Below are 72,089 nucleotides of genomic sequence, written 5' to 3' on the forward strand. Positions count from 1 at the left end.
TTCCTCCCTCTTTAATAATTGATTACAACAACAATCATAATATAATCTAACTTTCCCACAGACTTGTATTCCCTCATTCAATGTCATTCAGGAGTAGGAGGGCGCAATAACAGAACACATCTTTGATCAAGACAAAGGGATCAGGTACAATGAGAAGCAGACAATCATTTTACATCAAGACATTTTTGTCTTTGTCAAAATTCAGGCACAGGAGAGATGTGATATAGAAAGAATCTGGGCAAGAATCGAAAGAAAGAGAAGTATAATGGTGGGAATATGTGACAGACTGCTGATCCAGCTGGAGACATTTGATGACAAGTTCTTAATACAAATTACAAAACTGAAACAGAAGAGGAATTAATTGTAATAAGGGCCATCTATTATGAGCCATTCTGCTCTGCTAAAAGCAGAGCAACTGATAATTGATTGCCTTAATGACAATTTCATCTTTCAGAAAATGAAGAGCAAAATAAGGATACTATTGTGGACATCATTCTGGCTGAGAGTTGAGAAGTTTTTTGGTGAAATAGATAAATCATTTAGCATTTATCATGTGCCTACTCTGTACCTGACATGGTGTTAGAGCATATGGATACAAACACAAAAACTGAAAGAGCCCTGATACTCAAGGTTTTTATATTCCCAAAAGGGTAACAAAATTGGCACATGTGAGAATATACAAAATACATACCAAGTGGTTTGATCAGGAGGGGCACTAGCCCCTTGTGGCAGATAAGGAAAGGCCTCATGTAAGATATAGGATTTGAGCTGAATTTTTTGTTAAGAAATATGGATTGTAGGGAGTAGAGGAGAGGAATGTATTCCAGGCTTGTGGATGAACACAAGATTGGGAGATGGAACGTCAAGTCTGTAAGGCAGAGCAAGGAGGCCAGTCTGGATAGACTGAAGAGTGAGTGAAGGTAGTGGACCATGGCTAAGAAGAACTTTAAATTTTAAACAGAGAAATTTGTATCTGATCTAGGGTAATAAGAAGTAACTGGAGTTTACTGAATAAATCACCGATATGCTAAATCTTGTGCTTTAGGAATATGGCAGCTATGTGCAGTATTCATTGAAGAAGGGAGACACCTGAGAGAGGGGACATACTTAAAAGTCTCTTGTGTAGGTGAGAAACAGAAGATGCAAGAGAGATTGTGATGGTAGAATCAATGGGCCTAGCAAATGGTTAGATCTGTGTTGTGAGTGAGGGTGAGGAGTCAAGGAAAAGTTGACTATTGTGAATTTGATTGACTCACAAGCTAGTGGTACATTCTATAGAAATAAGGAGGGTCACACAAGATATGGGATATCAGGTGGAAAAAGAGTGCAGTGTAGAGGGGTGGAGCCAAGATGGCAGCTGGAAAGCTGGAAAGCAGGGACTTGCTTAAGCTGACCCCCAAGTCCCTCTAAACATCTGTAAAAATAGAGCTGAGGAACCCACAAAATAGCAGAGGAAACAGGTCTCCAGGCCAGGAGAGCCTGGATGGTCACTGGGAAGGGTCTATCGCATGGTTCTGGAAGCAGAGCGCAGCCCAGTGTGGGCCACGCCAGGACAGACCAGACCTGGAGTCAGCCGGCTGGAACAAGCCTTAGGGCCGTGTGTCATTGAGCTGCAGCAGTTACCAGACTTCTCAACCCACAAACACCAAACAGCAGCTTAGTGGGAAACGGCGGGATCAAGTTTAGAGCAGTGAGGCCCCATCCCTGGGGGTGGTGGAGGTGGTGAAGCAGTGGCATTGCAACAGCAGGAAACTCCTGAGGCTGCTTGCAGAGCTCCAGTGTCAGCTGCTTCCCGAAGCCCTGGCTCACACGGTGGGAGGAATCAAGTGGCAGATCAGAGTGGCAGTGCAAGGAGCACTTTGTGGGCACAGAGGCAAGTTCTCTTGCTGTGCCCTGCTTGAATCTGGATTGTGATCCTGGTTGGCAGTTCTTGGGTGAGGAGGAGTGCTACTGTAACAGAGCCTGCGGTGATGGTGGAGTAGAAGTAGCTCTGAAAACAGCAGTGCTTGGACCCTAAAGCTTGGGACAAAGTACTCTATACTCTATAAGCAGTCATACCCTGACAAAAAGGTCAAGGGTCAAGTAGTTGGCTGGGAACATGAACTGACAGTGAAAATGAACTCAGACTCTAACTCAAACTCTAGATTCCTTTTTTTGGTGACAAAGAAAAGCAAAACATACAGCCAGAAGAAGGCAACAAAGTCAAAGAGCCTACATCAAAAGCCATCAAGGAAACTATGAATTGGTCTCAGGCCATGGAAGAGCTCAAAAAGGATTTGGAAAAGCAAGTAAGAGAAGTAGAGGAAAAATTGGGAAGAGAAATGAGAGTGATGCAAGAAAATCATGAAAAAGAAGTCAATGACTTAGTGAAGGAGACCCAAAAAATAGTGAAGAAAATAACACCTTAAAGAATAGACTAACCCAAATATCAAAAGACCTCCAAATAGTCAATGAGGAGAAGAATGCCTTGAAAGGCAGAATTAGCCAAATGGAAAAGGAGGTCCAAAAGACCACTGAAGAAAACACCACCTTCAAAATTAGATTGGAGGAAGTAGAAGCTAGTGACTTTATGAGAAATCAAGATATTATAAAAGAGAAGCAAAGGAATGAAAAAATGGAAGACAATGTGAAATATCTCATTGGAAAAATGACTGACCTGGAGAATAGATCCAGGAGAGAGTACAGTGTAGTTGCCTATGAGCCATACAATTTGTTAGGTCCAATAGACAATTGCTGAGATTGCACTGGAAATTAGGAGAGATGGTAGAGTTAGATTTGTACAGAGTCTCATCTGGCCAAATCCCACAAATATTCTTCCCATGAGTAAGTGCCCATAGCAAAATGCTAACCTTGGAGTATGGGCCCTGAGGGCTCCATACCCAATCAGTGAAAGGATGTAGGCCTGGGTTTAGTACTTAGAAAGTAAAGAGTGTAGGCCTGGGCCTTAACACTTAGTAAATAAATGGTATAGGCCTGGGGCTTTCTCGTGATTAAGCAACTCATCAAAGACTCTTGATTCAGTCAAAGACCCTTGATTGAAACAAAGGAAAGACTCAAAGGCACTTGATTGACTTAGTGCTGAGAAGCACTCCAAAATGAAAGGCAACAAAAGTCTCACCCTGCTTGCCTTTACATGAGGACAAGAAGGGAAGGGAAGGGGAGGGGAGGGAGGGCAAAATGAGAGGGAGAAGGGGGGGGAGAGGGGGAGAGCATTATTAAACTGCTGGTGATGATCTGTATGGAATCTTGGTAAAAACGTAAGGTGCTGTGATTCAAGAAACAGGCTAATAAAGGAGTTAAATTCACACTAATCTCTATTGGCTAACTTGACATCAATTCCTGGTAAAATTCTAAAACAAATCATTAAAGAAATGGTCTTTGGGGAAAGAGAAAAGGAGGTAATAATCAGTAAAAGCCAGCAGTGATGATTCAAAATCAGCTATTTCAGAATAAATATTGTTCAGTTGTTTCTAATTCAAAACTAATTTGGGGTTTTCTGGGCAAAGATAGTAGAGTAGCTTGCCATTTCCTTCTCCAGCTCATTTTAAAGATGAGAAAACTGAGGCAAATGAGTTAAGTGACTTGCCCAGGATCACATAGCTAGTAAGTGTCTAATGCTGAATTTGAACTTAAGTCTTCCTTAATCCAGGCCTAGTGCTCTATGCAGTGTACCACCTACCTTCCGTCCCTTCTAAAGACAGGATTCCTATGCTAATAGATATGGAGAATGCTGGGGGAATGTTAAACCTGGATTTTCTTAAGGCTTTTGATGAAGTTTTTTGCTATCTCTGTGGAAAGGATAGTGGTATATAGACTAAGATGATGGTATACTTGGGGGTTTGGAAGTAGTTAACCCAGGGCAAGTTTGGTGTAAACAAAAGCAACTTGAAATTGGTATAAGGACACTCAGGTCTAAGTCGTGACTCTGATAATGGGTTTGTGTCTCTGGCCTAGTCACATGGTTTTATCTGAGTTTAAGTTTCTCTTCATTCCTCTATACTTAATTCCTCATACATTCTCACCTGTTTGTGAGAATGGGACCAGCAAAGGTGAATGTCAGAAGCAGCAAAAACAGAGACCCTGAAATGTAAGGGGGAAGCTTTTTCAGATGCAAAGGAAGTATTCCACACTTCAGAAAGCATCTGAGGTTTGAAGAATTTAACTGGTTACGAAAGGCCATCAAAGACAGTGAACTCATCCCTTGGGGATAGACTGCCTCAGTAATTTTAACCCCATCTACTCTTCTGTGTAAGATCCAAATTGAATGCATAAGAACTGATGAAGAGAAGAGAAGAGAACAGGAGAGAAGAGAAGAGAAGAGAAGAGAAGAGGGGAGGGGAGGGGAGGGGAGGGAAGGGAAGGGGAGGGAAGGGAAGGGAAGGGAAGGGGAGGGGAGGGGAGGGGAGGGGAGGGGAGGGGAGTCCTCTCTGAGCAATACTGAAGAATTTCCCCAATATGACAAGCTAGCCCTCTTTCTCCTTTGACATGGAGGTAAAAACTTGGCGTAGTAAAAGGGGAGGAAGCTAAGCAGCATTGCTCTTGATGAGCAAGGTAACACAGCAACTGAAAGGAACAACCTCTGGCATCCATGACTCTTTTCTTGTGCTCACTCCACATATCCAATCTGTTGCCAAGGCTTGTCTTTTCAGGCATCACAATCTCTCTTTTATATGTTCCCTTCCTTCAACTCATACAGACACTAACCTGGTGCTACTGCCACCCTCACCAACTCACTGTTGGACTATTGCTATAAACTTCTGGTTGGTCTCCTTTCCTCAAACCTCTCCCTACCCCAATCCATCCTCTGCTCAGCTGCCAAAGTCACCTTCCTAAAGTGCAGATCAAACCATATCACACCCTTGTTTTCCGACTCAATTAACCTCAGTGGTTCTCTCTTATGCCTAATGTAAAAATCCTGTTTGGCTTTTAAAGTCCTCCACAAACTGCGCCCTTCTTGTGCGTGCAGCCTTCATGGACTTTACTAGTCACCAGGTACTCTACAAGGCAGTGACTCTGGCCGTTCTGCTGTTCATTGTGTGTGACACTCCATCTTTTGAGTCTGGATCTTTTTAGTTATTCCCCATGCCTGAAATACATTACCTTCGGACTTCCTCCTTCTGGCTTTCTTGAATTCCTTAAGACTCAGCTTAAATGCCACCTTCTCCCAGATTCTTCTCCTCTCCTCTCCACAATAACTATGTATGGTAGAAACTATGAGGATCCAAATTGACCTTTCACAGTTGAAAACAATAAGGCTCAGACAGGTTTGGGTTTGCCTGTGATCACCTGGTTAGTAAGAGTTTGAGATGGTATTTGGACACAGATATTTATTGTAGTTATCATATTGATGTGTTGTTGTGGTTAATTGTTCCTTCTTGAAGGGGACCAAAGACAGCAGGAAAGTAAAGTCTTGATTCACAAATGAATTAGATTTATGTGAGGCAGAGCTGTGCAGAGTCATCAGCCTCACTCTATCCTCCAGAGTCATTGGAGTCCGGTGGTAAGACATAGGTCAAGAGAAGTGGTGATGGCCCCGGATGCAATGGGAGACCTTGGCCTTTTTAAGCTAAGGTCTTTCCCAGGTCTCAGTTTGTCTGAGGCAATACTCATTCAATAATTAAAGGCTAGGTAAAAATTGAACCAAAAAGTGGCCTAGTTTGCCTTCACAAAAGAATCAGTCTGGGAGGGAAGACCCTCAGAGTCTCTCATAAATTGACTTGTATGTCTTCATGGACTCCCTGATAAAATGGCAGGTCCTTGAAGGCAATGGCTATTTGTTTTCTTCTTCTTTGTATCCCTGGTATCTAGCACAATGTCAGGCGCAACGTAGGTCTTTTTTTTTAATTAAAGCTTGTTGAATGAATGAATGATTGATTGATTTCAAACCCAGTTCTTTTTTTCCTTCACATCATGCTCCCTCAGAAAGGAGATGAAATAAAATTAAAGAAACAAGAATAAATTTCATATGGATAAGTGTAATAGTTCTATATGAGTACATATAATCATTCGTACAAGCACAGCATTGGAAAATTATGGATATAAAACGGTTTGTGCTAAAACTAATCAGGAGTTCTATTAGACTAGAAACTCAAAAGTCGATAGTGCTATGTGTCAGTCAAAAGAGCTGCCTCAATCACTTAGACTAATAGAAATATTGTCTCCAGAGAGAAGAGGATAGCCTGCTGTGTTCTGCCGTGTTCTGGGCTCATTGGGCAGATAAGGTCCGGATGATGACAATCTGGAGGGCAACAACAGGATGAGAAGACTGAGAAAGCCTCCACATTACTCCGTATAAGAATTAGATAAAAGCACTAAGTAGGTTGCCCTGGGAAAAGAAATAAAAAGCTCTCTTCCCATCTCTGATCTCTTTGAAGCTTGCCGTTCTAATAATTAGGGTCCAGGTTAGATGATGGCGATAATATCTGAAGGATTTTTACGTGGAACATGGGTTACACTTGCTCTGCTTGACGCCGGCAAATCGAACTAGGAAGGAAAGGCTCGACAGGCAGGTCAATTTCAATTAAATATCAGGAAAATGACCTGAGAATGAGAGTTACCAAAGGCTTTACAGAGGAAACTGGGCGACCATTTTGGGGGGACACGGTGGAGAGGTTTCAGGTTCCCCTAGATGACCTAAGTCAATGTGACAACTCTAGGACTGCATAATGTAATACTACGTAATACGTCAAGAAGCACTGTTCAGAGTTTAAGCGTGCAAATCCCAGGAACATCACATTCTTCCTTCTTAAATAAATATGTTTTACAAAGAATATTTGTGGATGCACAAAGGATCTGTGATTTCATCAGCTCAAAGAACCCCCACTGTGGTAATTACTTTAACCAATGCGGATCATAACCAGTCCATCTCGATGAACAAGGCCACATAAATTCCCTGAGCTACATAGAATTTGACTGATTTGCCCGTCTTTACACAGTTTTGTAAATGTCAGAAGTGGGGTTTGTACCAGGTACCAGCTAACTTCACGCCCAGAATTCAATACATTACACCACCCTGCCTCTCACAATTCACTTATCAAAGTACATATGTAATTGTGTCCTTGGATTTACAATGCTAAGTCTGAATAATGGAGGTAAACTATAATTTAGTATTGAATGTACAGGTCAGCAATCATAAAACGCTAAAATAGATTTGTTTCTTTTAAATGGTAAATGGGGAGGAGAAAAAATAACGGAGATGACAGCCTCATGGTGGACTTTTCCCCTTCTTAAAAATGGGACATGGTATTTGAAATGAGAAAAATTCAGTAGAGATATGTGCTCAGTTCAACCTTCCCGATTATGGTATGTGGCTCATTGGGTGAAGGGAAACTTGAAGGTTCATTAGCATAAAGGAAGGAAATAGAGTAGAGCTATATCAGAGAAGCATAGTTGAGGGTTTGGTAAGGAGTGAGAACGTCTCAGCAGGGCTTGAGAGAAGAGCTTCAGAGTGCAGTAGGTTGTAAAATTTGAAAAATATCATTTGAAGATCTGGGACTTCAGCTGTTTCCACCAGAGAGGGGCATGCACTTGGAGATCAACAACATCATAGATTTAGCTTGTGTTTGGAGTCAATTGTTTTACTCAACAAATGTATTAAAGTCATTTGCTAACTCTCAGGAACTGATGATCTTTGCTCTCTTGGTCACCTGCCATCACAGCAGAACAGATGCGTCTACTTAGATATGGTATTTTTCATCTCAACGCACTTGCAAATACCTAACAATGTCTAAAATCTCTAAAGCTAATGGGAAGAGTGGGCTCACTAAGCTGCAGATTGAGAGCCAGAAGGGACCATAGAAAGCATTGCATCCAACGCATTCATTTTACAGATGAGAAAACTGAGCTTGAGGGTGATTATATGACTTGCCAAGCAACACACTATATAAGGCAGAATTTGAACTCAGGTTGCTCTGATTCCACATCTAGAATTTTATCAATTATGAAACTATAGGACCATAGATATAGAGATAAAAGGGACCTCAGATGACCTTCTCCCTGACACTGGACAGGTTTATGATACTGAGATAAAACATTACAATTATAATGACCAAAGTGTGACCAGAGAAGAGTTGAGAAAAGGTATATTCCTCCCTTCATTGCAAAGGTGAGGGAAAATGGGTATAAAATATAACATATCCTATTTTCAGAAGGCATTGGTGCCTAGGTTTGTTTCGCTAAACTGATTTTTTCCCTCATTCTTGTTAAAAATCTGTGTTGAAGTGGCAGAGGAGAGAGGAAATACATTTGGAGATGATCGTGATGTAAAACAAAAAGCATCAGTTAAAAAAAGATACAGAAAAAAATACATGAAGGACAACACTCAAGACAAAAAAGGAAAGCATCCAGCTTCTCACCAGCAGTGTGTAGACAAAAGAAATAAAGGTTAACAAATTTCTACTTATTTAAAATGTGTGGAAAGAACTGAAAAGGATGCTTTGTTATTTATTTTTAGAAATTTTTTTTTGCTTCCATCCATTAGCTGCCCAAAGTTGCTCTATTTGTTCTCAGAAAGAATGGAGGTGGCTGAAGGCCTCCCTACCTCTGCCCTAACCATGAAACAAAAGTGAGCTCTGCGGGGACACATTTCCAACACAAACCACATCTGCCATGTCCCTCCCAGCTACCTAAAAAAAATACTAGGCAGTTCCAGGTTCTTCTCTAATTACTAACAGTAGTTGCTGGCTCCTTCACGGAAAAGGATAAAGCAAAAGGGCAAATGAAGGTGAGGTCCTACAAGTCAGACTGCAGAGTTCAAATGGTATTAAAATTTTAATTCTTATTTAAAACATCTTACCTGCACCTGGCTTTTACTTCTCTATTAGAGATAACTAGGAGATGTCATTCATTAATGAATGCAGTTTAAAACAAGTCAATACCAATGAGTGGGGGGCAAAAAGGGGAAGGGAAAATGAAAGGATCGGCAATTAAATTGTTCTTTTTACTTACAATGTATTTTCATATGTAGACATGGGAGAGATGAAATGATGAGTTTATAGATCTCACTTATTATCTGTACAAAAGCTACCCCTGACTCTGTCTGCACTTTGGAAGGAGGTTTGGGCAGTTACTTAGCCAGTACTTTGGGGTTACCACCTTTCAGATGTTACAGAGAAAAGGCTACTAATCAGGCTAGAGTCCGTCAGCTACTGGCCCCTATACAGCAGGTTCTGCCTTTTCCCTTTCCCATGACCTTGGACCCTTATCTCTGGGGCACCTTCTGGCCACAGTTACTGTGAACTTGTTCATCATCTTACTTGATACCCTGTGCTGACTGATTATTTCCACCCATGCACATCCTGCTTATGTCTCTGGCCTTCATCGTATCGATTCTATCCTGATATTCACTTCTGCCTGGTGCTGGCCAACTCTAGGGTGAGGGGAGGGAAGGGAAGAAAAAAAAAAGGATAAAAAGAAATTGACATGCTAAACATATTATATATTTAAAAGGAATAGCAAGTTGTATATAATAGATTTGCAGTTTCATATGCAATCATCTTTTTAAAATTATACTGTGTTATGGAAATGCTTGTTTTATTCCATAAATTAAAAATAAAATAAATTTTAAAAAATTAAAATGCTTCATGCTTCTCCCTGGGTAGAATTCTCAGATCAAGAAATCCATCACTCTTTTTCTATCCAGGGCCTTTTATATTAGCCCTTCCTAACCCAAGTTTCTCTATTACGCCATTATTTGGTCGTCCCAAATTTCCGCTCCTGTTCTATTCTACCTTTGATTGATCCTCTCCAACTTTTATCTCTTTTGTATTCTTTTATATGATTCACTAAACTGGACCTAATTATGAAGTAAAAACGGGAACAAAATGTATTACTTATTGAGGAGATGCAAGACCAAATATTAAATTTTTAATTGAGTCAATTCTGTCATTGTTTGGCCAAGAAACAGAGTGAACCAGTTTTAAAACTGAATGGATACTGTTTGTGATTATAAGATAGAATTTCAGAGCTGAAAGAGACTAACCCAGATATGAAGTATACCCTTCTCCCCAGTAATACTATCATCCCTCTGAATTGAGAGGCCATTCATATTCATAGATACATACATTTGTAGAGTTGACAAGGATCACCTAGACTCCATTTCCTAATGAGGTAGAAGCCTTGGTAGGTGACTCAGCCAAGGTCACGTGGTATTCAAGAGGCAGATTTCAGTATCCAGACTTCCAATCCAGCACATTTTTTGTGCTTTATACAATGATCCTCATGCCTTCCTACAGCATATGAGAGGGCTGTGGAGTTGTTGATTTGAAAGTCCAGACTAGAATAGATCGGCTTCTTTCTCTACAATTTCTGGGATCTTTTAGTGGCCAGTGAGGAAAAAGGAAAGAAGGGCCAAGATTGATAGTTAAAAAAATGCTTGCCCGTTGGAACACATTGGTATAGTTTCCAGATAAAGGGCGTGATGGCTCTGTTCTACACACACACACACACACATACACACACACACACAGTGAAAAGTAGTTGCTCATGTGTATGAACAAATGTTTTTACATGCATATGCCTATGTGTGTGTAAGTGCATATTATTTTGTTTCTTTTTTTATTTTTTAGAAATGACACCCTAATATTGTCCAATGTGAAGCACTGCTTATGTTTCTCTTGACTCAACTACCCTGATGCATCATTAGAGCTAGAAAGAATTATAGAGAGGAGAGCCCCTAGTGTGGTTCTTCTTTTTACAGATAAGGACATAAGAGTCCCAGTGATGTCAAATTGCTTGTCAAATGATCTAGTCCAATGGTGGGGAACCTGCAACATGTGGCCTTGTGGGTCCTTGGGTGTGGCATTTTGGCTGAGTCTAAGTTTTACAGAACAAATGCTTATATTAATGGAATTTGTTCTGTGAGGTTCGGATTCAGTCAAAATGCTGCAATTCAGGACCTAGAAGGCCACATGTAGCTTTGAGGCTGCAGGTTCTCCACCCCTGATCTAGTCCATCAGAGATCTCAACACCAAATCCAGCTCTTTTTCTACAAAGGCACCCTACTTTGGAGGAGTACTTTGGAGCACTTGGGAAAGTGGTCATATCTTATATGTGGAGTTCTGGGATGGGATGAGGGATACATTTGTGGGAGGGGGAGGAAGAGTCATCGCTGAATATAAAGGACACTCCTGTGAAGATGCACTGAGTAGGGGAATGGAAGGCTGAGTAAGAACTGGATGAATGGGAAAAATTTCAATGAAATACAATTTTAAGTTTGTCATCAAATATTGATGAAAAATTATCATAGTCATTGATAAGAGTAAAGTCCTCATATATACCAAAACATGCACTTTATGTAATATCAAAGAACTGGAAAGAGAGTCTTGCAATTGAGGATTGCCTGAATAAATGGTGGTATATGAAAGTAATTTAATGTAATCAAATATTACTGTACTTTAATAATATAAGAAATACAGAGACACATGAAAGGACTTACATGAACTCATGTATAGTGAAGTAGGAAGAGTCAAGAAAACAATGGACATAATGACTCAATAATATAAGTGGACAATAATATAAATGGAAAAAAAATCTCAAAAACATCAAGTGAATGTTTGTAAGGTTAATGGGGAATAAAATCTTCCCCACCCATCAATAGGCCTCATGTGGAGCCTATTAAGGGAAGCTTGCTTGCTTGTAGGAAGGCTTACAAACCTTTTGTTAATTTCTAATTAGGCACTGAGCCTATGAGCTGAAAGAGTGCATATTCTGAGAGGAGAGTTTTTGCTTTTTATGAGAAAAATGTGATTCCCTGGTCGAGACTCTGAGGCACTGTATGTTCAGAGGTAAAGGCTCTCTTGATTCAGAGGTGGATGTAGAGCTTTGATTCAGGCAGTAGAGCCCTGTCTGTTGGTCTTTATTTCTCTTCTCTGTGTTTTTTTCCATTTAATTAAAGATCATTGACCTCTTTTAAGTTGCTTTCCTAATAAAGCAGATAAAAGAACCGGCACGAGCAGCCATCCTGGGTATGCCAGTGTGGTTTCCCTTATAATATTATAAAATTAGAAAGAACAAGCATGGCCTTGAAGAAGAGATATGAGAACTGCTCCCTTCCCCCAATCCTTTGCATGGGTGGATGATCTTTAGATTTTCAGGCTTTTTCTTGACACATTAGTCAGTTTTGCTGGGGGGTTTCTCTTGATATTTTTCTCTAAAAATGTATATGTATGTATATATACATATATGTATTTATGTGTATATATGTATACACATATGAAATATTTGTTTTTGAGAAGGGGAGAGGAAGGAACACCAGGAGAAATTTAGGCAATATTTTAAAAAATAAATAAAATTATTTTTCAAAGAGAAATGACCACAGCTAAAGCTTTGTGGGAAAGGCTAATGACTCATTTAAATAAGGCTTTCCGTACATGAGTTTGCATTGTAATTATTATCATCCCTGTAATAGAAATCAGGAGCCCAAGGCTACGAAGACAAATGACTTGCCTAAGGACACCCAGGTAGCAAAGAGTAGAACAGGGATTGAGCACAGAATTGGTGATCCAGACACATGTTAGAGAAATTAGGATAGACAAACATTGTGGGCTTGAGCAGTTGGGTGGAAAGTCATCAGTCAGAGGAGCTGGATTGGAGTCCCATCTCCATCACTAATTAGTGACGTGGCCTTAGGCAGGTTGATTCATCTCTCTGGGCCTCAGTTTCCTCTTTTGTGAAATGAAGTCAGTGAAAATAATACCACACAGTTTATGGTGGTTTGGAAGTATGGGAAGCAGTTGAATAATCTATATTTCCATCAAATCGCCTTAATCTTCCCAAAGCAGTACAAACACATGTGTGTGCATATACATACACATACCTTTTATGTGTGGTACCTATCTCACAGCATGAGTAAACATGTATACCTATATACATGCATATACATAAGTGTCTTGCAATACAGATATACATATAGGCAGAAGTGCACATGCACGTGCACTGCATATACACGCACATACATATGTAAACACGTGTGTATGCGTGTGTGCACTACCAAGTGTGTTGTGTGCATAAAAATCAAGATCGCTGCCCCACCTGACTGCAAACGCTCTGGATTGCACTCCATCCTGGTGTTTTTTTCCGCCTTCCAGCAGATGTGGATTAGCAAGCAGGAGTAGGATGAATCCGGGCCCTCCATTGTCCACTGTAATTGCTTGTAAATAGACTGTTTGTGGTTTCTTGGTTGTTTTTTCCCAACGGGTGCGACATGATAATTGCCCCTCAGAAGATGAGACTGTTATGGCTTTTTTTGTGCTTGACTCGAGATTTAAAAACCGGAACGGTGGAGGTGATGAGCGGTCCAAGTATGCCAGAGACAAACATTCCGAAAGTTCTATAATGCATCTTCAGGAGGCTGATCGCACATTCTTAATAGTCATTCCATATGTTGTATGACGCATTGTCACAAAGTTACAAGCCTCTACGAAGGCTGTCCTGCGCTAGAGCAAAGGCGCTATGCAACAGCAATCCAGAAGGGATGGGGTCTCGAGAGGGTGGGGGAGGGGGGAAGGTACTACTATTGCTTTACATGTATGTTATGTAATCCTTTAAAAAAACCTTTTTGTATCTTCTGCCTTAAAACTTGTTTCTTTCTTTAATTGTCAGCCATAATGAACGCCCCCCTGAATTCCCTCCCTCCCTCCAACATAGATGTGAATGAAGACATTACAATCTCCCTGTGAATTTTATGAGATTGGTGCCAGTACTTGGGAGAAGGGAGGAGCTTTACTTGTACATTGATTTAAGACCAGTTCAAATAAAAATGAACACATTTAAGAAAAAAAAAATCTTCCTAAGGCCCAAATAGTCACCCAGTGTTTGTTAAGCACTTAATGTTTGCCAGGTGCCAGGCACTGTGCTAAGTCTTGAGATTCAACAAAGCTCAAAAAGAGACCATTCTTGCTCTGAAGGAGCTTACAATGGAAGCATAAGCGACGAAGTCAAGGGACCCAGGGTCCCACAGCTACTATTCGAATGAAGTAATATTTCATCGAAAGAATTCATTAACTTCCGAGGCTAGACCCATTCACTTCTGGTTCATCATAGCTGCGTCTCCTAGTATTATTCCCCATTTTATAGATAAGAAAGTTGAGGTTCAGGGAAGTCATCTCCTTCCAAAGAATGCAGTTTGTTTGTTACCATGGACAGAGCACTAGCTCTGCAGTCAAAAGACTTGGTTTGAAATCCTGCCTTTCATACTTATACTGTGGACTTTGGACTCAGCCATCACCAGCCTCAGTTTATTCCCCTGTGAAATGAGGGGAGTGGGAATAGAAGGCCCCTGAGATTCTTTCCAACTCCACATCTATGATCCTATAAAGTAGGATTGATAGAGGCTAGACCTATGATTTAATTGATAGAGTGACAGGTGAGAAAACTATACCAAAGCAGGTCAGCATTTTCTCTGCAACTCACAGAATTTAAGCATTGCCCAAGGCGCTGAGAGACTAACCGATTGGCCCCACAGCCGGCGTGTCAGAGGCAAGATGGGAACCCAAATTTGCCCCACTTCCAGGCCAGCTGCCTGCACTATACCACCCTTTTTCCTTGAGCTATATTTCTCTAAAATATAAAGGCACTTTCTGGGAAATGTATTCAAATCCCCCATTTGGTCAGTCCCACAATGCAAAATGTTTTATACTTTTCCTCTTCATTGTCAATTAATAGGCATTTATTAAGCACCTACTACGTTCCAGCTTCTTGAGGGCAGTAAATGTCTGTTGATTAATGAGTGACTCGTTCCTCCCACCGCTATCACATAACTAGTAAGAGATTCCCACAAAATCAATCATCGAGGGTGTATACGGGGGTCTGCTCTATGCCATTTGTCTATCCACTACATTAGGTTGTTTCAGTCCACACTGGCTATGTGACTCTGGCCTACGGACGCTCTCTTAGCGCTCTGGGCAACTATCCCGGATTGTCAATTGCAGATTAGGTGCTGACTTGCATCGGTAGAAGGAGTTACTCCATCTGGGAGTACCCGTACAAATGAAATCAGAGGTTCAGTGCCAGCCCCGGTGCCCAACCCCTGTGTGCCTGAAACTGTGCTGGGAGCGAGGGCTACAAAGATAGCGTGAGGACGTCCCTGTCCCCGGCTTCGGAGCTTTTACAGGTCCAGCCCTCTCATCTAGAAATCTCTGCTCCGTGGCCCCAGTGTCCTCCTCCCTCTCTTCCCCGCCCGCTTAGTAACGCGGTTGCCATGGCCACAGCACCTGCGCCCTGCAGCGGCGTCCCCTCCCCCCTCCACCTGCAGCAGCCCCTCCCCTTGCCGCTCCGCCCGGCCTCCAGTGCGCGAGCGCGCCGCCGCGCGGACAAGCCTAGGGACCCAGGGCAGGCGGGGGTGCTCCAAGATCCGGCGCCTGCGCCCTCGCTCCGTCCCGCGCTCCCCCTAGCGGCAGCCGTTGGCGTGGCAGCTGCTGCTCCCAGGTTCAGCCGCGGCCCCGGCTTTGCTGGGCAGGAGTCGGGCAGGGAGTGAGGGCGGGGGGTGGGGAGGGGGGAGAGACCGCTTCGTGTCCAGCCCCGTGTGTGCGCGTGTGTGTGCGTGCGGCGGGGAGGCGGGGAGCCCGCAGCCCCAAGAGCAGCAGCAGCCCCAGCAGCCCCAGGATCAGTAGCAGCAGCAGCAGCAGCACCGGCAGCGCCCGCCGCCGCCACCGCCACTGCCACCGCCGCTGCCACCGCCGCCGCCGCCGCCCGCAGGTGCCCGCTTACTGATCCCGGCTGCCGCCGCCGCTGCCGGGCCGAGGAACACCTAGGGACACAGAGGAGGAGGAAGAGGGAGACTCTCCCCCCACCCACGGAGGTGAGTCTGGGCGCAGCATCCTCCGCCCGCCCTGCATCCCTCCCTCCTTCCCAACATCCCTCTCTCCTCCCTTCTCCTTGCCACCCTTTCTTTCATCCCTCCTTCCTAGCCCCGTGGTCCTCCCCTTCCTTCTCTCTTCCCTCCCTCCCTTCCTTTCTTTGCTCGCTCTCTCCCTGGACCCCGGGCACTCATCCCTTGTCTCTGGCATCCTTCCCCTTCTTATTCTTATCCCAGCCGCTCCTCCCCCCACCCCAATCCCTTTTTCCTCCCTGGGAGCATCCCTACCCACTACTGTCCTGAATCAGAAAGCCCGTGCACTTCGATCCACGCTAGGACACAGAACGATGCCCACCTGCTCCTCGGACCCCTGGAAATCAGGGTCATTGGAACAGGGATTTCCAACTGCAAGTTGGGGTTAGTCCCGAAAAGGGATGAGAACATGGAGCTATTTCTTTTCTTTTTTATTGGCTCTTCCTTCCCCACCCCTTGGACCAGAGGAGGACAAGGATCACTTGGACGCGTTGGCAGCAACCCTCTATTCCCCTTTTATTGTCCTTTTCAACCTAATGCTCCTACGCGCTCCCCCACCCCACCCCATCCTCAAGCATTAATATATTTGGTGGAGAATCGAACCCTTCCAGTGTGGTCTCGGGGACTGTTAGTTGGGCTTTCTCTCCCCGCGACGCTGATTGTCTCAGTGAGGAAACCCTAGGAAAAGAGGGGCAGAAGAGGGAGAGGGAGAGTCTGGGGAGAATGACGGGGGGCGGAGAGGAAGGGTGGTGACAGTGGAAGGGTTTTGTGTCGTTTTCCCCCTAGGCCTCTTTGACTTGAAAATTTCAAACCACCCGCCTAATATTTGGCTTGGAATTGAACATGGGTGTTCCTGGGTTCTGTCACACCGTCTACTTCAAAGACAGAAAACTCTCCAAACTTTAATCTGTGTATGTGGGTACAACCGCAACCTTATTCTTTGTCGAATGTTGGATGGTGTGAAAAAAACAAAAGCAAAAATAAAATTAGGGAGAAACGGCTTTGGAAATTGCAGAAAATCATATTTTTATATAAATTTACGTATCTATAAAAACATACTAATATAAAATAAACCTTTGGTTTTCAGGGGGTTAACTTCGCAGAGAAAATAATGTTTAAACAGATGAGGGGGGGATACAGTTGTACCCCATATGCTTGCAATGTGCCATTAATTTAATTCTTTTAACACTGGTTGTATCGGCTAAAGGGGCCTTAGATGACTTTCGTTTCCCTTTTTTTTTTTTTCCACCTTAGGGAAGCTCCTTCTGCACCTGCCAGTAGTCTGTACTGGTTGAGAGGGCTACCTGTAAGGGAGAGTTTAATCTGCTCTGTGGATATAATTTCTCTTACAAACAGAGTTTTTCTTCATTATTTCCTCTTAAAATCCACACTTCACCCCATAACTCACAGTGGTCCGGTCAATGTCCCTTTTTCTAGCACTGAACTCCGAAGTTTATATTTTGGCACCACCGACACACCACAGAATGCTTACTATGTATGGTAGAGTGAAGAGTGAAAATATCAGGAGCAGTATATTTAGAAATATTTATCTTACTACATTTTTGTTTCAACTCTCTATCACTGGAAAAGCTTGAGATCTGTTTCATCCGTCTTTTACAAATATAGCTGTGGTGTTTTGGGGAAGGGGAGGGGCTATAAAGATGGATCAGAATATATAACAAATTAATTAAAACTCATGAAAGGAGATATATTAAGTAAATTATTGATTTTTGTTTTTATCTTTAGTAACTATTACCTGACATTATGACATATACTTTTTATGGGAACATAAAACAGCAGTCCAAAAAATATCCACTGGAAAAGAATTGCCTCCCAGAGGGACTCACTGTTTTATGAAAAACTTAAACAATTAATCAAGCAAGTCAGTATTTGGGGAATGTTTAATATATGCAGTGATTCCCCTCCCCCATTGTATATAGTAAAATTGCAATTATAATTATGGTTTTGCTGACATCATAGCCCATGAGACAGAAGCTCAGGTGGTCATCCAACATGACTTGAATCATAAAGTAGAATTCTGGGCTGTCTGGATGTTGTGCTTTGGAGATTTTATTAATATTGCAATTGGCAATAAAAATATGTTTTCCTCCTCCCTCTATCAAGCCTCCACCAAAGCTTTTGGATTCTGTAAAATATTTTGTTACTATTTTAAAATTAGTTCAGACAGTGCCAAATTAATTTTAAGTCAATTTACTAAAACTCGGAGGCCCCCTCCAATTCCGAGATGCTGTTTTCTCCAAATCCTTTTCCCTGTGCATGTTTTTGGAAAGGGCTGCATTTCCTTTCATGAACATCCATCCTTTCCCCACTGCTCATTCTTTGGTAGAGTTTTTTAAGCACAGATCTGTATTCCCTCAGGTATTTTTGGTGTCCCAATTCTTTATTCTCTCTTGTTTAAAAACAGTTCTTCATCTAAAAACCAAAATAGTTTTCTTTTACAAACTTGAAAAGTTTTATGTTAAGATTTTAAATAGTGATTGAGTGCAATAAAACTTATGCAGGAGAGAAAATAGCAATGATAACATGTGGATTATAATCTAAATTATAGAATGAGTGAGTGATCTATTAAAACTCTGTCTTTAGTCACTTGGTCTTTTACGTACTTAACAGTGCTCACTTACCTGTATTTCCAATGTCAGCTTTAGAATATTAGGGGAGCTAAGAGTCTTCCATTCATTCATTCATACACAGACACATAGACAGATATAGACATATATATGTATAAGTACATACTACATTCATAATGCACACACACATATATATGTATATATGCATATATATACATATACATATATGTATGTACACGAACACATACATAAAATCATCTACTATGTTTGAGACACTCTGGTGGATAGAAAACACTCTTAAATTCATCTCAAAATGCTTATAGTACAGTCTTGAAGTTTAGACATACAGACGTGAAATACAGAAAAAAAGATGCAAATGCCCCTGTAGGAGCCATAGACAGGAAGTTCTGCCCAAATTCACAGGCAGATCTCACTGAGGGCTAGGGTTTCTAGGGAAAAAGTAGGATGGAAGCAAGCCTTGAAGGATAGGTAAGCTTTCAAATAAGCAATTATTAGCTAGATGAAGAGGGGTGTATTTAAGGTGAGAGATATAGTCTGAGCAAAAATGACCAGGCTAGAATGAGTGTGACAGCATATTGAGACATTTCCCTGAAGTTTGCTATCACTGTCGTGTATACTTTTAATATACTATAATATATTGTCTGATGCAATTGGCACAGGGGATGGTGGACTGGGTCTGGCATCAGGAAGACCAAAGTTCAAAACTGGCCTCAGATACTTAATAGCTCTGTGACCCTGGGCAAGTCATTTAATTTCTTGATGACTCTGTTTCCTCAACTGTAAAATGGGGATAATAATAGCGCCTACCTCCTAGGGTTGTGGAGGATTAGATGAGATATTTTGTAAAGTTCTTAGCATCGTACCTTGCACATAGTAGGCACTTAATGAATTTTTGTTTCCTTCCTTTTTTCTTCCTCCCCCTCTTTTCCTCCCTCCCTCCCTCCCTTCCTTCCTTCCTCCCTTCCTTCCTTCCTTCCTTCCTTCCTTCCTTCCTTCCTTCCTTCCTTCCTTCCTTCTTTCCTTCCTTCCTTCCTCCCTCCCTCCATTCCTTCCTTCCTTCCATTCTTCCTTCCTCCCTCTCCTTCTTTCCCTCCCTTCCTTTCTACCTTCCTGTGTTCTTTTCTTGATATGGGTATTTCTGTGCATTCCCACTGGCTGTCCCTATGCCTGCAATCTTCTCTTCCTTCTCACTTCAGCCTTTTAAAATCTTTCCCTTTCTTAAAGACTCAGCTTAAACAGCACTTTCTATAGGAGGCCTTTCTAGATCCTTGCCCTCCTGGGGTTGTCTTCTTTTTTATATCTTGTATAGGCCTATTTATATATGTTTTGTCTTTCCTCTTAAAATCCAGATTCTTGAGGTCAGGGACTATTTTTGCCCTTCTTATATCTCTAGTACTTAATTCCTATCCTGACACATAGCAAGAATATGAAAAATGCTTATTTGTTGACTGATTTTTTTTCAGCAAGCGGTCTTAATCTCTCTGTTAGTTAGATGTTGTCAAGTAATGATGGATAAACATCTGTTGCTGTGTGGTCCTCCTGATACATTAAAGGTCTTGTTGCCCTGGCGGTGCCTTTTAGATTCCAGGTTGTTTCCAGGCATCAGTCATGGATGAAGATGACTTTAGTGAAGGACACCTTTGATATATTGAGAAAAGATGACATTAATGCATTTAGCAATTGGCATATCTTTGCCAACATGGATTTGTGCACTTCTTCCAGTGGCCCAGTTCTGAACCGGTCCAGACCTTCTCATCCTTTGTGGCCTTTTCTGGGCTTTGAGATAAAGCCTTAGTCTGCCCGTTGTGTTGGGAGACCTCATCTAAAACTTCTGACGTTACTTGAATGGACCCAATGGAGCCCATGGATTGGGCCATCGGTTGTTGAGCCCATGGGTTAGTAGTATACTTTTTTTGTAGATCTTTTTTTGCCACTTCTCAGTGTTTTTTAATTAGTAAAATAAATAAGTCAATTAAAAAAGCATTGATTAAGTACTTCCTATGTACCAGGAGCTGTGTTAGTTGATGGAGATATAAGGACAAAAAAAGCCCTTACCTTCACGGAACTTACATTCTTTGAGAAGAATATTATGTCCATAAGTAATAGGTATGTATGGAATATATGCAAAGTATGTTTATCAGGAGACACTAGGAACCAGAGGGCAGGGAGATCAAGAAAAGCTTCTTAGAGAAGGTATTGTTCAAGCACCCATTGAGGAAACAAGGGATTATGAGAGGTAGAGATACAGTGGGAGTATATTTCTGAAATGGGAAAGAGGCCATATAAAGAAATGGAGACCGGAGGTGAAGTGTGAGGAATAGAAAGACCAGATGGGAATATGGGAAGGGGTTGGTCCAAGCTGTAATGGCCTTAAAAACTAAACCTAGGTATTGCCTTTCAGCCTAGAGGCACTGAACAGCCATTTGTTTATTGAGAAGGGGGTTGATATGGTCCAGTTGGTATTTTATGAAAATCACTTTGACAGTTTTTATAGAATGGATTTGTAAGGAGAGAGAATTTAGTCAAGAAAACCAGTGAGAAGTATATTTCCATAGTTGAGGCAGGAGGAGATGAGGACCTGAACTAGAGTGGTAGCTATGTGAATAGAATGAAGAGGAGGGCAGATTCTAGAGATACTGTGGCAGGTAGAGTAATAGATTAAATGTGGAATTCAAAGTCATATATGAGCTTTCAAGGCAATAAATGCAAAAGAAATCAATAGTATAGAATGGAGGTTGGAAAACTTTATAAAAGTGACAGATGTCCTGAAAATTCAGATAAACCAAACAAAACCCAATGACTCCCTAAGATAACAGTGAATTTTATGATATAATTTAAGGATTGAAATATAGAAGACAATATGAGTATTCTAGTAGCAAAATAAAAAAAAGTGTCCTGTAAAACAGGTCAAGGAATAATTTAAGAATTGCTGCTTTTCCTGAAAATCATGACATACTTAAAGAAGTTATAATAATAATAATAATAATAACAATAGCTAGTATTTATGTAGTACTTGAAGGTTGGTGAAGTCCTTTACAAATATTATTTCATTTTATCTTCGCAATAAACATGGAAAGTGGTTCTTATTTTAGAAATAAGGAAATTAAATCTAAGGAAAGTTAAATGAATTGCCCGGGTTTATGCAGCTAATAATTATCTGAGGGTGGATTTGAACTTAAGTCCCTATGACTCCAAGTCTAGTGTTCTTGCTACTCTGCCATCAAGCCTGAAGAAATACTTCCCCCATCTACAAAAACCAGGGGGCATTTCCTTCTGAAAGAAGCCACCAAATGAAAATTCCCAGGAATGTCATAACCAAAACTCAAAGCTTCCTGATTAAAGAAAAGAATACTTCAAGCATCCAGAATGGAAGAATTCAGCTTCAAAGATCCCCTGTGAGGATCAAAAAAGACTGGAAAACAAGTGCTATTAAGTAGAGCACATCTTGTATTTGCTTTCATTTGACAACAATCCCAAAAGCAAATCCTAAAGGTTGCTGTAATATTTTTCTGGTTTCCATCTTTCTTCTTATTTTGGTTGCATTGGTTTGGTTAGTACAAACCCTTTTTAATTTATGTAATCAAAATGATCTATTTTACATCCTGTAATATTCTTTATCTCTTCCTTTGTCAAAAATTCTTCCCTCATTCATAAGTCTGACTGGCAGAGTATTCCATTAGTTCTTATCTGCTCATGATATTACCATTTATGTCTAAGTAATATAACCATGTTGGCCTTATCTTGGTATACAGTGTGAGATGTTGGTCTATACCTAGTTTCTGCCAAATTGCTTTCTAGTTTTCCCAGTATTTTTTGTCAGATAGTGAATTCTTGGTCCCAAATATGGGATTTTGGGCTTTATCAAACATTAAATTACTATGGCCATTTACTGCTGTAGATTGTGTACCTGATCTGCTGATCCTCAACTCTATTTATTAGCCAGTGCCAGATTGTTTTGATGGTGGCCACTTTATAGTACAGTTTGAGATCTGGTATCTCTAAGCCACTTCCTTTACATTTCTTTTTCATAGATTCCCTTGATATTCTTGAAATTTAATTCTTCCAAATGAATTTTGTTGTTTTTTCTCACTCTATAATTATTAAACAATTTTATTGCTATGGAATTGAATAAAAAAGTTAATTTAGGTAGAGTTGTCATTTATATTATATGGGTTCAACGTATCTATAAACAGATAACATTTCTCCAGTTATTTAGATCTGACTTCATTAGTGTGAAAAGTCCTTTTTAATCGTGTTCATACAATTCCTGGGTTTCTCTTAGAAGGTAGAATCCTAAGTATTTCATATTGTTTGTAGTTGCTTTGAATGGATTTCTCTTTCTATCTCTTGCTGTTGGACTTGATTCATAAAATAAATACTGATGATTTCTATGGGTTTATTTCATATCCTGCAAATTTGTTGAAGTTGTTAATTATTTCAACTACTTTTTTTTTTAGTTGATCCTTCAGGATTCTCTAAGTATACCATAATATTGTCTTCACAGAGTGAGTTTTGTTTCTTCATTGCCTATTCTAATTCTTTCAATTCCTTTTTTTGTCTAATTGCTATAACTATCATTTTGAGAACAATATTTAATAATTATAGTTATAATGGGCATCCTTGCTTCACTTCTGACCTTATTGGAACAGCTTCTAAGTTATCCCTATTACAAATGATGCTTGCTGATGGTTTTAAATAGCTTTGGTGTTGCTGTTCAATCATTTTCAATCATGCCTTACCCTTTGTGATGCCATTTGTGATTTTCTTGACAAAGATATAGGTATGGCTTGCCATGTTGTTTTCCAGCTCATTTTACAGATAAGGAAACTGAGGCAAACAGGGTTAAATCACTTGCACAGAGTCGCATATCTAGTAAATGTCTGAGACCAGAGTTGAACTCAGAAAGATGAGTCTTCCTGACTCCAGGCTTGGCACTCCATCCAGTGTGCCACCTTGCTGACCATACCACCTAGCTGCTTTTTTGATGGAAAGTATTTATTATTTTAAGGAAAGCTCCATTTATGCCTATGCTTTTTAGTGTTTTCAGTAGGAATGAGATTTGTATTTTGTCAAAAGCTTCTTTTCTGCATCTATTGAGAAAATAATATTATTTCTGTTGGTTTTGTTGTTGATATGGTCAATTATGAAGATAGTTTTCCTAATATTTAACCAGCCCTACATTCCTGGTAAAAATCCCACCTGGTCATACTATATAATCTTTGATATGTAATATATAATCTACTTGCTAGAATTTTATTTAAATTTTTGCATCAATTAGGGCAATTGGTCTATAGTTTTCTTTATCTGTTTTTTCTCTTCCTGGTTTATTGTTGAGTAGCATAGTTGTGTTTTAAAAGAATTTGGTAGGACTCTTTCATTACTTATTTTTCAAATAGTTTATACATTATTGGAATAAAGGTTCCTTAGATGTTCGGCAGAATTCACTTGTATATCCATCTGATCCTATAGATTTTTCTTATGGAGCTTATTAAATTTCTTTTTCTAAGATAGAGTTAGTTAAGTATCTATTTCTTCTTCTATTAATCTGTGCCATTAATGTTTTCATAAATATTCATCCATTCCACTTAGATTTGTTGACATCTAATTGGGAAAAATAGCTTCTAATAATTGCTTTAATTTCAATCTTCTTAGGTGGTGAATTCATCCTTTTCATCTTTTAATGCTGGTGATTTGGTTTGCTTCTATTTTTAAAATCATTTTAAATCAAATCAAACAATAATTTATCCATTTCATTGATTTTTCCCATAAAACTAGCTCCTAGTTTTATTTATTATTTCAGTGGTTTTATTACTTTCAGTTCTTTCAAATTTATTCATCTCTGCTTTGATTTTCAGGATTTCCAACTTGGTCTTCCATTATGGATTTTTAATTTGTTCTTTTTCTAGTTTGTTTTAGTTGCATGCCCAATTCACTGATTTACTTTCCTATTTTATTGATACAAGCGTTTAGAGATATAAAATTTCCCGTAAGTACTGTTTTGGTGGTATCCCATAAATTTTGTTATGTTGTCTCATTGTTGTCTTTCACTTTAATGCAATTATGGATAGTTTCTATGATTTGTTCTTTTTTTCTTTTTTCACATTTTTGTTATTTAATACTTTTATTTTCAACATTGATTTCCACAAGATTTTGTTACAAGTTTTCTCCCCATTTCTACCCTCCCCCCTCCAAAATGGCATATATTTTGACTTCCCCTTTCCCCAGTCCGCCCTCCCTTCCATCCCCCCCATCCCCTTTCCCCTTACTTTCTTGTAGGGCAAGATAGATTCATATACCCCATTGCTTATATATCCTACTTCTCAGTTGCATGTAAAAACAACTTTTTTGAGCATTTGTTTTTAGATATTTGAGTTGCAAATTCTCTCCCTTCTTCCCTCCCCACCCACCCTCCTTGAGAAGGCAAGCAATTCAACGTAGGCCACCCATGTATCATTGTGTAAAACACTTCCATAATAGTCATGTTGTGAAAGACTAATTATATTTACCTCCATCCTATTTTTCCCCCTTTGTTCAATTTTCTCCATTGACCCTGTCCCTTTTCAAAAGTGTTTGCTTTTGATTACCTCCTCCTGCAGTCTCCCCTCCCCTCTATAATCCCCCCTCTCTTATCCCCTTCCCTCCTACTTTCATGTAGGGTAAGCTACCCAAATGAGTGTGTATGTTATTCTGTCCTTAAATCAAATCCTATGAGAACAAGATTAATTAATTCCCTTTCACCTGGCCATTCTTTCCTTCCAATAGAACTGCTTTTTCTTGCCGCTTTTATGTGAGATAATTTACCCCATTCTATCTCTCTCTTTCTCCTTCTCCCAATATTTTCTCTCTCACACCTTAATTTTTTTAGATATCATCCCTTCATATTCAACTCACCCTGTGCCTTCTGCATGTATACACACACACACACACACACACACACACACACACACATATATGTATATATTCCCTTCAACTACCGTAATGCTGAGAAATATCTCATGAGTCACAAATATCATCTTTCCATGTAGGAATGTAAACAAAATGGTTCAGTTTTAGTAAGTACCTTATGATTTCTTGTTCCTGTTTACCTTTTCATGTTTGTCTTGATTCTTGTATTTGAAAGTCAGATTTTCTATTCAGCTCTGGTCTTTTCACTGAGAAATCTTGAAAGTGCTCTATTTTATTGAAAATCCATATTTTGACTTGGAGTATTATATTCAGTTTTGCTGGGTAAGTGGTTTTTGGTTTTAATCCTAGATATTTGACCTCAGGAATATCATATTCCAAGCCTTTCAATCCCTTAATGTAGAAGCTGCTAAATCTTGTGTTATCCTGATTGTGTTTCTACAATGCTCAAATTGTTTCTTTCTGGTTGCTTGAAGTATTTTCTCCATGACCTGGGAACTCTGGAATTTGGATACAGTATTTCTAGGAGTTTTCTTTTTGGCATCTTTTTCAATAGGCAATCAGTGGATTCTTTCAATTTCTATTTTGCCCTGTGGCTCTAGAATATCAGGGCAGTTTTTCTTGATAATTTCTGGAAAGATGATGCCTAGGCTTTTTATTTGATCATGGCTTTCAGGTAGTCCAATAATTTTTAAATTATCTCTCCTGGATCAGTTCTTTTTCCAATGAGATATTTCACATTGTCTTCCATTTTTCATTCCTTTGGTTCTGTTTCATAATATCTTGATTTTTCACAAAGTCACCAGCTTCAACTTGCTCCAATCTAATTTTCTTAAGTTGTCTTTTGGACCCCTTTTTCCATTTGGCTAATTCTGCCTTTTAAAGGATTCTTATCCTTGTTGGGTTTTTGGAGGTCTTCTGCTCTTTGGGTTACTCTATTTTTTAAAGCATTATTTTCTTCAGTATTTTGGGGGCTCCTTTAGCAAGTCGTTGACTTGTTTTTCATGATTTTCTTGCATCACTCTTATCTCTTCCCAATTTTTCCTCTACTTCTCTTACTTGATTTTCCAAATCCTTTTTGAGATCTTCCATGGCCTGAGAACAATTCATATTTTTCTTGGAGGCTTTTGATATAGGCTCCTTGACTCTGTTGACTTCTGGTTGTATGTTTTGATCTTCTTTGTCAGCAAAAAAAGATTCTGTAGTCTGAGTCTGAGTCCTTTTATGTTGCTTGGTCATGTTTCCAGCCAACTATTTGACCTTTGAGATTTTTCTCAGGCTATGGTTACTTTTAGAGTGGAGCGTACTTTGTCCCAAGCTTTAGGGGCCTTGCACTGCTGTTTTCAGAGCTACTTCTACCCCGCAGTCACCACAAGCTCCGTCACACCAGTGCTCCTCCTCCTTCAAGAACTGCCAACAAGGACCATGACCCAGATCCAAGCAGGGCAAAACAAGAGGATCCTGACTCTGTGCCAGCTAAGCAATTCATACACTCCCATTCTGATCCTCCACTTGATTCCTCCCAACATGTGGCCCTGGGGCCAGAAGCAGCCTCTGCTGGAGTTCTGGAAGTAGCCCCAAGAGCTTCCTGCTGCTGCCGCTGCACCACCTCTGTTGCCCCCAGGCTGGGGCCAGACTGAACACTTCTCTCACCCAGATCCAACAGTTTTCCTGCTAACCTGCTCCATTGTCTTTGGCGTTTGTGGGTTGAGAATTCTGGTAACTGCTACAGCTCAGTGATTTATGGCCCTAAGGCCTGTTCTGCCCAACTCCTGGTCTGGTCTGTCATGGTGCGGTCCAAGCTGGACTGTGCTCCACTCCCAACATGTTGCGATAGACCCTTCCCACAAACATCCAGGCCATCTTGGGCTGAAGACTTATTTCCCTGTGTTATTTCTTGGGTTCTGTTGCTCTAGAATTTGTTTAGAGTGATTTTTACAGGTGTTTGGAGGGATTTGGGGGAGAGGTTAAGCTAGTCCCTGTTTTCCAGCCACCAACTTGGCTCTGCCCCACTTTGTTCTTTGATTCAGTAATTCTTTAGGAAGATATTATTTACTTTCCAATTAATTTTTAATCTCTATTTCCACAGTCCTTTATTGAATACTTTATTTATTGCATTATGGTATAAAAAGGATGCATTTACTATTTCTGTTTGTCTGCATTTGATTATCAGCTTTTTATACCCTAATACATGGTCAATTTTTGTGAAGATACACACACACATGAGGAAAAAGTAAAGTCCTTTTTATTCCCATTCAATTTTTTCCAGAGGTCTATCACATTTAACATTCCTAAAATTCTGTTTATCTCCTTAACTTCTTTCTTGTTTATTTTTTTTTGCTAGTTATGCCTAGTTTTCAGAAGAAGAAGTTGAATTCCCCCCCTAGTACAATTTTACTCATTCCTCCTATAACTCATTTAACTTTTTCTTTAAGAATTTGGATGCTATACAATTTGGTGCATATATATTTAAAATTGATTTCAATTCATTGTCCATTGTATCTTTTTAGCAAAATATATTTTCTTTACTTATCTCTTTTAGGCATATTTTTGCTTTTGCTTTGTATGAGATTCTGATTCTTATCCCGGTTTTTTTTAATCTCAGCTGAAACATAATGGATTCTGCTCCAGAACCTTATTTTTACTCTTTGTATGTCTCTATGTTTCAAGTGTGTTTCTTGTAAGCAGCATATTGTTGGATTCTAATTTTTAATCCATTCTGCTGTCAACTTCAGTCTTATGGGTGAATTCCTCCTATTCACATTGACAGTTATGATTATTAACTTTTTATTTCCCTCCATCCAATTTTTTCTGTATTTATCCTTCTCTCTTTTTCCCTCTTCCTCCTCAAAGGTCTGTTTTCCTTCTGACCACTACTTCTCTTGATCTACCCTTCTTTCTATCAGCCCTACTCCCCTTTTCTTATTCCCCTCCCCTCCTACTTCCCTGTAGTGTGAGATATATTTCTTTACCCATCTGACTATGTTATTCCCTCTTTGAGACAATTCTGAGAGTGAGGTTTAAGCATTGCTTGCCACCATGTTTGTCTTCCCTTCTGTAGTTAAAACTCTTCCCTTCATGCTTCTTTTATTTGAGATAAATTTTCTGTTCCTTCTTCTCCCTTCTGCCTTATCCTAATTCATACTTCTTTCTCTTCCCTTAATTTAATTTAATTAAAAAAAATAATCCTATCATAGTCAATCCACACCTGTGCTCTATCTACAGATATATATATATATATATATATATATATATATATATATATATATATATATATATTTCTTCTAACTCCCCTAATAAGGAAAAAGTTCTCAGGAGTTACATCTTCCTGTACAGGAATGTGAAAATTTTAACCTTCTTGATTCCCTTACAATTTCTCTTTCATATTTACTTTTTTATGCTTCTCTTGTCTGGTCTTTTCATTGGGCATGCTTAAAAGTCCTCTATTTCAATACATGTCCATTTTTCACCCTGAAAAATTATTCTCATTTTTGGTGGCTAAGTTATTCTTTATTATAATCTTAACTCTTTTCCCTTCTGAAATGAAGTATTCCAAGCCCTCTGATCCTTCAGTGTGGAAGGTGTTAAATCCTTCGTAATACTGACTATGACTCCATGATATTTAAATTGTTTCTTTCTGGCTGCTTGCAATGATTTCTTCTTGACCTCGGAGTTCTGCAAATCAATTTGGGATTTCTTTAGGTGGTGATCAATCGATTCTTTTAATTTCAATTTTATATATTTGTTTTAACGTCAGGTCAGTTTTACTTTATAATTTCATGAAAGATGATGTCTGGGCACGTTTTTCAGATCATAACTTTCTGGTAGACCAATAATTCTTAAATGATCTTTTCTTGATCTATTTTCTAAATCAGTTTTTCCAATGAAATATTTCACATTTTCTTTTGGCTTTTTTTCATTCTTTTAATTTTTTTGTTTCTTTCTTTCTTGGTGTCTCAGGGAGTCATCTGCTTCCACTTGTCAAGTTATTTTCTTCAGTAGATTTTTGTACTTCTTTATCTATTTGGGCAGTTCTAATTTTAAGGCATTCTTCTCATCAGTGGATTTTTGTGCCTCTTTTGTGATTCGACCAATTCTATTTTTAAGGTTTTTTTTTTTTCCTTCAGTACTTTTTGTGCCTCTTTTACTTAGCTGTTGACTCAGTTTACATAATTTTCTTGTATCACCCTTGTATCTTTTCCCAAATTTTTTTCTCTGCTTTTGTTATTTGATCTTTAACAACCTTGTGGGGTTCTTCCAGGAATTCTTATTGGGCTTTTATTCCAATTCACATTTTCCTTTCAGCCTTGCCTTGTAGTTGTTTTGACATCATGGTCTTTTTCTGAGTTTGTGTCTTGATCTTCCTTCTCACCATAGTAGCTTGTTATGGTAAGATTCTTGTTTTTGTTATTTGCTCATTTTCCAGCCTATTTCTTGAATTTTAACTTTTTTTAAGATTGGGCTCTCCTGGGATGGAGAGGGCACTGTCCCAAGCTTTAAGCCTTTGTTGCTGCTATTTTCATAGCTATCATTGCTTGTCTGTAGGTTTTGGGTTCTTCCAAGCAGGTATGATCTAAAGAGGGATGTGGCCACTGCTTTTCTCTCCTATATTCTGGTCTCTACCCAGAAAGGGACCTTGTTCTTCTGTAGCCACCAGTGCTAGCACTGTTCTTGGCCTTGAGACTGTGACTAGGGCCCCTGCTCTCCTGTAGCCACAATTACTAGTGCTTTTCTTTGTCTTATAATTGAGACTAGGGTCCCTACTAACCTGTGAGTGATCACAGGCACTCCTCTCTACCTGGAACAGAGACCAGGGCCCCCGACTTTCCTCTGGCCTCAAGTACAACCATTTGTTTTAACCCTGGGGCTATAACTCAGAATTGTGCATCAGCAATGCAGGAGGGTTTTGAATCCAGTGCCAGCAAAGGTTACACTGCAATCTCCTTTCACCAATTGTTCTATCCTCCAACCATCCATTGGCTGAGAGCTTAGAAGCTGATGTTGCCACCAATGCAGTCACCTACAAGGCCTGCTGCTGGTGCCCTTTTTGTGGCCTGAACTGCATAGTCTGCTTTGTTCTCCAGTTCTGACCATCACTGTAGTGAGAGAGATTTTTCCTGCCAACCTCCTAAGTTATCTTGTGCTGGAAAATTGTTTCAATTGAAATTTCATTGGTTCTGCTGCTTCAGAATTCAGTTTGAGGCATTATTTTTGAGTTGTTTGTGGAGGGGGGCGGTTTGGGGAAAGCTCAGATGAATATTTCTTTACTTTGCCATCTGGGCTTCACCTTGCCTTCTAACAAACATTCAAATAGCAATTGTGCTATTTGGAATATTGTTTACAAAAAAGAGAAAAAAAGTGTTAACAGGCAATCACAACTTCATGAAACGTATGTGAAAAACTAGTTTTATTACAAGAGAAATGCAAATGCTTGTGGAACCCTAAGCACATGCACGATATTCACAAAACAAACAGAAGCTTTCATATTTAAGAAATTGCAATGAAGAGAGGAGGAGAAACAGAAATCTTCACTTAAATGGGAGTGGCAGGGGAGGAGAAATCATGAATAATTAAGATGGCAAAAGCAGCATTCTTTTCCCTTGAGAATTGTTAGACTATGAAGATATGATGATCTGCTTATCTACAAAGGTCTCAGATGAACAAACAATTTCCCAGTCTAGTTCAGACTGACTCATGCCTGTCTTGACTCCCAAGGACACACAGGGAGTCCAGCTTGGGGTACAAACAAGAAATTATGTTAGCTCATGGTGGGGAGGGCCACTATCATTGACACATTCAGGGCCTCTTGTATATTCTGGGTCCAGTTTCTCTGGAAAATATGACAACTCAAAAGGACAAGATCAAGGGAATCAATCCTTAATGGAAGGGATCCAATGAAATTATTTCTTGATATAAATATGGTCTAGATATTTAAATCAGGAAGAGACAAAGCAGTGAGGGTAAACTATAGATCAGTACCCCTAATGAATATCAACAAAAATGTTGAATAAAATATTAGCACAGAGGATATAATAAAATGCTAATGGCATTATTCATTATGACATGGTTGGATATATACCAAGAAATCAAGGTTATTTCAATATTAGGAAACTATAAATTTAATATACCTTATTAATAAAAAATGTTATATCAATAGATGATAAAAATTCTTTTGACCAATTACAAAACCTGCTTCTGTTAAAATCTTTAAAATCCATAGGTATAAAGAGAAGTATTCTTAATATGATAAACAGAATCTGTATAAAATCAAGTGCTAGCATTAGATTTGGAGGAATACTAGAAGGACTTTACAGCAATATTGGGAACATTGTATGGTTATCTATTATAATAACTATTATTTGGAATAATTATAGGAATCCAAGCAAAAAACAAAACAAAACAAAGATATCAAGGGAATAGTATAGGCAAATAGGAAACACAATTATTGCTTTTTTCCACATAATATGATGGTCTACTTAGAGAACTCTTGCTATTTAATTAAAAATTGAAACAACTTAATCCAAATAGCAGAATGTAAATTAAAACCCACACAAGTAATCAGGTCTTCACTACATTGCCAAAAAATCCAGTGGAAATAGAAAGAGGAATTCCATTTAAAATTACTAGATATAGCATAAATTGTTTGGAAGTATTCTTACCACAGTATATACAAGGATATGAACATACCTAGAAAATACTCTTAACAGAAAAAAAGACTGATGCACATAATTAGAGAGAGATTCATTACTTGTGATTAGGCCATGTCAACATAAATAAAAAAATACTATCTAAATCAATATATTTATTTACAGTTCTACCAATCAAGCTGCCAAAGGTCAATATATAACAGGAAAAAAAATGAACAAAATTCACTTGGAGGATCAAAAGATCAGGAATTTAAAAGGAAATGATAAAAAACAGTAAGGAAGTAAACCTATATTTTCTAGACTTCAAAATATAAAACAAATTAGCAGTCATCAAAACTATTAGTAGTAGTCAGAAAGTAAAAGTAAAATTGATCAGTGGAATAGTTCATACACATGAGATCAAGAAGTAAGTGAGTATGACAATGTTTCATAGACACAAAGACCTGAGACTGGGGGAAGGACTGAGTATTTGACAAAAAAAAAAAAAAAGTACTGAGAAAATTGGCAAACAGCCTGGCAGAAATGAGAAATTAGATTTACATCAACCATTCAGAATCAAATGGTTACATGACATAGGTAGAATAAGAGGGAAAGACATATCTTTAACTGTGGAAAGAGAAAGAGTTCTTTCTAAATAAGAGATAGGATCACAAGAGATTATATGAATTTGATTATGGAAAATTGAAAAACATTCACACCAATAAAATCAATGCACCTAAAGTTAAAAGAGAAATGATTAGCTAGGGAAAAAAAAAAAAAAAAAAACAAAGTCTGGAGGATCATCAAGCATCATTATCTCTGTTCATTTTTCAAGGAACTCCATATGATATTTAGATATTCATGGAAGATGTCATACCAAAGAATGATTCCTTAAGGCAGCATTTAACTTTTGATTGTATTGAGTCAAATACTTTTTTTGGGGGGAGAGTAAAACAATAATACGAGGTCTGTACCTCTGTACCTCTCTGTCTATATGACTATAATAATGATATCTTCAAGGGAATATTCTTTATTGCCTGTTGATTTCTTATACATTGATCATGTGTATCTTTAGTATACATGTAGATTATTTCCATAATCATTTTATACATAGTGGAAAGTTGCAGTATAGGTTTATAGTTATTGTTTGCTCAATTGTGGGAAAGTAACAATGGCACATGGGATTTAGCCCATGACTTTTACATCCACTCCTTCAGATGTTTTGAGATTTGATGCCATGGTATTCTAGTTTTTTATTTTTATTCACATTCCATAAAATATTATGAAAAATTAGTCCTTATTGCAGATTGCAAAAGTAGATGCAAATTGCTTTATTTAATCAACTTTATTTCTAAAAAGTTTCACCTACTAGAATATGTTACATCCCAAAGGTACATTTTTACCACTGTTACCTTCACCTAAAAGTTTCTCCATTTACACTCATGTTAAATATGGGTGTGGTAAACTTTTCCTTTAGTCTTCTGTGATCACAGTTTCATTTTTTGAATGAAAAGGAAGTGAATTGAGTAGGAATTTGAATTGGAAGTAGGAACAGGATTGAATAGATAGATAGACAGATAGGTAGAATTGAATAGGAAGTAGAAATGCTTATTTATTTTTTGTTTTTAAAGAGTTATTCAGTATCAACATTCCAATCAGCATCTGGGTGAGTTTGGGCAAGTTATTACCTCAATCTAGACTCAAGTTTCCTCATTTGGAAAATGAAGGGGTTACTTTAGGTCAAGGGTTATTACATATTTTTGTGCTTGGAACATAGTAAACACTTAATAAATGCTTATTGATTTGGAAAAAAATGCCAACTTAAGTACTTATGTATTAGATCATCGATAAATTCCAATCCAATGTAAATTTGTGGTCCTACACAGCACTTTTTAAACAGTGGGTCTTGACCCACCATTTAAGAAGTGCTGAAGGGGTCACAAGTGGAAAAAATTTAAGAAGCCCTGAGTGGATAAACTTTCCTCCTTCAGCCATATGGGTCAACTAGGTGGCACGGTGGATAGAGTACCAGACCTGGGGTCAGGAAGACCTGAATTCTAATCTAGCCCCAGATACTTAGTACCTATGTGAACCTCAACGAGGGGCTTAGCCCTATTTGCCTCAGTTTCTACATCTGCAAAATGATCTAGAGAAGGTAATGGCAAACCACTCAAGTATCTTTGCCAAAAAAAAAAAAAACCCTCAAATGGAATCAAGAAAAATTGCACATGACTGAAATGACTGAAAAACAACAAATAGCCATATTGGTAAAACACAATTAACTTTCAAAAACTGACAGCTTTCACCAAATAATGGAATATTTTCCACTCCTAAATTTGAGATTATTTTCAGATTGCTTTGTGTTTTAAGAAAAAAGAAAATGCAGATAAAATATATAAGTTTTCCCATGTTGCATCCATTGTAATTCAATTAATGGAATCATTTACAGATAACTTGCTTTCTATTTCTAAAATGAATTTAAATCTGAATCTTATTCTGGTACCCATGGGTCTTCTGTGACTATCAGTCAGGTAAAAATGTATTCAAATGCTCTGGCCTTTTGGAAAATAACCTAGTCTTAAACACTTGTGAAATTAGTATTTTGATTAAAGGCATAATCTACAAACACCACGTTAGATGTGGCAATGAACTTGCAGGAATATTAAGTAACTTAAAAAAATTTTTCTCAACACATTTCACTAACAGGAAACAAATAAATGACTGTATTGCCCATAAGTGGTTTTGGCTGAATGGAAGAAGGTAAGTGAGGAAAACCTGACAAGTGATCTAATTGTATGTAACCTAGTGAGGCAAAATAATTTATAATAGTCAGTTCAATTAGGAGTTTTGTTTAATTGTACTGCCATGCTGATCTAACTCTTGTTTTAGTCATGGTAAAGGATGTTTTCTCTATAGTGGCAGTTAATTTTATTTTTTTTAACTAAGGATGTTGATTTTTAGTACCAGAGCAGGGTGAGAAGGTAGGGAGTCTATAAAAATACCAGAACAGAAAGCTCTGACTGTACACTCGATTTTCACAATCTCCCTTTTTTGATGTGCCCTTTTCTTTTTGAAAATTTCACTTTGACTGAAGCAATGTTAGATTTTAGGAGGTGGGTATGTAAGATGATGATTTATTCAGCAGTCGCCAGATTTCTGCATTCCTTGGCTTCTTACAATTTAACATAAGGCAAACTAGAGAAGTGCGTCTAGAAAGAGGAAAATTTGCCCCAATACATTACATGTAATATAATTTTGTAATACAATGTAACATGTAATATAATATTAATATATATATACACATATATGCATACATATATTTATGTTTATGTATGCACATATATGCATACAAAGATATATTTTACATACACACATATCTCTGAGAAACTCAAATAAATGAGCACATTAATAAATTCTTTGAGTGGTATCCTAGTGGAGAGGTAAGATAATCGGTGTCAGAGTCAGCAAGATTGATTTCAAGTCTGATATCTGCCACTTGCTGGATGTATGACCATGGACAAGTTACCTAACCTTCCAATGCCCTAGGTAATTCTAGTAGTAACAGCCACAACAAATTGCCAAGATTTTGCTCTCCATTGGAAAAGGGGATTTCTTCCTCTAGGTGTTCCATATTCTAATGAAATCACAGGTCTATAACCCTTCTCAGCAATGAAAGGATCTAAGACAGTTCCTGATGGAAAATGCTGTCCACATCCAGAGAAAGAACTTTGGAGTCTGAATGCAGATGGGAGCAGACTATTGACTCTCCTTTTCTTTTGTTATTTTGTTTTGTTTCTTCTTTCTCATGGTTCCTCCCATTAGTTCTTCTTCTTTACATCCTGACTAATATGAAAATGTTTAATATGAATGGATATGTAAAGCCTATATAAGACTGCTACCCTATATCCCTAGCTACATAACTTTGTTGCTGACATATTAGTTATGAGTAACTATACACAATACATTTATTGTTGCTGGTTTTGAAATATTTTTGGTTTTTACGTCACATACATTTTACATTTTCCAGTAGATCTCTTCCCCTCCCAGTCAGTCATCCCGTGAAAAAAAAGAATAATGAAAAGCAAAGTCTGACAAAATCAACATGTCAAAGATGTCTGACATTATCCATTCCCAAAGATCCTCACCTTTGCAAAGACTGGGGGTGGGAAAAGATGCTCTCTGGTATTTCTTCTTGGGGGGTCAAGACCGGTTATTATAATTTTGTAACAGTTACAAAATCTTCATATCACAGAATTTTAGGGTTAGAAAGGCCATCTTGTGGGTATGTAGTTTAACTTATATGTGAATGAAATGACAAAGGGTCATCCATCTTCTGCTTGAAGACCACTAATGAAAGGAATGTTTAAAGACAGTTCATTTGCTTGGAGGACTTTTGAACAGTTAGTTTTGCTCTAATTATTGGGAAGTTTTCCTTGACACTGTGGCATTTAAGAAGGGTTGAGAGACAATTTCAAGGTATTTTAATCATCTTATTAATAAGGCCAGCATGTTTATTAGTAAAGGCATGGTCATTTGTCTGTCTCTCTTAGACCAAAGACCCCTCATGGCTATGTGTTCTCAGTTTATATGCCCTTGGAAGAACAGGTGTTGCACAGGGTGGCAATCAACACTGATTGGTTAACAATTAATGAGAAAATGAATATGGCAATGAGAGGATGGGCTATATTATAATGAGGATCTTGGGGTATGGGACAGACCATCCAAATCTTAGTCAAAGGGTCTTAGTAATTTCTATATCACCTGTCTGACAGAAGGGAGGATCATCATTCCAGACCTGTCTGAGCAAACACAGCGAGCAGGTATGCACTCATTAGCCCAAACTTAGAATTTCTTTTACTGTCTGATTAGATCTTGTCCTGGTCCAATCTTTTTTTTTAATATAATTGTGGACAAATCTTTAAGAGATTTGCCGCACTGGTTGGTTTCTGGATGAGGAAGTAGAAAAGGGGATAAGCCTAATACAATAATTAGTTACTAAATACAAGAGAGAAATAACCATTTCTCCCAAAACCAAGCCTAAATGTACATCTTTACTATTTCTACCCATTGCAGCGGATCTACTCTAAAGGGACAAAAAGATGACAACTCTTTAAATTCTTTTAGACATCTACGGTCACCTTCCTCAAATCTGTTCTTCTACAGGTTAAGCATACCCTTCTCCTTTAAATGACCCTCATATGATGTATACAGAATGGCCTGCACCATTCTGCCTACCCTCCTCTGGATACTCTCTGGCTTCTCAACATCCTCCTTCAACCATTGCTCCCAGACCTGAACTTAATACTCGAGATGAGTTCTTAGGAGGACAGGATACGGTGAGACCCCTATCTGCCTATTTTTGGAAGCTATCCATCTCTTACTCAGGCCAATGTTGCATTAGCTTTTTTACCTGATGTTGCTGTCTCATAGATTCAGCTTGAAATCCACTAAACCCCCAGATCTTTATCAAGAACAACTTCTGTAAGCCATACCTTTCCCATCTTACACTTCCAAAGTTGATTTCTTTTTTTATCCTTGTGTACAAGTTTGTATTTAACCATATTGAATTTCAGCCTATTTGATTTAATCCAATGTTCATACTTTTCATGATGTTTTTGGATTCTGACTCTATGACTTAGGGTGGCAACCTTCCTTCTGAGATTCTTGTGATATGATGAACATGAAACCTAGGCCTCATGTGTCTTCAAGGCTGCAGATTCCCCACCCCTGACTAGGCCTTTTTCCAAGTCATTGGTCAAAGTGTTAAACAGTTGAGGACCAACCACACACAGATTCCCGAGGTTTACCACTGGAGACTTCCTTCTACATCAACATTGAACAATTAACAGCTGTTCTTTAAGTGTGGTCATCTAAACTGGTCCTAATCCATTTATTATCAAATAACCTATATTTTGCTATCTTCCCAATAAGAAAAGAATAAAATATTTCATCCAAAAGTTTATTCAGGTCTGCTAAACTATCCATAGCATTTCCTTAATCTTCTAGCTTAATAATCCTGCCGTGTCAGAAAAGGAAATGAGGTTGGGCTGGTACGGCCCACTCTTGATGGGGCCATGTTGGATCTTTGTAATCACTGCTTTGCTTTCTAGGTATCCTTTAATGATCTCTTCTGAAATTCTAGTTTTTGTTTTATTTCGTTTTGTTATTAGTTCTCTTTTCATTGCCTTCTTTTCCTTATACTGTTCACTTCACATCGTATCAATTCCGAATCGTCCCTAGGACCGCTCTGTGAATCTTACAAAGCAATGCTATTCCAGTGCATTTGTGTATTACAAGTTGTCAACCATAGCTACTTTCCTTCGATTTCATTTCCAGGTCTTTGCTACTATAAATAATGCTATTATCAATATTCCAATGGATATGGGCCCATTCATTCTCTTTAGCAGTAGAATGTCTGGGTCAAAGGTTATAGATATTTAATTGCTACCTTAGCACAATTTGAAATTGCTTTTCCATATGATTAGACCGATTCGTAGTTGTACTAACATTGCATCAATCAAACAACCATTATGGATGTATTTAGTACTGATTGTTGTGCCAGGTACTGAGCTAGGCACTTGGGGTAAAAGTATGAAGAATCAAACTATACCTGCCTTTAGTGATCTTATATTCTAATGGTAGGGAAAACAAGTACATATGAAAATGTAGAAAGTGTAAATAAAAAGCCAGTGATTACATATTTGAGAAAGTAATTAAATGTGTGGTAATTTGGTATGGATGATGCTAGCAGTTGTGAGGATCAGGAAAAACTTCATACAGAAGATGGGACCCGAGCTGCATATTAAAGGAGGAGAAGGGTCTCCTTAAGGAGAAGGTAAAAAAAGAAGTGCATTTCAGGCACTGAGTATACTTAGTGTAACCCTAACCCTCTGTCACCATCAGGGCCAAGGCCAAAGGGGATATACAGGACTGAGGGATATTTTGCATTTTTCTTGGTTTAATGGATTCTCATGGTCAGTAAATTCATATACAACCCTGCCACATGCTGGGTAGTTATATGTTGGCTGGTCCTCAGAGAGCAGGTGTATTCTAGCTGCAGGAATGGACTTGAAACTTTTCCATCATATAAAACTTAGCAGAGATCATGCCTTGCTGATAGTCTCCCAGAGTCTGGCATCACTATCCCACCATGGTGAGGCATCAAAGTAAGACTTTTTGGGGAGATCTCCTGTGTTTCTTAGCCTGCTTGGCCTGACCTTAACACCATAGCCCTGAAATGGGCAATAGATAGTTTAGGTGAGGATGGTAAATTGACTTTTTGGAAAGCACAGTGGCCAGAGCAGTGAGGTGAAGATACAGAGTAGAAAACTTTAAAACAGTGGAGATTGGCCAGAGGTAGCAATAGGCAGTCTTGAGGGCCTGGAGAACATCAAAGAATTACTCTTTTTGAGAGAGAGTCAGTCGGTCAGTCAGCGAACAGACATTCTATGTGCCGTCTACCAGATTAAGCATGGGTACAAAGAAAGGCAAAATCCAAAACAACACCAAATTTGGTGATTGGGGGTTTATTGGGCTTTTTTGGAGATGTACTGAATAGGAGTCCTCATGGGAGGAATTGAATACAGGTTTTACCTGCTTCCCAATTTTGCCTGAAACCCTGTCCACAGGCAGACTAAATCCTGTAAGAACTACAGCCACCCCCTGCCAGTCTGAGGAAGGTAGACTACCATGTGCATTAAGGCAGGTTAAGGCATCTTGAATAGAAGAGGAGATGGACACCACTGCTAGTGCTACACTGGAACTGAGGGTCTGGAACTGCAAGAAAAGTCTGCTGTGTTGGGTGTTCAGGCATCAACTGTCAGAATCACAGGTGGTGTATTTCAGAAGTCCAGGCAGCTAGATAGAGCATCATGCATAAGACAGAGGCACATGTTAGAGCCATCATTAGGTACTGCCTAGTCAAGATTGGGAAAATCAGGAATTCAGGAAAGGAAGATGAGCAACAGAGTGGCCAGAATCCAGATAGAGGGTCAAGACAAACGGGAGTCAGTACTGTTACAGACAGAAATGAGCAAAAATGAAGGCAAAGATGGATGTCAAAGGTCAGACCAAATGAGGTCAGAATCCAGGAGGACTGAATAGGACCAGGTGCGTGTCAAGGAGCTATTATGAGTCTAGATAAATGATCAAGAATAAAGAAATCTGAAGAAATACTTCTAGTCTCATATGTTTGGGTGAATTGCTCTTTATGCATATTTACAGTTGCTTTCTATTGCTTGTATTAAAGTGAAAACCATTGTGAAAAGGGAGAAAGATTATGCTTATAGGGTCATTATTCCCTTGTTCATGTGTGCATGGCTTTGTCCTCCAACATTTTTGCCTGTGTTTAAGCTTGACAATGGTCTTGTTAGGGAGATAGGGCAAAGTATCAGCAGATATGATCACTTGATTATAATTGAAGAAACAGATGCTCAGTGAGTTTAAGTCACTTAAGGTCACACAGCTTATAATTTGTGAAAGTGGAACTCAATTCCCAGTCTTCTGATTCCCAATCCACCACTGTGTTGCCTCTTAATTGATTTGCAAAGATTTCTTAGCAGCCTTATCCATGCACCCCTTTTTAATTAAATATAGGGATGCATAAGTTTCAGTTCACATAGCTGATTTAATAAATGATGGAGTGAGCCCACCTTATTCTCTGTGTCCTCATGCCATTATTTTTTTTTTCACTTTATACATTCATATTCCAAATAGAGCAGTTTCTTTCTTTCTTTATTATTTTTTATTTTTAGCTTACAGCATTCAGTTGCACCAGTTTTTGAGTTCCAAATTTTCTCCCCTCCCTCTCCTCCTCCCTCTTTCTCCCCAAGATGGCATCCAATCTGATATAGGTTCTACATATGCCTTCACATTAAACTTAATTTCCCAGTAATCAAGATGTAAAGAAAAATTATAACCAATGGAGTGAACCATGAGAAAGAAGAAACAAAACCAAAAACAAGAGAGCAATAGCTTGCTTCAGTCTATGTCCAGACTCTGGAACTCTTTCTCTCGATGTGGATAGTTTTTTTTTCCCATCACGAGTCTTTTGGAGCTGTCCTCAAACATTGCGGAGAAGAGCCAAGTCTATCAAAGTCAGTCATGAGAGATACCATATATCTCTATAATAATGTTCTGCTCCCCTCACTCAGCATCAGATCATATAAGTTTTTCCAGGTATACTGCTGGGGAAACTGGAAAATGGTATGGAAGAAACTGGGCATAGATCAGTATTCTACACTGCATACCAAAATAAAGTCAAAATGGGTTCACGATTTAGTTATAAATGCTGATACCATAAGCAATTTGGGAGAGCAAGGAATAGCTTGCCTGTCAGACTTATGGAGAAGGGAAGCATTTGTGACTAAACAAGAGATAGAGAGCATTATGAAATGCAAAATGAATAATTTTGATTATATTAAATTGAAAAGTTTGTGTACAAACAAAGCCAATGTAGCCAAGAGTAGGAGGAAAGCAGAAAATTGGGAAAGAATTTTTACAACTAGTGCCTCTGATAAAAGCCTCATCTCTAAAATATACAGGGAACCTCATGCCATTCTTAATGCCTGGCACATTCTTCCAGTTTCAGTACATCAGAACATTTTCCCTTTCCTTGTGAAATAGAACTCATGGTTTGCTTCTTCCATGAAGACCTTCCAGATGAACTCGAAGATGACAAAATTTTCTTCTCATCTTAATGGGTATATTGGCTTCTCCTCCTAGCCTTGTCAGCACATGCATTTTCTAATCATTACACTATATTGTTTCTCTTTGGTTTGTGACTTCTCAAGGGCCTAAAAATGTGTACTTTATTAATATTAACTCATATTTTAAATTAATTGCATTAATATGAATCATGAACGACAAAACAATATTAATCATGTTTATATCGCAGTTTCAGGTTTAAAAGATTTTTCTATGCATTCTTATCTGATCCTCACAACAACCTTGGGAGATAAAATATAGTGATTACTATCCCCATTTTAGAGATGAGGAAACTAAGGCTGCTAAATGCCCCAAGGTCATGCAGTTAGTAAATTGTGGAGGTGGAACTTGAACCTTTGTCTTCCTGACTCCAAGATGAACTCTCTGTGTACTTTGCCTGGCACCATTTGTTGCACTGTGGTCTCAATAAATCTCCGCCTATAGTGAAGATTTCTATTTTCATATTGTATTCAATGTTTCAAAATTATTTTAATGAATTTCTTTCTTTGGATATGAGATCCCGTTGCTCTTTTTGCCATCTTTTCCATATTGGTTGCAGTTTACTTGTAACTATTTTCTTCCTGCATTCAGTCCGCTTTGCTGGAAATATGTTACTGTTTACACAAATCCAGGACCATGAAGATCATTAGTTTTGATCATGCAGAGTGTTTCCTTTGGCAGCGAGCTTCTTTTCACTGGGCTCAGGGGAAACCATTACCCCCACTGGATGCCTATTTTCTGTGTCTCCGAGTTTCTCTGCAGAAGGGGTATTGGGCGCCCTAGCCAGACCTTTAGACTGGAAGTCTGTATACCAAAACCCTGACACTACATGGCCCTCCGTGGGTTAGTGATATAAACTACTACTCGGTACCTTTGACCGTAAAATGGGGTTGATACTATTTATGCTGCCTACTGCATTGAGCCATGAACGCTATAATATGGGCTGTGATTATCATTTTGTAAATTGCCTCGGATAGAAGAAATCTCCCCTATTTCCCAAAGTGAAGTAGTTGGGCTAACAGCCTTAATATGTAATACTCCATCTGGGCTATGTCTGTATGGCCATCAGGATTGTTGTCTCATGAATAAATGTCTCCTTAAAAATTGCCTGTTAAGTCTATTAAAGGGTTATTAATAGAGGGTATGATTTAACCATTTAAAACACATTTGGGGCAGGGAGTGTTCCTTACAAATGAACACTAAGCTTGTGGCAAGGGATGAGTGAAAAATTTTCTCAGAGCTTTATGTTTGTTGGGAGTCGTTCTGTCTAGTACACGAGAAAACCTAATAATAATTTTCCTTTTCCCCAAAGGAGTCACATATACAAATAGATCATAACAAAATTTATCAGAAAGTAGCATATAAAGAGTTTCAGCCCTGGCTCACCTGAATAATTGGAGACAGATCTGGTTATCCGATGAGATTTTTTCCGCAATGCTTGACTGCGTTTGGAAAGGTGACTGTGTTGTTTGCTGTTGCTGTTAGGAGGAGATCCTTTGAAAGGCAGAGGTACCATTAGCTGAAGCTAAACATCTTATGTTGCAGTTGTATGAATAAATCTACAATCAAGGCAGTTTTCTGTGTGAAAGAGTATTTCTTGATTCTTAGGGATTTGTAAAACACACTTTCAGCTTTAATATATCAATAGATTGTCCATGGAAGAATTGTTTGCCCTAGTCCTTAAGTATCTGAAGGAGTTTCACAAAATAATCAAAGTTGTAGTGTCTAAAGCAACATGTCTTTATCCCAGAACATTTTATTTACCATAAGGGAAGAGTTCAAGGCCCAATGCAAAATCTCCTGGGACAAGGACATGGTGAACCTGGGCCCACACGGCAAAGAAATAACCAGTTGTTGGTGGAACCTCTGGTATATTGGTCGTAGCAGACAGCATGAGAAGGAAAGGCAGTCAACAGAAATAAAACAGAACTCAGAGTCTTCCCTGCTTCTCCTTTTCTGTAGGTACTTAGCAGGTATGGTGGAGGGAGCATGGGATTTGGAGTCTGGAAGGCTTGAGTTCAAATCCCATCAGACACTTATTAGCCGTGTGACCCTTGGCAAGTCACTTAAACTTTCTCAGCCTCATCTATAAAATAGGGATGTTCCTAGCAATCTACCTTAGGGTGATTGTTAGAATCATGTCATTGTTCATTTGTGTCCAACACTTCTCAATAAAGATATTAGAGTAGGGGTGGGGCACCTCGGCCCTTGAGGCCACATGTGCTCCTCAAGTGTGGCCCTTTGACTAAATCCAAACTTCACCAAACACATCCTTTAATATAACGATTTGTTCTGTAAAACCTGGACTCAGTCAGAAGGCTGCACCCAAGGACCTAGAAGGCCACTTGTGGCCCCAGGGCTGCAAGTTCCCCACCCCTGTACTAGAGTGGCTTGCCATTTCCTTGTCCAGTGGATGAGGTAACAGAGGTTAAGTGACTTGTCCATGGCCATACAGCCAGTCTGAGGCTGAATTTGAACTCAAGTTTTCCTGACTCCAGGCCCAGAGCTCTAGCCACCGAGCTACCTGGCTACTTTCAAAGTTATTTGCAAGCTTTAGAATGCTATATATATGCTAACTGGTATTATTGTTATTTTTAGCCCCAAATCCTCTCCTGTTCCCAACTTTCTTAATACTATCGAGAAAACCAATATTTTCCCAATTACCCGATTGCAGCCTGTGTGTCATCCCTCCACCTCATTTGCTATCACTACCCATTTTGGATCCAGGTCTTGGTATTTCTGCCTTCATAACAACTGTCCACTCTGAGCCATGGTCCTTGTCCAGGCCTTTGCCACCTCACGTCTGGACTATTGCAATAACCCATTGGTTAAAATTCCTGCTTCAAGTCTCTCATCATTACAGCTCATCCTCCGCTCTTAGCTGTCAGTTGGATCTTTCTGTAGCACAGGCTTGACAGGGGTGGGAGAACCTGTGGCCTCGAATTTGGATTCAGTCCAAGGGCCACACTGGAGGACCTAGAGGGCCCCACGTGGCCTCAAGGCTTCAGGTTCCCCACCCATGGGCTCGACCATGACCCCTTCCCCAATCAATAAATTCCAGTGGCTCTCTGTTCCTTCCAGGAAATGGAGGGGGGGGGTAATAAGTATTTATGTTGTGTTGTGTTATTGTTTCAATTGTGTCCAAGTCTTCATGACCCCGCTTGGAGTATTCCTGGAAAAGATGTTAGAGTGGTTTGCCATTTCCTTCTCCAGCTCATTTTTCAGATGAGGAAACTGAGGCAAACAGGGTTAAGTGACTTGCCCAGAGTCACATGGCTAGTAAGTGTCTGAGGCCGGATTTGAACTCAGGAAGATGAGTTTTCTTGACTCTATGCCTGGCACTCTACCCACTGTGCCACCTAGGTGCTCTAAAGCAGTTATATACCACCTACTTTATAGCACCTATATAGTATGCCAGGCACTGTGTCCTTTACAAATATTATCCCGTTTAATTCTTACAACAACCCCGTGAAGGAAATTCTGTTCTTCCCATTTTACAGTTGAGAAAAGTGAGGCAAAAAGACATTAAGTGACTTGTTCAAGGTCACAAAGCTTAGTGTCTTGAGGCCAGATTTGAACTCAGTTCTTCCTTACTCCAGGCCCAGTGCTCTATCACCTGCACCGCCCAGCTGCCTCTGTTTGTTTGGCTTTTAAAGCCTTCCATAACCTTTTCACTTCATGCCTTTCACATCTTCTTCTACCCTAATTCCCTCCATGTATTCTGACCAGATGACTCTGGCCTCCTTGCTAGTCCTTCAGGAAGGCACTCAACCTCCTGACTAATGTCTTTTCACCGGCTGTCCCCTTTGCCTTCAGGCCTCTTCCTCCTTGTCTCTCCCTTCTAGATTTCCTGGCCTTCTTCAAGACTCAGCTCAAATCCTGCCTTCCTGCAAAATTCTTCCCCAGCACCCTGCGTTGCTCATGGCTTACCTCTGAGATTACCTCCCATTTGCTCTGGGCATATGTTTTATGCACATAGTCTTTCCTAGGTTATCTTGCCCATTAGAATGCAAGCCCATGGAGGGAGGCAACCTTGATTTTGCCTTTGTCTGTATCCACTTAACCCAGTGCCTAGCTCCTAGTAAACCTAATAAATGCTTGATGAATGAGCAAATCCTTTGGAGAGGGTGTCTTTAGATTGCGTACAACCACCTGATCCTCTCTATCCGTTGTCCCTTTATGTGGTATAAGATACCTGGATTACAATGACTTTTGAACCCTGGTAATTCACTAAGAAAGTCCCTCGGAGCTCATGGATTTTATGGGGAAGAGATGGGTTCCTACTCATGTAAGGCTTGTTGGTTTCCTAGCTCTGATATCATAAGGAGAGATAAATTAGGTATTGACCAATTAGCCAACTGAATAAAATTGAGTACAAAAGAGTGTAAAAGTTTCCAGAAATGGAAGAGGAAGTACACACCTCGCATTCAGAGCAGAGGAGCATCTACCCTTGAGAGAGCGTCAAGAAGCTCCGGCACGTTAGCGCCAGGTGTTTTAGATTCTCTCATTTGTCTATTATTTAGAATAGCATTTACCAAACTACGTTCTATGGGACTCTGGTGTTCTACCCAGAGTGAATAGGGATTCTGTGAGAAAATATCATTGCTTGTGATATTTTCTCTCTAAAATATTAAATGCTGAGGGAAAAATGATGGTTTGGCCATCTGGTAAGAGAGAAGGATTGCTGATTTGTTTCCATGGTTCATTTTCCTAGGGAGGTGAGGTCAAGAGAACATGAGGAAGGAAGGCCTTCCTACATTGATTAAAACTCCTGAGGCAAAATGAGGGGAGGGCACAGATTATAGTCACACAAAATGTACAAAAAGGATATATTCCGTTCTCCATTGCTGGAGGGAATTTGCAAACAGAATTCATTATCTTTCCTCCTAATACCTCCTCTCCCTTCTAATTTCCTTATTTCTTTAGAGGGCAACCCATCCTCCAAAGGACTACTTTCTTTTGCCTATTTTTGTGTCACTGGTGCTTAGCACCATGCTTGGCACATATTTTTGGTTCATCGATTAAAGCGAATCTTTGTATAAAAATACTCATGCATTGCTTGGGGGATAAAATAACATTAATTTCCTTAATTTTGTTGTCATATTTCCCTCATATCTCTTTTATAAAATCCCTATAGGCCGTCTTGACCAGGATTTATTATTTCCGTCATTAGTTCTAAAGGGTTACATAGCCACTGAGTTTGGGAAAATCGACTGAGAATTATAATATTGAAACTTTGTCACTGCTTATATTATTATTATCAAACTGCCTAGAAAAATGTGCTTCTTTAGAACCTTGTAGCTGAAGAAGCAGGCGTGCTTTCTCAGGAAGGGGAACTTGAGAGATTATTGGCATATTTAGGGAGCTGTGACCTCTGATCTCCCTGGCTTCTGTTAAGTCTCAGCTAAAATCCCGCCTTCTACAGGAAGCCTTTCCAAACTCCTCTTAATTCCAGTGCCTTCCTTTTCTTAATTATTTCCTGTGTTTTCCTGCATATAGCTTACCATTCAAAGAAATTGGTTTGTAAAATATTTACCCTAACCCTAACCCTAACCCTAAATGCACTCTCTTTGTTAATTGAAATCATAGTATTCACTCACTCTGTGACAATGTTTGTGCCAGGACTGAGAGAAATACAGTAATAAGTAACTCATGGACCCTGAACTTCAAAAGGAGCCTCCAACCAATATTTTGATATATCTTTTACATTTTGACACTGAGCCTCTCTATCTCACAGCAGCCTGGAGGTGCGGGCATGATCAAAGACTTGTCGTACTGTTTCTGAACTGGATTGATTCACCCTGTCTTTAGGCAGTCTGTGTCTCTCTGCCCCACCATATGGGTTTCAGACTTTGTGTAGGTAACTGAGTGTCGATAGCCATATTGTAGCTCAGGACTCCTGAGCTCAAGCAATCCAACAGTCTCAGCTTCCCCTGTGATAGAGATTGTGCTACCATGCCTACATTCACACATCTTTTTCAAGGAATTAATCAGCTCAACTGAGCAAACATTAAGTGCCTTCTATATATAACATACTAAGCTAGGTGAGTTAAAAATATAAGTAATACATAAAAAAGATGTAGTGCCTATCCCAGTGGAATTTTTAACCTGCTAGATAGAAATTTATACATGTGCATACATAATACATATAAATGTACATAAATATATGTGTATGTATGGGTATGTATATATACACGTACTTATATGTTCTTATGTATTCATACAGATCTAGGACCTCATCAAAGTGGATACTCTCTCCAGTGACACATGTTGCAATCCATTCATGCCAGCCCATTCTGTACTGTTCTTGTCCATGTCTTCCCATAGTTTGCTACAATGAGGTCAGCTCTGAGTACTGGAAGTTTGTCATGATATGAACATTGTTTTCATGGTAGAGATAGTACTAATTAAGGTTGGGGGGGTGGAAAGTTCTCCCCAATGAGTGGTTAAGCCTTCATAGTGGGCATGCATGCTACTTAAGGTGGGTCTTGAAGAACAGATAGGCTTATAGGTGCATAGGATTTAGAATTCAAAAGAACTTTTGGATTTTAGCTCATGAATACGGGAGTGGGAAACAGCATATCAGAAATTAGGAATGACATAAGTAGAGACACAGTGACAGGGTAATAGCTCATATCTGAGAGATGCTAAGTAGAATAAATGGAAGGAAATTGTCTCAAAAAAGCCTCGAAAAAAAGTACTGGAATTACATTCAGAGGTGATTGTTCAGCCATATCAGCGTATTTATGACCTGGTATGGGGTTTTCTTAGTAAAGATACAAAGATACTGGAGTGGTTTGCCATTTCCTTCTCCAGTGGATTAAGGCAGACAGAGTTAAGTGACTTGCACAGCCTTTCACAGCCAGTAAATATCTGAGGCTGGATTTGAACCCAGGTCTTCCTGCTTCCAGGCCCAATGATTTATCACCGACCTTCACATTGAAGACGCAAGTGTACGTCTTGGCTCCTCCAAGATTGCTTGTGTCAATGGAGATAGGTCACTTAACCTCTGAGAACCTAAGGATTTCTGGGTCTTACCACTACTACAACATTAGAATTTCTGGACATTTCTATCTCCTCTGTTGCTGAACTTTCTTTTATGTGTTGTCTTCCCTAATTAATACCTGAACTCCTTGGGAGCAGGGACTGTCTCACTTTTTTTTTTCTTTTATCCCTAGTATATAGCACCGTGCTTGGCATTTAGTAAGCACTTAATAAATGCTTTTTCGCTCACTTATTCGTTCATTCCAATTTTCTTTATCTTCAGAGTGAGAGGATCGGAACCAGAGGCTTAGTCTCCAAGGTCCTTTATAAAGCTCTAAATCATGTGATCTCTAAGACTAGAATAAAAAAACCCTCAGCAACTTAGAAACATATTCTTCTTATTGAATATATCAGCTTATAGGTAAGAACTACAAATCAGAAAGGAGAAAGTGATCCTTCATTTTCACTTTGAATAAGACTATTAAGGAATAAGGCAGATAGTGCTGATGTCTGAATAACACAGTTATATTTTAAAAGCTCTTGAATTAATGAAATGCTACAATGTTGAATTTATATACATATTAAACAGAAAATTAAATTATATTTCCGTAGCAACTATAGCATAAGTCCCTTATGCGTATGTTTTATGTAAGCATTGAAGCACAATACGGTGTCCAAGAACATTGGCCAAGAGCCAGAAGATAGCTACAGTGAATAGATATTGACAAATGAGCCAGTATCAAGAGTGCTTTTGGAGTTGTAAACTGACTTTCTGAATAGCTAAAATTATATTAGTAAAGACTTTAAGTATCACTCTTCCAAATTCATAATATAATTGGTAAGAATATATAGTTTCATTGAGACCTGTCTCAGGAAAATATGATGATTTCTGTGAATAATTTTCCCAGTTTGAAGAAGTGAATAGTCATCATTGTGCTTTAGCAGATGCTGCATTGGGCTTGCCACTTTCAGTTCCACTTAGCTTCTAATAGACAGGGAGAATGGATAAGCTCTTTTCACTGTTTTATATTAGTTGAATATGGTAAAAAGAGGTTATAGGCACCTAGAAGTTTTCTAGGGAATGGCTTCTGTTGCTATTTCCCATATTTGTCATACTTCTTGCTGACTCAGTGGTATTGTACCTTCAGCTCTTCATGTCTGGAATAAGCTCCCACCTGCCCTCTGCCTTATAGATTTTCTAAGTTTCCCAAGTGAATGAATGAATAAAAAATATTAATTAAGTACTTATTTACTGTGTGCCAAGGACTGAACTAAATTCTGGATATATAATTTAAAGAAAGACTATCTCTGCTTTCAAAGTGGTCACGTTATAATTGGGCAACACAAGATATGGCATAGAGGCTAGTCATCTGGAGGGAATGATGAAGTCTAAGAGTCTTTTGGATGAATTTGCAGATCACATGTCAGTTCTGGGGTTCTTGAGGGCATGGATACATGTCGTCAATCTGTAAGACCTGGTGAACTTCAGGATTCACTACTGGGGCAGATGCTATTGTCCAGTGGTCCTCTCCTCAATGGAAGGTTTGAGGTTGGTAATCCCCTGCTCATTCAAATGGTATAAGCCACCATGTCCGTTCAGCAATGGTGGGTGGGAAACTAGAGAGATCTAGCACCCAAACTTTGAGGAAGAAAAAAGAATGAGGTCCAGTGGTTGGAACAGAATGGGAACTTTAGGATAGTCACCTCCCACAAAAGCAGTCTTGGGATGATGGTGCTAAGTGTTCAACCAAGAGGAGCATTGGCAGGACATTTGGAAGAGAGAGGCCTTCCCTATTTACCTTCTCCTGCTAGGCCCACCCGCTGGGCTCTTACCAGCCAAGTGAGGAAGCTATGGGTAAAGGGACAGGGGGCCACCTGGCCTGCTTGCATTTTCCTTCAGTACTCATCTCCAAAAACCTCTACTGATCTTTCAGATGCTAGGGCCTTTCTTGCCTCTGAAATTGCATCTTACAAACTTTGTATTTATGGAAAGTTTCCTTTACAGAATGGAAGCTACTGGAGTTCAAGGATGGTTTCGTTTCTGTCCTTGTGTTGCCAGGCCCTAGCACAGCATCTGGGAAATAGGGATTTCAGGAATGCTTATCAAGTTCAATTGAAAATGGGACTACCATGCCTTTTTTCAAAACTGATAGGAAAAATACTTTAGCTACCATTTGAAATATGTTTGGTTTTTTTTGTTGTCCAGGTGAGCCTTAAAAAGGGCAAGTGAAATGTGTGTCTTCTTTTCTGGTTTCCTCTTTTCAATACCTAATTTTCTGTGATGGATGTGCAATAATTTTGAAATAGTTTGATATAGTCGAATCAAATATGCTTAGATATATGCCTAAGCCTAAAAATAATTTCTTTCAAGATTACACTCTTTGGGTTTACTCATTGATTTTTTAAATCTTAGCATTGATTTTTCTTGATTTAAGAATCCCCAGTGATTTTGTAGAGACTTGTCTTCCTTATTTTTTCTTGATGCATTTTTGGAACCTTAGGACTGGCAAGTTGTCTATAGTTTTTGCAAAATCATAGAACTAGAGTTGGAAGGGCCTTCAAAACTTAACAATTATCACCCACACATCAATGAAAAATTTCTTCTATGTGGACCCCAATTATTGGGGTTCCAGCCCCTGCTTGAAAACTTCCACTAAGGAAGGACCCAGTGATTCCTGAGATAGCCCTTGACACATTGAGAAATCTCTAATTATTGGAAAGTTTCTCATTATATTAGACCAAAATTTCTCACTATGCCACTCCCTCCATTTGTCCCTAATTCTGTTCCCTTAGTGTCGACAGAGCCAATTTAATCTATTTTTGATGTGAGAGGCTTCATGTACTTGAAGACATCTATCATCTCTTTTCTCCCTCACCAGAAATCCCTTCTTTAAACTAAACAGCTCCAGTACTTTAAAATAATTCTCCCATGGCATGGTCTCTTGACTCTTCATCATCTTGAATCCTGCTCTACTGGATATATTCCAGATTTGTAATATGTTTCCGAATGTGTTCTGCTCTCATAATCAACTCAGTATCTCAGTATTACCTAGTCAGAATACACACACACACACGCGCGCACACACACACACACACACACACACACACACACACACGCTTCTGGGCTCCAGGTTTCCATTTCCATCACAGGATCATAGAATCATAGATTTAAAAGTGAAAGAGACCTTGGAGGCCACCAAGTCCTTTGAATCATACTAGGCTTTGCAGTCCACTAATAGAAGCTCCAGATTTTCAAACTGGTATATAGCACTTAATGCTCACCATTATATTTATAAAGGTGATTTTTGAAGCAATATGTGTAGGGTTCCATTTATCCTTATTAAATGTAATCACATTAGCCTCAACCTGCTCTTTGAGACCATAAAATCTTGTTGTTAGCTCTTCCTGTCAGCCTCCTGTCACTTGCATATTTGATAAACTTACATCTTTCCTTTCCTCTCTTACTGATGAATCCATCACCCCAGGACCATGGACAGAGAAACACGGACAATTGTAGTGTTGGATGCTGCCTGAAGTTAGCAGATCCATAAAGACATTATACACTAGCAATGCAGTAATGTAAATGCCAAGAACAGTAAAACAAAGCTAGATAGTGAATAATGGTAATGACTGATGCTGTCTCTATTTAGCAATGAGAAGAGGAAATGCACCTCTTTCTTTTCATTAGAGAGGCAAGGGGATGACCGGTCCAGAATGTGGCCTGCACTATCAAACATCATCACTGTCTGCTCAATTTGGCTTAACTACTTTTCTTTAATACAGGGGAAAGCTCATGGGGGTATAAAATATACTAGAAATAGCTGATATGAAAGCAAAATAAAAGCTATCTTTTTAAACAGTGATTTAAATAATTCCATGGGTGTTTAAAATCTTATTTTGTAAACCTTATTGTTAATTCTGGCCTTTTCCTATAACAACTTTAAATTTGTGTTTCCTGATGTGAGATGACACGTTTGGAAATCCTTTTTTATGGAAGGGTAATGTATTCTTTAAAGCTTTTTGCTGAGTCAAGATTTAAAACCTTGGTATTGCTTGAGCCACAAAACAGAAATCCAGAATGTTACTTTTGAGGTTTTAATATGGCCTTCCATAATGTCTTATTATGACCTTATTATGATATATAAGTGACCCTGGGTTCTTGAAGGCTGTGTCTCTGGATTTCAAGCTCTTGAAGGTTCTACCATTGCTGAAAGGAGGTTTCTGGAACTTAATATTTCAACTATATAAAAATGTTTACTGTCAGTACACTATATTTGAGATCTTTATCCAATGACCAAAAGGTGAATATAATTACTATAGGAACTGAATTATATCTGTTTCGATATTTCCATCATAGATGAAAGCAGAAAAGAGAAAATAAAAAAAAAACATTTGAACCCTCTAGAAGTTATCCTTGGAGAAGGAGATATAGGAATGAATAAGTTCATTTTATCATTTGTCTGAAGGCAAAATGAAATGCCATTTCATGGGACATTTGACAATCTTTTATTGTAGTGCTTATAAGTATTTGCCCAAAAAGATCATATAAGAGAGTTATACAATTCATTTGTATAATTCTGGAAATGTCTTAGTACCAAAAAGTACTTACATAGACCTAATCACAGGGTAAAAAAAGACCAAACAAAGAGGCAGTCAGCTGAATGTGGCCATGCTAGTTGATACTTTTATAGATGGGAATTAGCCTTTTGAGTGTATTAGGAAGAAAACAATACTATGGGAGGAATAGGCCATGCTTTCAAGTGGCTTTTAAAAGCTAGTTTACATGTTTCCACAAGAGAGCGTCAAAAAGAAATCTAGCTTCTGAGGAGATATGAAGGCATATGGATTTGGGTTGCTCTTTACATCTCTGGCTGGGGGCTTGGAGCTACAAAAGATGAAAGGAATTACAGATTGCTTGATACAACTTCCCAGAGCAGAGAATGAATGTCTGCCAGGAAAAACAACTGGGCAGAGTTGGTTGTGGGATGATGTGGCGGAGGAGGAGGCTTTTTCAACCACTTGTATTTGTCCTCCCCATCCTACTACTACTGACTCATTTCCCAGGTTGGTTGCCAGGTATAGACATTCCTACTCTGCTCTGGGAAGCTGTAGCAAATGATCATCAAATATATATTTTGTAGCTGAGCTCTTAGCCAGAGATAGCACTCTGGCAAAACACCACAGGTTTTTTTCTCTCTCTTTTTTCTGGATCTTCTCCTCCCTTTATTGCCTTTTTCTTTCCAGTTATTATATCCAGATTAGGAAAGGCACAATGGTTAATGGTGTGTATAAAGACAGAGTAAACATTTTAAACAAGGAAAGATATCCATATATACCCATGCCCAGAAGGAAAATCTTTGGAATTCCCTAAGAGAGATCAAGAAGAGAAAGGAGATTCTGTATTACATCTTATCTTCTGGTTAGTCCATTGAGGAACAGAGGAGCCAATCTAGGATATCATCAGCAAAGTGAGTTATGCAAAAGTAGGTTAAGAGCATTAATGACATCTATAGTCTGTTCTAAATTCATGTCTTTTATGTTTCTATAGGGCATTATGTGGCAAAGAGTGGAGGCTCATATATATGTGTATATATCTATATATATCTATATATCTAGATCTATGTCTATATATAATATATTGCTCAGCACAATGCCTGGTGCATAGTAGATGCTTGATAGATGCTTATTCCTTTTCTCTCTCCTTCCTAAGCTGTCTCTATAGTGTACTGGCACTTAGTTAAGCTCAGCATTGAAGAATAAAACATAGGAATTCACCATATGCATCTCTTGGATGTAATAAGGAAGTTAGCATCTTTAGTAACCAAAGACAACTTGGCAGGGTGTAAACCCTGTATATTTTGGTATGTGTGAAGGCATGACACAGCAAGTATACAGTATTATTGTCTCTTTGCAGAAATATCCCACTGGTGGTTTTGTTGACAGGGTGTTGGTGTGTCTGAGGAGACCAGAGCATACCCAAACAGAAATTATTTTAAAATTTAAAATGGAGCCCATGGGGTCAGAATTACATAAACTTTGTCAATTAATTTTTTTTCAACATCACATTAAACTTCTATGAACTTTCTCTGAATTTTACAAATTGCTAATTATCTAGATAGTGCAACATCAATAGAAGCTTTTAAACTTTATAACAGAATTCATGCTATATTCATTCAGTAATCATAATTGCTGGGTGCATGGCATAATTACTTTTTTTGCAAATGTTTTATGAAGGAAAAGATAGTGGATTGAAGTTCCAGGGATACATTTGACAAGAAGAGTAATTGTGAACAAACCTACAATCAAGCATTCAACCTCTAGAAGATCTGGGCTGTACAAGCCAGTCATTCATACTTGATTTTTCTTGCTCCCACCTCCAATCCTTCCATTTGTTTGGGCAAATCACATTTCTTCATGTGTTATTTTTCTCTTTATAACTTGATTTCATGGTAGCATTTAAAAACAGAAAGACATCGGTTATTTTAATCTTTTTTTTCCTCAAATTTTCTCAGAAAGGGAATGTGAGATAGAGAATTGATAAATTATCCTGATTTTGCAAGTGGGATTTGAGGCATGGTTTTAAATAATATATCCAAAGTCATGTGTATAAAATGCCACTTCTGTAAACCCAAGTCTCTTGAAATCTCAGAGTAATGCTATTAGATATCTTGTAAAATGCTAATTGGGAAATTTTGGGAAGAATACAAATTTCTCTGAAATGTAATTGGCTATCTTGATATAAGAGTTCTATCATATATGATATTTTAACAGAGTGAATAGGAATAAACAGAAATTCAGTCAGCTTTATACATTCATTATACCACAGAATGTATTAGTTTTAATGATGATATCCTTTAAATATCAGTATAATATCTTAGTTATATCAATGCATCTTATATTACTTGTTCTCTACTATATTTAAGTAATAGGATTGTAAATTGATATTTTAAAAAGTATATAATCACCTTTAGTGCAGTTGTACCAAGGAGTGGTAGATGAATATATCTAACTGCAATTTGTAATCTAGCTTGGGGAAATTACAGAAATTAACAGCAGTGTTTGGCCAAGATCTTAGTGGATGAGATGGATCGCTTTCCTCCACTCCCCATTCAAGATCCTTGTAATGTTTTAGACAAAGTGCTTTTCTCTCGCCACAGATCCCCTTCATCTGCTATGTCCTCCAATAGAATTTAACTTCTTAATGGACTGGGCTTATATTTCTTTGTGTATTTGTATACCCAGGGCTTTGCATGGTACATGGCATATAATAAGAACTTTAAAAGGACTTTGCATTTATTTCTTCATTCATTTATAAGAGGGGGAGAGACTGAGTGCCAGTAATACAGGATGATAACTATGGCAGTCCATGACCAAAGAATGATCCAAAAGCTTCAAGATGTATATTTAGGGAACAAGGAAAGTGAATGAAATAAGAGTAAGTTTGCTGAACTTCAAGATGACATCATTTTGTCACATTGTTTAGAAAATGGGAGATAGGAGTGAAAATTCCCTATAATCTTAATTTGGAACTTACTGTTTCTCTTTTTTGATATGTTTATGATACCTGTGCATACCTGTGCAGATGTAGTATTTGAATAGCAACAAGGCTTTAGAAATTATCTTTCATATTATCCTTGTAGAGAAATTGGAGATATATGGAAAGGATGACAGTGTTCTTAGGAATGCTCATCCACCTAGCTCAAAGACAAGCCCCAAAGAATGGCCATCAGTGTCAATCTTGCTGGGCTGGTGGTGAGTCTTCAAGTGGAGTAGGTTAAGATTGCTTTTGTCCCTGTTTTGTTCAACAATTGGCTTAGATAAAGTAATAGATGATATTTTACCAGTTTTCAGAATTAGAAAGTGTTAGCTTTGGTTGATGAGAAAATCAGAATCCTCAAAGATCTTGACAGATGGAACGCATGATCCAGCTTAATAAAATAAGATGTAATGCTTACAAATATAAGGTCCTTGTTGCTCTTCAGTTTTTTTTTCAGATGTGTCCAACTCCTTGTGATCCCACTTGGGGTTTTCTTGACAAAGATATGGGAGTAGTTTGCCATTTCTTTCTCCAGCTCATTTTACAGATGCGGAAACTAAGACAAACAGGGTCAAGTAATGTGCCTAAAAGTCACATAATTCGTAACTGTCTGAGGCTAGATTTGAAGATGAGTCTTCTTGACTCCGGCTCAGCACTCTATCCACAGTGCCACCTAGCAGCCCTATGAAGTCATGCTCTTGGGTTGAAAATCAGTTGTGCAGGAGGTATAGCTAGACAGCAGCTCATGAAGAAGATAAGGGTTATCTTGAACTATAAGCTTATTATGAGTTTGTGAATCAATTTTGGCTTTTCTTGGCAAAGCTATTAGAGTGGATGCCCATTTCCTTCTCCAGCTCATTTTATAGATGGAACTGAGGCAAACAGAGTTAAGTAACTTGCCCAGGGTCAAAGTGTCTGAGGCCAGATTTGAACTCAGGAAGATGAGTCTTCTTTACTCCAGGCCTGGGACTCTATCCACTGTACCACCTAGGTGCACTTACAGTTAAAAAGCCAAAAGCCTGGGTTCAATACCAGATTCTGAAACTTTGTAAGTTGGGAGTATAAAAACTACTGTTTCTAGACCTGTTCTCCCCATCTATATAAGGGGAGTCTAAAATGTAGATTACCTCCCTGGCAGGATTGTTATGAAGAAAGCATTGTGCAAGGCTGAAATGACTCTCTGGGCGTGTTGCTATTTACCATTCGGATTCAGACTCAGGAAGACATGGGTTCAAGCTTGTCCTCTGGAAGACCAAGGTTCAGGTCAAGCCTCTGACATATTCGGATGTTAAGGAAATCACTTCCCTTAGGAAATTAATTTAAAAACACCCAAGTTTAGATGACGTCTTTTTGACAATGCTCTGATTAAGGTGATAAATGAGAGAGAAGGTAAGGGTCGTATTACTGGAGAAGGTTTCCTCTTTGGGAGTCCTATACAAAACGAAATCCTTATCTTGCACTCCTTATTATACATTTTGTCTTAGTATTTAATGCAGTTCTGCTTACTAACATTTTTAAATATGCACATATATATGTATAATAAGAGATAGATTTCTTTTTCTTCGAGGAAGGAAACAAGCATTTCTTATCTACTCTGTACCAAACCTGTTACAAATATAATCTCATTCGATGCTTTCAACAGCCTATGGAGGCAAGTTCTGCTACTATTCCCATTTTGCAGCTGAGAAAACTGAGGCACACAGGTTAAGTGACTGGCTCAGAGTCACACAAGCAGTAAGTGTTTGAGGCCAGAGTAAAGCTCAAGACTTTCTGACTCCAGGCCCAGTGTCTCTGTCCATGGTACCATCTAGCTGCCTGTACAACTAACTATATGGCAAACTCTCTGTTGTCAAGGAGTACATTTTATGTTTGCCTCATACCACATGTTGCAGCACTCACTCATTTTTTAATTGATTGAGGGTGGTTTTTAGAATGGGGTAAACAGAACCAAAGAGGTGGTGGATTTCCATCCTTTAAGAACTTTAAAATGAGCACATATGTTCATCTGGTAAGAATATATAAGCATGAGCTCCCTAGAATTAGACCCAGATGATTCTTTGATTTAATTTTCTGGTTTGGGAACAACGATGGCTGACTTGTTATGTCACTTTGCATGCATCTTTGCATTTGTTCCTCACAATGGCCCTATGAGGTACTTACTACAGGTATTTGGACGTCTGTTTTGTAGCTAATTAAACAGCGGCGCAGAATACCAAAGTGCCTATAGTCAAATCCATGCCTAGTAACTATCAGAGGCAGCATTTGAACCCACACTTTCCAGACTCGCAATCTCATCCTCTTTGCGCTACTTCACGTCATCCCGCATAAAGATAACTGACGACAAATGCTTTGTTTCCCTTTTAAGATTTTCAGTTTTTTTCACTTATGTGAGTTTTTATCAATCAATAATGTAGCTTCTCTGCATCACTATTCTAATGGCCTATGACCTTCTGGCTTTGAGAATTTGTTGCTCTTTATAGGTCTTTGATTTTGAGAACATATGTGCAACTTTAATATGTTTTTGAGGGGGTTTGGTGCTTTTGACTTTGTCAAGGCAGAATTCCCTCCTCTGACACATACAGGTTGGGAGACCCTGGGTAAGTCACTTACTAAGTGTTCAAGAGACTCCTTAAGACTCGTTGGTTGTCTTTAGTTCTCGAGGAGGACCAAAAGGACTTTGCCATGTTGGGGTCAAGGTAGAGTGTGTCCAACTGTGGCTCATGAGACCAATAAAAGCTCTACCCCAGGTCAGGCACAAAGAGTTCATAGGAACATTTGGAGTGGAGATGTCTCTAAATTTTTGCCTCTCATTTTGCTTTTTAGCTACTGGAATTCTGCTTTGCTTATAGAGCATGGTGACTTCTTTGATGTAGGCATGCCATGCTGGGTAGTCCTGTACCTGCATCTCCCATGTCTTGCAGAGGTTCCAGAGTTCTTCAGAGGGACCTAGAGAGTGTCCTTTTGTCACTTGTCAGCCAGACTCTTGATTTGTGATTTGAATCAACCCGTTAGCAAACCCTAGATGTTTCTATTAATTCAAACATTCAGCTGATTGCTGTTGAAGTAACTAACATAATGTTATGCCCTGATATCTTATCCAGGTGAGACTGTCTGTACTGCATCAGTCATTTGAAGGCTTTAGACAAGGTCCAAAATTTTCTTGATCAATTTGGAAGTCTTTGAAAGCCACTGGAAATGTCCTGTCATTGTATAGAAAGTATATTTGTAGAAAAGTATATTGTGTAAAAATTGTATTTGGATTGGTGAGACTTGGTTACACCCTGTGGGACTTATGTAAAACCTTCAAGCCAGTTTGGAATTGTCTCTTCAAGCTTCTAGCTGCTTAGTAGTAAAAGCCTTCCAGTCAAGCCTTGTAATGGCAAGCAAAGTGGGACTATTTTTTTTTCTTTTGGAGTGCTTCTCAGCACTTAGGCAATCATGTGCCTTTGATTGAGTCTTGCCTTTGTTTCAATCAAGAGTCTTTGACTGAATCAAGAGTATTTATTGTGTAAATCAGTTCATTTTGAAGTTATATGTAGAAGATATATCAGATTCCATGCCGTCTTGGGGGGGCGGGGAGAGGGGGGAAAGAAAATCTGGAATTCAAAGTTATGGGGAACTGTGTGTTATAAACTAAAAATAAAAAAAAATTAAGTATAAAAAAGAGTATTTGATGACTTGCTTAAGTCACAAGAAAGCCTAAGTCGCGTGAGTTTGAGTCACATGTTTGTGACACACTCTGTGGGCTAACCCTGAAGAAGTGTATATATAATCTGAGGTTAGAATTTTGCTTTGGGGGGTTCACTCATTGGAAGAGTGTTCATGTGATTTGATCATACAAGACTTTGGGTAGCCAATAAGGAGCCCCCTGGCTTTGAAAACCGAGATATTGGTGCTTCTCCCTCTGGTAACTATGTATGTATTGCTATGGACAGACAGTTAGAAGCCCTGTCTGCTGATGTGTGTTATTTGTTCTATTTATATTATTTCTGTTTGTAATTTATGTTTGTGTTTTCTCTGAAGTTCAGGGTGCTGACTTTTTCCCCTGAACTAAGTGAATGATATATGTATGTTTAATTAAAGTGAGACTGTAAACTCCTTAAAGTTGCTTTTCTTAGAAAAGCAGATCAAAGAACCTGTGCTAGCATCCCTCCTGTGTGCTTGGCATTATTGGTCTTACGCCTCCACAGCAGCTGTTAGTAATATTGGTGATACAAACCCTTGGAAAGGAATTGTTTGGAAGAGAGATCTCATTACTTCTACACTGCTTGGCCAGAAGAGGACCTTGTAGAATTTGAAATGTCCAGAAGAATTTGGATTTTTCATCTACACTCCAGAAACATCTCTGGAAGAACTGTAGGAAGTGTTTTCATTGAAAGCCAAAGATAAATTAGACACACTGAGGAACATTTGGTTTCATTATTGCACAAAAATTCTATCAGAAGCTACACCATTACTAAGTAGAATATCTTGATGATTCCTGATAGTTGGTAATTGCTCCCTTTGCAATGTGCTCAAATAGTTACATGCACTCTAATGTAGAGACCATATTCTCCTAGACTCTATATGTTTCTGTACAAGAGTTTGTCAGAAAATATTTTTTGAAAGAGGGAATATTTTTGCAACATTTTCATTACTATTATCATCTTCAGAAACACCTTTTTAAAAGTCTAATGATAATTGGTTTACTAATGGACATGAATCAATTTATAAACATTTATTAAGCATCTACTATGTGCCAGGCACTGTGCTAAATGCTGGGGATACAAAAATAGCAAAATACAGTCCCTCTCCTCAAGTCACTTACAACATAATGGGACAGACAACATGCAGACAAATATATAAAAAGCAAAGCATACACAGGATAAACAGGAAATAATTAAAAGAGGGAAAATACTAGAATGAAGAGACGTTGGAGAGGGCTTCCTGTACATATGAACTGATAATTATAAGGGGAACATACTGGTGGGGGCTCGTGAGATATAGTATTTGAAAAAGGTACCTTTCATCCTAGTACCTCATGACTATGTTTAGAGCTCAGAGATGGTGTAGTGTCTGCCTTCTGGGGAACCATCTTGTCATTGGGAGTGCAGGCTAGGATAGGAGCTCCAGAGCATAGGATGTATTAGTCTTTATGATTTCCTGTTTTTGTAATGATTGTAGTTAATTTTCACTCTTTTTAAAAAATTGGCTTCTTGCTTTACATGACCTAAAGTAATTTAATTTTAATTGGATTCCAAGCTTTTTAGAAGATTGTCTCAAATTCTGCATAAATACTGTGACACTTAGGTGAAATGGGTTATCAAAGGATGCTATGGAAAACTAGTGTTTTCTAAGATGTTACAAACAAGATTTATTTTTATTTAACCTGGATGAGTTTATTGAACTTGTGCCCAAATGCAAGAGATAGCCTGGATTATACCCAGAGCTCTGTTTTGGCATTATCATTTTATGAGACAATAATTGATTTTTAAAAGTCTTTGTGTTAGAGGAAAAATGAGGTCAATTTCTCCTATGTTCCTCTATTAAATATTATTTTATAATCAAAATTGAATGCTCCCAGCTTATAATGACCAAGTTGGCTCCAAAGAAATGATTTGAAAAGATGTCTCTCTCAGCTTCCTTTGTAGGCATGAAGGACTATGTGTTTGGAACATGGATTATAATGCCAGCCTCTTTTGTATGCTAGGTAGGTGCGCTGGACTTTTTATTTCTGCTCTCTTTTTGTAGTTCTTTATTATAAAGGAAGTTTTCTGGGATGGAGTGGGCAAAAGATACAAGAGGAAATGTATGTGGGATAGAGTATATTAATGCAAATATATTTTTAAATTACTCGCCATACTCTTTCTTTGTAACAGATGAAATTCTTTATGATGCAGTGCATTTTTCCAAAGGCTTTGAGAATCGAAATGTATCTTAGAGATTTTCCATCACTTTCTCATTAAACAGGTAAAGATTGAGTCATCATTGTTACAACTAGTCAGTGGTGATTAAGAAATGGAGTCCAGTTCTAGTGCCAGTGAACTCTGCTGACCATTTCCAGGGGATGCACTCTTTTGTTTAGGCAACATTTGAAGAATCACAACTGCAGGTGATTAAGCAGCCTCTCTCAGAAATTCAGAAATTTAGTGGCAGAGGAAGAGGGGATGGGAGAGGAAGAGGGAGAGAAGGGGAGAGAAGAGAGAGGAGAGAGAGAGAGAGAGAGAGAGAGAGAGAGAGAGACAGAGAGAGAGAGACAGAGAGAGAGAGACAGAGACAGAGACACAGAGACAGAGAGACACAGAGATACAGAGAGATTGAGATTCTGTATAGTCAGAACTGAATATTTCAATCAATAATCAATCGATACTTCATGAAGCAATTTGCTTATACTTTTGCAATTCTAATACCCTTGACTGTAGTTTATCAAAGTGTAGGTGGAAACATGTATTCCAGTGTGACCTCAGTGATCATGGAAAATACATGGAGAGGCAGGTGTCCATAAAGCTGTATCTTTATACATTCTAATGTAGGGGAAGAGTGGGCTCCCTTATTCAGTATACCAAATAAAATTCTTGCAATGCAGTAGCAGTACTGGGAGGATTTCAGTGCTTGGAGTTCACACCATAAAAATACATGCTTTCTTGGAGCTCAGCCTTATAGATAAAACTGTTGCAGGGTTCCTTCAATTTCTCCCTGTCTATAGACTATTTCCTACTTTGTACTTCCCTAGTTAGTCTAGTGGCCTCCTTTTCCTAGGAGTCACCACATTGATGCTAGAGTTAGTGTGGATACCGTATCAGCTTCAACCCTACAGAAGCACAGACTCCCAAGCAAAGGCAATCCACCAGATCCAGCTACCCCAGAAGCAGGGATTACAGACATGCACCGCTATGTCTGACAATACATGTCCTTCTTGACCTTTCTGTCAGCTTTGATTCTGTTGATTACCATGTTCGGTATATTCTTCCTTCTCCAGGTTTTCATGACACCATTTTCTTCTGGTTCTTTTCCTGACTTTTCATTCCCTCTCTTCTTTTCTGGTTCTCCCTCTAAATCTTTCCCCTTGACTGTGGGTGTCCCTCAAAGCTCTGTCTTGGCTCATCTTCTCTTTCTGCTCTATATTATCTCACTTAATGATCACATCAGCTCACACAAGCTTAATTACCAAGCCCAACCTGATCAATTTTCCACACACACACACACACACACACACACACACACACACATACACATACATACATATACACAGATGCACATGTATACATACACATACATACATATGCAGACATGCACACATACATACACATATATCTCTAGTCTTAGTCTCTCTCTGGAGCTGCTCTTATGCCTTGCTGCCTGCCTCTTAAACATATATAACTGGATGTCCAAAAGGCATCTCAATTACAGTATGTAGAAAACAGAATTCATTATCTTTAGCCCCCAAACCAAACTTCATCCAAACTTCCCTGTGGCTGTCAAAGGCATCACCATTCTCTTAGTGACTCAGGCTTGAAACCAGGGTATCTTTGTCAACTCTACCCTTTCATTCCATGCATACAATCTGTTGCAAAGTATTCTGTTTCTGCCTTCAAAGTATTTCTCTTCTCTTGGCCCTGGAGCCCCTCTCTCCCTCTGAGTAGAGAGGGTAGAGTAGGGACATTGGACAGCTCCTCCCAAATGTTTCACTGTTTAAGACTAGCACCCAGGGAATTCTCATCATTTTCCACCCGGCCACTTAACTGGGCTTAATTGTCTCCAGAAACTCCTCATTTTGCAAGATGAAATCAACTCAGAAACTTACTTTTTCAAGTCATTTCCCACTTCCTGCAAGACTTCATCATGCTCCTGAATTGGGTAACCTCTGCCCCCTTCACCTTCTTGTGTGCCATCTCCTCCATTGGACTATGAGCTCTTGAGGCCAGAGACAATCTTATGCCTTTCTTTGTATGCCCAGCACATAGCACTGTGACTGGCACAGAGTAATAACTTAATAAATGCATATTGACTCTTACTCATGTGTGTTTCCTCTCCATTCACAGAGCCAACCCCCCTCGGTGTAGTAAATATGTCACCTCCTCCAATTATCTTCAGTGGTTGACTCCCTGTTACCTCTAGCCTCAAAAGCAAAATCTTCTGGCATAAAACCCTTTGGCAAACTGGGTGCTTTCTACCTTCCAGGATTCTTAAACTTTCCATCCTTCTATGTACTCTGTAATCTAGCAACACTGGTCTTATTGTTCCTTGTACATGATGTTCCACCTCCTGCATGTGACTTTTCACTAGATGTCTCCTGTGCCTGGGATGATCTGCCCCTTCAGACTTTGTTTCCTCCTCATTTCCCTGATTTCCTTCAGGATGAATGAAAACCTGAGACATAGAGGTTCTGGGTAATTAATAATCAGCTTATTAGTTAGGTTAGCTAATATTCAATAAATTGATTTCTCTTGTAACCAAAGACAAAACCATGAAGATACTAAATGCTTTAAATTCTTTTGTAAAAGGGGTTGCCCCTGAGAGGAGAAAGGAACCCTGATTGGTGGACATTTAATGAGGAGGAAGTCTTCAACTCCTCCTGCTGAGAATATGGCTTGTTCATGATACTCAGCCACCTCCAGCAATCTGGACAGAATAATGCATCTTTACCCAGATCACCCTGGTCGGTTTTGTCCTTCATGAGATGCATCACCCTAAAGTCCAGTGGATGGATCAAGGGCTCATTGCTTTCAAGCAAGAATTCACCTAAATTAAATTCTGTTACATTCCAAACAGAAGTAAGCTCTCCTGGTTGGGTGGGGTCTCTTACCTTCAACACTTAGCTCAAATCCCACATTCTGTGGGGGGAAATTCCTGCTCCAACCCCTTCTCCTGCTCCCTGGTTCCTTCCCTCTAAGATTACTTCCTTTTTATACCTTATATATCTTATGCATGCATACTTATTTGCCTATTACCTCCCTCATCAGAATGTGAGCTATTTGAGGGCAGAAACCTTTAAAAAATATTTCTATACATCCCCAGCACTTAGTACAATGCCCTGCACATAGAAAATTCCTCACAAATGCATGATGGTTGACTGCCTTTTTGACTGAACCATTTCTCTGGTCATTTTCCTCAAGGTGTCACCTCCTTAAGGTGACAATTAAGATCTTTTGGGTGTTTAATGAAGTTTGTCTAGGGAACAGTTGACAGCTATGTACATACCCATATAGAAATGTTTTCTGTTTTCCTTAATTAGATTCTGCTGAAATATTTGGATTCTATGATTTCTTAGGAGCCATCTACAGGTTTGAATTTAATGTGAGTTTAAAAGTAAAAAAAAAATTAAGAGTGGGGACTATCTCCAGTAAAGATCCCTTTGTTAAAAATTGAAAAAGTAAGATGACACCTTTCATGAAAGGACTTTGGTGGTGGCAACAGGACAAGGAGGGCCATGACTCCCTGTTCACCTAGGGGAGGTGGACCAATAGGGAAGCTAGATGCCAAGTCCAAAGAATTCCATCGATCTGTCCCCGTCCCTCACTGTTTGGACTTCAGGGCAAGGTGATGTTACTTAGATAAACAAGTTAGTTTCTTCTGGCTTAGGGATACCTGCTGAAAATTTCCCTACCTTGGTTCAGGAGAAGAAGCAAGAATTAATCCAGGATAGTGAAAAGAACCTACTGAAACTACATTTAGTGAATCTGAGAAGTCAGTCAGATTTGTAGGATTTGAGAATCATTGGGGCAGTTACTATCGTTTTGATATAGGCATGATTTTTTTTTAATTTGGCTGAAAGAGAAAGGGATAACAGTGGAGAATTCTAATGAGATAGAGAGAGAGAGAGAGAGAGAGAGAGAGAGAGAGAGAGAGAGAGAGAGAGAGAGAGAGAGAAGAGGAAAAAGGGCAATATTTGGTAGGTAACTCACTAGACATAGCTCAGCGATGTTTCAGTGATTCAGAAAGAATAGGAAGAGATTTTTGAAATTTAGGGTTATTTTGGGATCACCACATACAAGCCCCAAACAACAGAAAACAACACATTTACTGATCCCTAATATGCTTTTTGGACAATTGAGGTTTTTAGTACCTAGGTGACAGAAATAAAGTTGATTTCTAAAGTTCATATGAAATAGAAAGAGGAGACTCAGCAAGCATCCAGGTACTAAGGAACCCAGAAAGATAGAGAGTATTCCAGGTCTAGGTAGGAGATCCAAGTGAAAGGAATAAAGATATTAGAGTGGTTTGCCATTTCCTTCTCCAGCTCATTTTTATAGGTGAGGAAACTGAGGCAACCAGGGTTCAGTGACTTGACCAGGGTCACACAGATGGTAAGTATGTGAGGCCAGATTTGAACTCAGGAAGATGCATCTTCCTGACAGCAGTGCCACCTAGATGCCCCTAACTGCTTCCATCAGTAATGCAACTCTTAACAGCTCAGTCAACAGCATCTACAAGGTAAAGTCTGTGATACTCCCCCAAAAGTCCACACTAAGGTCACAGTGTCCTGTCATATTGAAAGTGCAGTGGGAGCAGAGGCAGAGCTGAGAGCTTAGTTAGAAAGAAGAGGACTAGTGGGTGCTATATGTCAAGTAGGTCAGAAGTCAAAGGAAGAATGTAGAAGTTTCATCAGTCCAGGGAAGATACCAGCCAAGGCAGGGTTAATAGTATCATAGGCCCAGCCAGCTTCCAGAGTCTGAGGAGTCAAGCTCCAAGGATTAAGAGGGCAAGTTAAGAGACCCAGGAGCAAAGAGTCAGGGACACTAACAGAGTCTGCACAGTGACTGGTTAGAAACCAGCATCAATGAACGGGACTAATGAGGGCTTAGAATCTAGCTAATCTTGCAGCAGGAATGGGGCTTGTTATCAAACAATGACTTGATGGACATCGAACAATGATAAGTTCTACTTCCTGCTGGAGCCTGTTAGCGTATTGTCACATTAGTATGTGAATGAGCCAAACCCACTAGGTAGAGAAGTGGATCGATCAGTCTGACTGAACTAGGGAGTCAGGTGTGGAGGGGCAGGCTACTTCCTTAAAGGGTACAGTTTACCTTCTAACATTTTGTGCATGATTTCCTGTTCCATTATGTTTGTGTCTTACAGGTATCTTATAAAGGTTGTCTATGACTATACTTTTGAACAGTGAAAAGAAACCATGACTTTGTTGAATGTCATAGTGACCCTTACTGAACCTTACTGAATTTATGGGGAGTCTGAGATCCTCTGAGCTTAAAAAAATCTTTAATTTTGATACTTAAGCTGTATAGTATTTTATGTCATGATTCATTTGTTTTTGGTCTGGCCATTGATTTTACTGGTATAGGGAACTCTCAGTAGAGAAAACTCCCCATCCCCCAATCTTTGTAACTCAGTAATAAATTATGCTATTTAGAGTCTTAGAAATTTGGCTAGTGACTTAGAGGTCACACAGCTGGTGTATGACAGGTATGGGACTAGAACCCAGACCTTGCAGGCTTCAAAATCCTTATTTTTCAAGATGAGGCAACTGGGGTAGCAAAAGAATTATTCAACAACAAAGTATAATTTAACATGCCTTATTTCTCGTCCCTTAACTACATTAGGCCAACTTTCCTTTAACCTGACTCATGTTTGAAAGAATTTGATTATGAATAGGCAATCAGAGATAGCACTAAGGTCCTAGTATATAATTCTCATTTCATCATATTGTGCATAGTGACATCCTTCTATTCAGTTGACCCCCAACCACAAGGAACGCTCAAAATTACATCCATATCCCCTTCCTATAAAATGATTTTCTTCTGTGCTTTTATTATTTGAAAGTGTCAATTGAGACTGAAGATCCTCTATTTGTAAAACCCTACGTATGAACAAATAGGCTTTTAATATTTGTGGAAAAAAAGAACTGGTTGTCTGAAGGTGGTTTTGTTGGTGTTGTTTCCAACAGCTTCCATTTTGATATATCTGGAAAATGAGTAATTAAAGACATATTTAAGTGTAGTATGGCCAATATGGTGCCAGTGTTTAGGGTGCCAATGTTTCATCTTTCTCCTTGGTAATTTATCAAAAACTCCCCTTAAAGCATAATAGTGAGTTTTTCCCCATACACTTCTGTCCTCTCCTGCTCCCTACCATATCCTCCAGACTTGAGTTTGGGACACAATCAGAATCACCTGCTTTCATTTCTCGTGAACATCCCTCTGTAGTCCCCTTTTTGAGATACGTTAGACTGAGGTTAGGGCCTAAAGGTGTTAGGTGGTCATAGGAGAAAACAGCAATCCTCTATATGTTCCCAAACTGAGAAAATGCATGCTTTAGTGTTAGAATTTGTGTAGGGGAATTTGATCAGTGTTGTTTGTCTGAAACTATAAGAACTGAAACAATATTGAACAAGCTGGAGCCCTAGTAACCTGTTAGACTGGGTCAATAATGGAAATATGAAATTGGAATTATAATTGTCTTAGGGACCCAGGATAGGTCTGTAGCTTGTTATTATAGCTGTATTTGTTTGGAACTGCTTTAACATCTGTCTCTCTAGTATTGCAGAATTACTCTGTGGGAGGCGGTGCAGTGCCAGGGAAAGAGGCCGTTAAGTTGATTCTTGTCTCTGTTGTTTGACCTTGGGTGAGTCACTTAACCATTCCTTCTGCAGAGGATAATAAACTTGGAGTTGGAAGGTACCTTAAAGGTCAGCTCTAATCTCCTCATTTAAGAGATGAAGAAACTTGACTCCTGAAGAGATTGGAGATTGACCTTCTAGCTCTCCCTTATAAGAGGCAGAAACTGATGCAAAAGTTCATTTTATGCTCGGATTAAAATGTCACAGATTTTCAGAGGAAGGGCCACATTATGTAATTGTTGCAAACAAAACAGAGTCACTGTTAACAAAGCCAGATGCTCCCTTCCCGTTTTTTTTAGAGGGTAGCTGGGTGGCCCAGTGTTTAGAGCACTGGGCCTGGGGTCAGGAAGCTCTGAGTTCAAATGTAATCCCAGACACTTACTAGCTGTGTGACTCTGGACAGGTCACTTCACCTTGTTTGCCTCAGTTTCTTAATGTGTAAAATGAGCTGGTGAAGGAATCGACAAACCGCTCTAGTAAACTTTGCCAAGAAAACCCCAAATGGTGTTGCAGAGAGTCAGACATTAGTCAAATGACTGAATAATGCTATGGGGTAGGAAATTAAAAAATCAACCTGTAGTTATGAAAAGCACAGTGTTCACACACACACACACACACACACACACACACACACACACACACACACACACGAAGATTTCCTAGGCAGTGGCGAGCAGGGGATTGCTGCTAACACCATTTGAAGAAGTCTTTGACTGCTATGTTGTATTGATTGATGGAAAAATCTCCCTAGAGGATATTTAGGGTAAACAAGATGTAAAGGGCCATTGAAAATTCACTTGTCAATAAAATATCTTGATGATATTTGCTTTTTTTCCCTCAGGTTTTACTTCTATCTTGTGTGTTACAGACAACCTTTTACATTAGGCTGGGCATAATGTTTCAACTCTTCCATCCCCTCCCTCAAATAGAAACAAGACATTCTTAAAATCTAAGAAAATAGTTCTGACCCAGCCATGGAATGTGCCATAGGATCTAATCAGCTAATTAACAAGCATTTTAAGTGCCTACATTATTACGGGCACTTCCCCAAGCACGAGAGAGACGACAAAAAAGCAAAAACGTGGTCGCAGCTCTCAAGGCACGCTCTTTCTAATTGGGAAGAGAACATGTAAATAACTCTACATGCATGATATGTGCAGGGTGGATGGAAGATCAGCTCCGAGTGAAAGCATGAGCTGGGCTGAGGGAATAGGATGGGCCTCCTGCAGAAAGTATGACCTGGGACGGAAGTATGACCTGAAGAAAGCCGTGGAAACTAAGAAACAGATGAAGGGGCAGAGTATTCTCTGCATGGTTCAAGAGGAGGGAATGGGGGAAGCCGCCTGGGCAAAGCATGGACTCAGGGTATCTAATGATTTTTGGACCAACTTTGCACAGAAAGAAATACTAGACCCTTTAAGAAAATTTTCTGGGACAATAACTCACGTGTGTAGAACTTGAAGGTTCACAAAGTCTATTTCTGTATAATAACTCCAAGAGGCAGGCAGTTGGAGGATTGCTATCCTCGTCTTATAGTGGAGGAGGTTAGTGAATTGCTCCCAGCTAGTAAGGGGAGGAGCTTGGAATCACCAGTCTTCAAATCTAATACTCCACATGCTGTAGCCAAGTGTGGCTGAGCAGGAGCTAGAATCCAAATCCTCCATCTCCTAGTTGGCTTGTCCATTTATTATATCACATAATACATCATGAATCGGTTTGCTTCTTAGTGTCTGTGAAGGGAAATGTGGCATATTATTTCAGGAGTAGAATTGGAAAAAAGCAAAGAAATAGCATAAGCTTCTATAATTGTTATGCATCCTCTGAAGCTGATGACCTTGAGAAAAAAATAGCTTGTTCTTCTGAAAAACAATAGATGGAAACTTTCATCTGGAGCTGGTACTGCAGAAATTGAAGAATAAGGAAACACTCAAGCACACATACACAAGGAAGCAGCTGGTTCTTATGGGTAGCAGTGGCTGTAGTGCTGCACCTAGAGTCAAGAAGACCTGAGTTCAAATCCAGCCTGACACTTAGTAGCTACGTGGCCCTGGGTAAGTCACTTAATCTCCCTCAGCCCGAGTTTCCTTGTCTATGAAGGGTGGATAATAACATAGCACCAGCTTCCCAGGGCTGCTGTAAAGATAACATGAGAAAACATTTATAAAGCATTTTGCAAACCTTAGAGTGCTGTATAAAGGCCAGCTATGATCATTTCCATCATCATTGTATACTTTAAAACAATTTTATTATTTATTGTAACTTCATTAAGAACAACTCATAATATACTAATTTATTTGTGTTTGTTTTTACAGTGTTACTAGGCTGGTAGAGAGGCAGTATGGTACTGGATTTGGAGTCTAAGTGCATGACTATGGTTCAGTAATTTAATTTCTTTGGCTGGTTCTTGTACAACTTTCTAAGACTTAACTACTCAACAATTTCTGCTCTCCTTTGGTGAAGAGAGTTCCCTTGTCACACGCACACATACGCATACAAAAATCCATGTATTACCTATGTCAGGGAATTGTTGTATGTGTTGTTTATCTACATTTCCATAAAGAATTTTACAATCTCTCCTCCTGTTTTTCTAGAAAAGAGGGAGAAATATTGGCTAGATCATAGTATTCTCAGGGATTCAGAACTTGTTTAATGGCCAGACCCCATAAGTTCTTATGAAGAATTTCCTGTTATCTTCCAATCAATCTAATAAACATTTATTAAGCACTTGCTAAGTGTGGGACTACAATTAATGAAAAGAAAGACCATCTTTGTACATTTACAACCTAATGGGAGGAGACTACACATAAAAGGAGGCAAGAAGGAGGTGGAGACTGAGGTTTCTCAGCAGGGGCATCTTGTTCTCGTGGAGTCGAAAGTCAGCAGATGTGGAATGATCTGAAGACACATCCAGTTTCTGCCCTGTGTAAGAGAAGGAGCAAGTTGGTACTCCACTCCAGCTCTCCTGTCAGAAGGGAGAGGAGGCAGAAGGAGGTGGGGTCGATCAAGGCTCAAGTAAGCATCGTGGAGATGAGCTTAACCTGGGAGAGGCATCTTGTTCCCTGGAGCTGAAACCAGGCAGAGCAACAGATGTGGAGTGGGGGATACATTGGAGTGCCCCAGGAATCTGAATTTGGTTCTGTGCTGTTTAGTTTTCCTATTGTTGACTTAGATAAAGGCATTATATGGGCATGCTTTTAGATGTGGTAGGTGATGCAAAGCTGGGAGGGATTGCTAACAAACTAAGTTACAAAGCATTCAGAAAGATCTTTACCAGCTGCACTGTTGGGCTGAGTCTAATTAGATTGTGTATTGTATACATATGAATATGTGTAGGCACATATAT

The sequence above is a fragment of the Trichosurus vulpecula genome, chromosome 3 (assembly GCF_011100635.1).
Source record: "Trichosurus vulpecula isolate mTriVul1 chromosome 3, mTriVul1.pri, whole genome shotgun sequence".
Classification (NCBI taxonomy): Eukaryota; Metazoa; Chordata; class Mammalia; order Diprotodontia; family Phalangeridae; genus Trichosurus; species Trichosurus vulpecula.